General features: G+C 46.5%; 1 long non-coding RNA gene across 1 annotated transcript; it reads right to left on the bottom strand.

Annotated features, from left to right (window-relative positions):
• Positions 1-37,271: 37,271 nt before the first annotated feature.
• On the bottom strand, positions 37,272-71,739 carry LOC116455767. Its single transcript, XR_004244473.1, has 3 exons — positions 71,374-71,739; positions 67,901-67,957; positions 37,272-37,465 (listed from the first exon to the last, which is right to left on the bottom strand). It is a non-coding gene; the product is annotated as an uncharacterized LOC116455767 (long non-coding RNA).
• Positions 71,740-72,089: the final 350 nt, after the last annotated feature.

Genomic DNA, 72,089 nt, shown 5'->3' with positions numbered 1-72,089 from the left:
TCCAGGGAAACAGCAAACTCTGAGCAGACAGCACACAGGGATTGTGAACAGCAGCACGAGCAAAGATGGATGCTGGAACTCGGGAGAACAGCAGGAGGGAGCTGGGCAGGGTCTGGATGGGCAAAGCACCTGCTGGCCGGGAATGAGGAGGTCTGCAGTGGGTCCCAGTGGCATCCAGTATAAAGCAGCCCCGCCCTCACCACCAGCCTGGCACAGCCCCTTCCCAGCCCCATCCAACACTGCCATGCCATGTGCAGGATGGGGAGCAAAACAAATCCTGGAAAGAAACGTGTGAAAAACTGCTACAGGGCCCTTCTTGAACCCTTTAAATCCTCACTTCTGCTCACAGACAATCCTGCAGGATTTAGGAGCTGGCAGACTGCAACGCCTGCTCTCTACAGATCATTTCTGAGAGCCTGGTGTTCTCAGGGTTGTTCTTTATTGAATCTTAGGATGGTTCAGGTTGGAAAGAACCTTAAAGCCCATCCAGTGCCACCCCCGCCCTGGGCAGGGACACCTTCCACTATCCCAGGTTGCTCCAAGCCCCATCCAACCCAGCCTTGGACACTTCCAGGGATGGAGCAGACACAGCTGCTCTGGGCGACCTCTGAATTCACAACCCTCTGAATAAAGTACATCTAAGCCTCTCCTCTTGTGGTTTAAATCTAAACAACATTTAGCTCTAAGATCAGCAGCACCTCCACTTCAGTCCACCCCATCCTCTCTGGGAGCTTTGTGCACTTAACTCGGCGTTGAGCACCACAACGTAGGGGGGGTGAATTCACCCAGCCTCATGCACGGGGGGCTCTGATCTCCACACAGGGCTTCTTGTTGCTGCCATGAAGCAGGAAAATGCCAAACGTGGCTCATACCAATCCCACCTCTCACTAATATGTTTTGTCAGTGCATCATAATCTTGAAAGCAACCTTTAAGTGCTGGGAGGCATCCTGGTTTCTAATTAGGCTCAGTCAGAATCTGTGGTTTAGTCAAGCCAGCCTGGCTCACGCTGCTGCAGCTTCAAACATGTGCACTTGAGATCAGTTTTTCCACTCAGAAAAAGATAAGGTCCACAGTTTCCTCCCCTCAGATAAGCTTAAGGAGAAAGGAACATGAAGTCATGTCCCTGCCACCCCAAATCCGTGTGGTTCTGCGTCCCATCTCCACAGCAGAGACCCAGATGTGCTTTACTGGTATCCAAAGCCAGAAATCGAAGCACAGGATACTCCAAGGGGTGGAGAATAAAAGAATCCAGGGATTTCTGAGCCATCAGAAACGGGTTGATAAGCTACTGTTCACTGCCACTATTATTTGTATTTTCAGAGGTGTCACAGTGTTCTCAGCACTTTGCAAACAACAAGCCAGAACTCACTGACTTTTCCAACCAAATACAAAATGCAAAAAAGCAGAAAATTCAAAACTGACTCACTCTGCCTGATCACAGAGCACTTTCTGAAACATCTTTTCATCAGCCATTTGCTTCCTATAAGAAAAAAAATTGAACTAATACAATTCATTGAATCACTTAAGCCTCACAACCGTGTAATTCCTGATACAGGAGAATTTCCACTGGGCCATTTGGATCACCCCTAAAACCATCTGCAGAGCCTGAGTTATCAGGGATGCTCCTCAGAGCTCTGGCAGTGAATCCAGGGAGAAGGCACTGACCTGGTGTAGAGGTGACACACAGAACTCGTGTTCCCTTGGAATACAGCTTGAACCTTGGTAATCCCTCCTTGGCCATGGCATTCCCTTCTCATCCAGCTGCCAAAAGGAGATCTGAAATGAAAATAATTAACATCAATCAGTCACGGTTTTGTTGGGTTGGGGTTTTTTCCCTGCTAAGCATCCAAACCCATATCTTAGATAAACAAACAGAACAAAGAGTTTGGCCCCAACCAAATCCTGGCTCTGAAAAAATCTGGGTAAGATACTCGTGGGTGGGATCTGTCACATGGAATCCTGTGGATTCATTCACCTCAGATGCGTTCATTATTATGGTATTTGCACCCCAAACCCAGAATGCTCCCATGGACATGCCCTGAGGCTTGGACACATCTCACTTACCTTTAGGGACTGCCTGAGGAAGCTGAAGGTGAGGGCTGTCCCCAAGGCACCCCCACAATGACACAGAGGCGTCTCTGGGGGCTCCATCTCTCAGCATTAGCCACAGTGCCTCAGGGCAAGTCAAACCGACTGCTCGGAGCCAGCCAGAGCCTCAGATCCAGCTTTTCCCTGTGCTCCCTCATCCTGGCTGCTCCTTGGCTCCCACCCAACAGCACAGCACCTGGGGAAGGCCCCAGCCCAGCCCAGCCTCCCCAAACAGCCCCAGCTGGAGGGCACGGGGAGCTGCCACCCTCTCACAGCCCATTTTCCCTTCCCACTGGCTTCCCAGTGCTGCTCCAGCTTCCAGGAGACACCAGGGATTTGCTGTGCCATGAGGGACTGGAAGGCAAGACACCACTGAAATCTGAAAGGGTGAGGAGCTGCAGAGCTCTGCCTTGTCTTTGCAGCTCCAATTTTGCCGAAGAGGGATTAATTAATGAGCAGTGGACAAGGCCACAGTGATTCCCTGGCAGCTCTGGAGCAGGGGAGCTGTCACTATGGAGATTCAGCACTCCAGGGCTGGTCCCACACGTTATCCTGGCAGGAAGATGCCCACACCCAGCCAGGATCCCACATCCCGCCCGAGCTGGTTGTAACTCCAGTGGAGCTACTCCAGGGTTACCCCGGTGCCACTGGGAGGAGAGAGCTCCATCCTGGCGTGCAGATGGTTCCCCCTCTCCTTTGGAGAGGCTGAATGACTTTTCAAACCTTTGATTCCTGATGTATTCATTTCAGGAGACACAAAAGTACAAAATCTCAGCATGGAGTGACTCCCTTGCTTGCTTTAGGGTTTTTTTTTATTATTATTTTCCTTCCCACCCCCCCACCCCTTGTCTTTTCTTTTCTTCTCTTCTCTCCCTGGACAGTTTTCTAATTTTGGCCTGTGGCCAGAAAGTCTGTCCTGATTAGCCTGGACTGGCTGTGAAACACCTGCAGCCCATTAGAGCAGGAGGAGGGAAAAAAAATCCCTTGTCATAGGTGAAGTAATGACCACTTCTGTCTTTGTCTTAACACTAAAAGGACAGTCAGGAGGAGAACCAAAAATAACCCTGGCTTTACCACCTCACCTGCCACTGCCTGGTCTCAGCTGCAGCCACTGGGTCGTTTTTGTCTGATAACGCCAATAATTTGTTGCTACTTCACCCCAGTGAGGTTTACAGGATATTAAATATGATGTGCACTTGCTGCATTTGAAGAGTGCCCCTTGCACCTCATATTACTTATGGCTTTGTGAGGAGCTAACCCGGCACAAGAAAGAAACTTCCCTCTGGGCAGGTTACAACTGGATTGGCTCCTGGAATATCCCTCCAGGATATTCCCAGCTGGTCCTGGCTGCAGCCACTGCCAGCTCCAGCAGAACCTCCAGACAGGCAAAGGGCTCCAGGACGGGACAGACACTTGTCCCATGGCCCCAAAAGGATGACCAGGGCACAGCAGAGATGCAGAAGTGGCACTCAAGGTACCACTGGAGGTCTTGGCTCTGGTGCAGCATGAATATTTTATAATAAACACAGAAATTGCCACGATCTGAGCACATGGTGACACTGGGGGGACAGCGAGGGGCAACAACTCCCAGCCTCGAGAACCCCAGCTCAGCTCAAAGCCCAGCTTGTTGTACCTCTGCAGGGCCCTCCACATGGAGAGGAGCCCCACTTCTGATCACAAAATCCCCTTCAAAAGATGTGTTTGTACACCAGGATGGCCATTCCTCCAAAGAGGGGCTTGGTGCCTGCTGAGATGTCACACTAAAGAGATCAAAACATCTCTCAGATCCCTCCTGTTGAGCAGGGCCACAACCAAAGCACACCTGGGCTGAGGGAAAGGCCACAGCCAGACCTCAAAACACACCTGGGCTGAGGGAAAGGCCACAGCCAGACCTCAAAACACACCTGGGCTGAGGGAAAGGCCACAGCCAGACCTCCTGGGATGGAGACACCTCTCTGAAAATCCATGAGAGTCACAGGGGATGCTGGGGTCAGGAGCTGAGGGGAGAGCCCGAGGTGTAAAAAATTCATCTTGCTTCACATCTTGAGCTATGACAACGAAGTGGGAGCTTAAAGGCAGCTCCAAGAGTTCTGCTGCTGGAAGCATCTCCAAGGACTGGATGGTATTTCAATCCCAGTGGCCCATCCAGTCAAAATGCCACTGCCGGGATGTCAAAAACCCTGGAGTTCCTCCCCAAACTTGTTGTATTTTAATCAAACTTCCTCGTGTAGCTGCAAGGCACTGGAGACATTTACACCCCAGCAGCTGAATTTTTTAGTTGGGCATCCAGTGGAGCTCAGCCATCAAAAAGAAAACAAAAGGGAAAAGAAAAACTTGTGACCACAAGGGACTCTGTCAAATATTCCCGCTGCTGTCCTGGAGCATGGAAAACCAAGTGTGCTGCTGCACACAGGTCTGACTATTTGCATTTTTAATAATTCAAGAGTTTAATTAGTATCATGCCCTTAATCAGAGGCTGAAAATACAGCTGAAATCATCAGAGCTTAATTAGTTTAAAAAAAAAAAAGATTCTGCGGTGAAAATGTCTCGACTAACGTGGAGCTCTGTCCTCAGCTTTGGGCTTCAGATGAGCTTTAACCTGTTGCTTCTGATTTTCAGCTCCAGCACACCTCAGAATAACTCAAAATTCCCAAAAAAATCAGTTCACTTCCCTGTTTATCCCTATGAACTCTTCCACAGCTTTCTTGAACTGGACGCAGAAAATGAATCAGACTGAAGATAATAAACTAAATTAAACCAGGTGTATCCCGTAAGTTACATGTGAAATTCCCCTCTGCAGGAAATAAAACTGGTTTTAGAACATCCATAAGCGTCTCTGGATCTTCAGTCAAGTCAGCAGGACACACTCCTGAGGGGGATCACTGTATGGCCACAAAAAATCCCCACCTAGCAGCGGGAGTGGGAGCTCAGACTGGTCCCAGTTGGTCACTGGGTGGTGAAGCACAGGAGGTTGGGTCCTGCCTCCGTTGTCGAGTGGTCTCAGGGGAGTTATCCCAGTCTGGGCTGAGCACGGCCAGAGCCCTGGCAGGAGCCGTCCCTTCCCTCCGGGCAGGTTGATGGTGTTGTACAGGACATCCTGGATGGGCTTTCCCAACAATCTGTGCTTTAGTGCTGGAGTTCATCACCACCCAAGGCCGTGGACACTAAATACATAAACAGGTTCCAAATGGATCAGTGAAATTCATGGAAATTAGGCCAATCCCAGACAATTAAATATGCTAATCCGGATACAACTTCCAGTTCAGGAAGTCAGGCAGCCTAATGCCCTTCCACCTCTGATTTACTTGGAAAAAGGAAGCCAGAGAAGTTCTCACCATGCCAAAACTGTCCCTTGGCTCCGAGCATTAGTGAGAATCACAGTAAATCCTTTTTGTTTTTTGGCAGGGGGAGGGGGATACATTTTCCCTCAGTAACGATATTACAGCCTGCTGCTTCTTTCCCTCTGCAGCTCCTGAACCTCTGGGTAACCTCCCAGCTCCTTGTCCCCTCAGGAATATCCCAAATAAATTAGTGAAACCTACTGGAAGGTGATAGCAGTCACAGGTAGCATTAAATTCCATTTAGCATGGAATTAGGAATCCAATCACTTATGTACATAGGAAAGGTCTGGCTGGCTCAGACTGAAAAAAAACCCCATTTTTTTGAGAGCACTGGGCCAGAGGAAGATGCTGGAAATTCAAGATGGAAAAATGAAAGTTGGTTTGTCCACAAGGAAAGTTTCCTGTAGCCCCAGGACAGTTATTGTTTGAACTATTCCTATGCAGAGGCTGTTTATATATATATATATATATATATAATGGGTCTATACATATAAATAAATATAAAATAAATACATTTTATTCTGTATCCTCATCCCCTTTGAACCCTGCTCAACTCCTGACCCACGGAGCAGCTCATGGCACGGCTTTTCTGCTCCCTGCTCTCCTTACCTGCTGCAGGAATTTCCACCCTCTGCCTGCTCCTGGAGGTGTTATGGGGCTTTGCTGCACAGCAGAGGACAAGATGACAAATGAGCCAGCACACAGCACAGGAATGTAAGTGAGTCTCAGCTATTTTTAATTAAGAAGCGATGACAGCTGACTAAATTCCCTGACACTGCAGTGAAAGGCTCCCTGACCCAGCCATTACCCTCCGAGGCCGATATATATCGGTGCCGACGGTGCTGCCACCACTGTCCCGCCGTCCGGGCAGATGCAGGAGTCACCAAATGCATGGTTGCCACCAGCATGCAAATCCTGGGAGAAACGTGGGGATGCTGAGGAGCAGCAGGAGGCAGCAGGTGAGGGGAGGACAACGAAGGTCACGGTGCTGGAAGTGCCAGTGCTCGTCTCCACGAAATGTTTCGAAGGTTTGGGCAAATTCAGCTGCCATTTTCGTTGTTGGTTGGTTAAACTGGTGATAGATGGAGCAGGGGAGAGGCAGAGAGACAGAAAGAGCAATTCCTGCTGCAAGGCAGAGAAGGGACAAGGCAGGGTGGTGCCTTGGGCTGGCTTTTCTCAGCCCACAGGTCACAGGGAGGGTTTGACTGGGAAAGACTGAAGCAAGTTGGATTTGGAAGGGTAGGGATTCACCTGGCTTCATGTAAGAACTCTTTAGCAGAGATGGGAATACAGTCCAGGTGTCCAGCTCCCACTGGCACAAGAGACTGGCACGAAAGCGGCTGTGTGAACACCAGACAGCTCTGGAAAGGTGTCAAGAGGAAGACACTGACCACAAAGAGAGAATTCGAAACTCCCTTTTGTTCTCAGGGCTCGCACGGCACCGAATCAAGCAGCTGATCTCTTTACCTTGAGCTCGCTTGTTGGATTCAGCAGGAGAGATAAAGAAGATTCCCTTCTACCCTTTCCAGAGGGCCACAGGGAAGAGGGATAAAGCGGCAAAGTCACCCAAATCACGTACGAACTTGGCGTGAGCGAGACAAATACATTAAGGGACATCATCAGGAACTTTCCAGCCTGGCTGCAGGCTGGGAGGGGTCAGAGCTGCTCTCTGCTGTTGCTAAGACAGCCCCCCCAGCCCTGCTCTCTGCGAGCCCAATCCACGGCTTTCTCCTCCCATTGGCTCGGCAGCCGCATCGAACGATCGTGACAAGTTTTCCTCCTCCTCCTCCTCCTCACCCTGCTGCCTTCTGCCTATGGCCTATTACCAGGGGAGAGCCAGCCAGCCACGGAATCGATAGTTTGTGAGAGGGAACAAGGCTGTGCAGGGCTGCATTTGCATTCCAGCCCTGTCTGCCCGTGTCTCCGCATTCCCGGCGGCGGGAATGAGCCGTGCCCGCAGAGGCGAGGATGGGTGGCAGGCTGGCACCAGCAGTGCTGCAGCCAGCACAACTCAAGGACCATCAGCATCCTGCCTGGGCACTGATCAGAGCCACCTACTTCCCAGTAGCCCGGCTGAACTGGTGTCCCCAGCTCGGTGCTCACTGGAAATAAGGGCAAGTACCACAGCACCGTGATGCCCTCTGCAGTGAGATTTTAGGGAGTTTCTCAGTCTGAAGGCACCTGGAAGCCTTCTGGAGCAGGCAGAGAGTGTGGGAACATGCCACAAACACCAGAGGAAGCTTTCCTGGCTGAAGCAGGGGGGCTGGTGACAGTCGGTGCTGCTTGGGCACAGCCAAGCTGCAGGAATTGGGGAACAGTGAAATCCTGGTGGTGGGCAGTGAAACACAGCAGCACTGGGACAACTCATCCAGAGCAGGTGAGGATTTGGGAGCAGGCACAGGGAAGGGAGAGAGGAGTTGGAACACGTTGCCAGCTCCCAGCAAAACAGGCTGGAATTGACACTGGACATCAATGAGACACCAAGGCCAAACACCCAAATATTGCCACTGGCTGTGGAACAAACTGGGAGAAAGAACTTAGTCAGCGGTGATGGAGACCTGGGGCACCAAGAGAGGGGTGAGTGACTCAAAAAGCAAAGCCCAGCAGCTGATGAGCCGTCCCCAGGCACACTGGGACACCAGTGAAACACCAGCCCTGTGGCTGTTTTCCTTCCCCACACAGGTGAGTCAGCATCCGGACTAAGGAAGAAAAACTGGAGTTTCCTTTTCTGTCCAGGACAGCAAGAGGTCAATGAACCCAGCAGAGCCATCCATTGGATGCACACTGTCCCCTAAACAGCAGATTTTCCCATCCTGGACATTCCCCTTGCTCTCTGTCCTTTACATTACACAGTTAGGTAGAGTTCTAACCCAAAGCGTTGTAAAATAATACAAATTATTGATCAAGACAGGAAAATTTCCTCAGGAAATTTCCACTACTAAATCTATTTATTTGTTCCAGGGGTGGGGGTGGCTGGACACAAAACACCAGGTCAGTTAAAAAAAAAAGTGTCTGACTTGAATAAAGCATTTTTATGGAATCCCCAGGTTTCTTTAATATAAGATGGAACTTGGAGTTGAAAGGAGGAGAGAGAAGAAAAGAGCACGCATAAAAATCAGGTTCAGGTCCCTGCTTGGCCTCACTCGGCAAAGAAATCTGAATTAGGTCTACAGTTACTTTAACAGCTTCAAATATTTTGGGATCTCTCTCCAGTTCCTACGATCTAAGTCTCATCCTGAGGCAGAACAAGAATGTTCCGAGCTCCCAAAAACAGCCACGACTTTGGACAAATGCATTAAACCCAGCTTCAAAGCAAACCCGCTCTCTTCTGGAGCTTGTGCAAGATGGAGATGTCTGGGCTCTGATTCCTCCCACTTGTGTGCTCGGACTGGTTCAGAGCTCCACGGAAGAGAATTAACAGGCTGCAAGGAAAGCTACACTTATTTTCCTGTTACCTTTAAGAGAAGCATGAAATTAAGCAAAACCCAAGGTGATAAAAATGAACTCAAGTAAGAACTTCTACTGTGAGTCAAACCTGTTGTAGCTACTCAAGACAGAGCCTCTGAACGAAGCTTTTTTGATCAGTAAAAGCCTTTTAAATAAAATGAAAGCACTCAGAGTAATTTTAGAATGGAAAAGGTTCCATCCCTGACAGCCTGGCCTCAAACTTTTCTCCTTCCTGTTACTTCCTACACCGAAACATTTACCTGGACACATCAGATTTCCTGTAGCTGGAAAGAATAATCAGATTCTTACCAGGAATATGGAAATACGCAGCAGAAGTCAGAGCTGGGATGGAGTACCTGGAGTAACAGCAAGAAGATGAATATGAATATAAGGAATAACACGATGGATATTGACAATATCCATCCGATACGGTGGGTACCTGACAGGAAACCCCAAACCCAGCAGAGGGAAAATTGTGTCCACAGTTCTATTATTTCCTTTATCAGGATGGATCTGCCTCTGGCCCAGGATTCCAGGATTCCATTCCCCACCTGCCTGGCACAGCTGATGGAGAACAAGGAGCCAAGAAACCTGAGAGCCATTCCCGAGCCAAGAACTGCTCCCAGATTCCATCCTGCTTTCAGATTCCCAGTTTAAAAGATAAAATCCCCAATGTATTCCTTCTCAGATCTGCCTTGCCTTGAAAGTCATTGAAATATCAGCTGTCTTGTCTCTTTTGATCTAAGGAGCTGTTTTCCATGTGCATTTTGGAGTTTTTTACAGGAATAATCAAGCCAGGGCTGCAGCCCTCCTTGCTTAGCACTGCCCATGAAGGGATTTGATCCCTGCCTGTCTGCTCCTGGTTTGCTTCCCAGCCCCATCCCATGGATACAATTCCTCAAGAAGCTGGGATCGTTAATAAAGCCAAACCACAGGAATACTTCTCATAACTGCTCCGTTCCTCTGATGCCAGAAGCTCTCCAAACTTCAATTTCGTCTTGGGATAATTCTGGCCAAGATAACTCAGTGTTACAATCCCATTTTGCTGTGAAACAGAGGCCCAGAAGAGTGCTAAGGACTGTCCCAGCCCATAAAAACAGCAGAAAAAAGACAACCAAGCCCCTGGTTCCTGATCCAGAGCCGCTTGCTCCATCCCAGTGGACAACATTCTTTCCTGGGATGACTAAAAATATCGGGATCTTTCGTGAAATCGAGTGGGATGCGAATTTTTGAGGTGAAACGACCAGCCCGGCATGAGAAACTGTAAAAGGGGATATAATATCCCAACTTCCTGAGCTCTGGTCCCATAAACAGCTTCCCAACTTGTTTCCCACACAGGCACCTGCATTTCGGGGGCAGAGAAGAAGTGACACGTGTTTGTACGTGGCCCTGTTTTCCCTTTCTCTGGCTGCACTCCTGTATCTCCATACATGACCAACTATAAAATCCATGGGTATAAATATCCATGTGCATATCAAAGGTATTAAAATTCGAAGGGACTTTGATGTTGGACTCGAAAAAACGCTCCTGACACCATGCAGAGCTGTGGGAATGAGCTGCCTGCTCAGAAATCCAAGGATTTGGAGGACAGACCTCTCCCTCAAGGTGTTTCTTCCCACCCATCACCTGCTCAGGAAAATGAATTTCCCATGGTTAAGCCTTGACCCCTTTTCCTGGGTTTGTGCCAGCCCACAAAGCTGTGCCAATATCACCACAGCACCCCAGAATAATTAGGATTTTGGTAATTGGTATCCGAATTAGCCAGGCTGGATGCCTTCGGTACCAAACCTACGCTCTCACAAATGACCCTTAAAGCAAAAGAAAGAAAAAAAAAGAAGAGAATTAACAACTCCCTGCACTCATTTGTTTAGGATGACAGATCAACAAACACAAGCATTGGGGTTTTTTTTGGGGCTTTTTTTTTTTTCACAAACAGCTTTTTATATCTCCTGACCCAAAATAAGCCCAGCCCCAGCTGCGGTGCCATGTCAAACAGCAATTACTCTGTATAAGGCTGACCAAATGGGGATATTTGTGGGCCAGAGGCATGGAATTATTTTAGGACTTACACAAACTTTCTCTGGGAGTGGTGAGAGGAGCTGTGGGCACTGTGGTGCACCTAAGAAACGAGCAAACACCAGAGAGGTTTTTTCCTCGCTTGTTCCAAGCCTCGCCACCTGACATGAAGTGACTTTCCCAAATTCCCAGCTCAAGGGAAAAGGCAAAAAAAAACCAAACCAAAAAAGTAGAAGTGAGATTTGTTTACTCCTCCATAAAAGAGGCTCCACTCTGCAACAGGTTTGCAGATTCTCCCCCCAGGAATTCCTGCTGAACCACACCAAAACGTGTGGCAGAACAGCAGCAAGACCCTTGGAATATTTCATTCTGCTGGGAGGAAACTTACAAAAATTAAAAAAATAATAATTCAAGCCTCATAGGATTCCCAGAATGAGTTGGAAGGGACCTCAAAGCTCATCCAGCTCCTTAGCCAGGGACACCTTCCACTACCTCAGGTGGCTCAGAGCTCCATCCAGCTCAAGGATGCACTTTCACTCCTGATTTTTTGGCAATTTTTTGGCGATATTTTGGCTCCCTGAATCCCTCCTCCTGAGCCTAAAGGAGCAGGAGCCCCTAAATCCCAACTCCCTCATCCTCTCAAAGCGTCAGGAGCCTGAATCCTGTCACCTGGGGCATGCCCTGCCTGGAAGGAGGGTGGGGATCTCTGTGGGGAACCCTAGGAGAGGTTCAGCGTTTGAGAGTGGCAGTGCTCAGTTCAGTGGCATCCCCCTGCAGCACGTGGCACTTTTCCAGCTTCCAGAATATCCCTCCTCCTTCTGCCACGGGGAAACAGGGTGGAAAAGGGAAGTGGTTTAGCAAGTAGGAACCCAGCAAATTCAAAATAGAACCAGAGGGGCTTAAAGCAAATACCCAGGCTGTTCTAACCGGTGTTTACTGCCCAAATCCTGTAGCAATTCCTGGTGTTTCCAGGGGGTTCTTCCTGTGTTAGAATTTTGGGATTAAGTTTGGCCCTTGTAACTCATCTGACTGCAGGTCCCAGGAGGGAGATGCTGCTCAGACCCATCCTCCAATCTCAGAGCCCGAGGCACCAAAATGCACATGGATTTTTGCTGGAAGGGCTGGGAGAAAGTGACAGCATCTGCCTGACATGAAATTCCCGTCCTTAATTAAGGACTTAAAAAATAAATCCAGTTTTCCGAGCAGGATGGTGGGTGGCAAATAAAATAAAGAGAGTTTTTAATGATCTCAGTGAGACCCAAGTGTGTTTTCCACTTAATGCATGCTTTTTCACCCAGGAATTTCACAGAATCACAGAATGATTTGGGTTGGAAAAGTCCTTAAAGATTCCCCCTTTCCAGCCCCTTAATTTCAAGTTAAAAATTTGTAGCAGCAATGGATTTCTGTGATATATCACAGTACAAATATTATACAAATAAATCAGAGTTTAAAAGTTCCTGAGCTCTTAATTCTCAGTTCAATTCCCGACTGGCACAAGGAACAAAAAGCTCGTCCCTCCAGGTGACAGGATGGAACATCTCACCTCTAAACAGCTCCTCCTCAGGCTGTTGGCCAGTGGGAAGGAGCAGTTGGATTTGGGATGGCAGCTTTTCTGTGTACTTCTCCAAAAGGACTTCACCAGCACTGGCAGGCCCTGGAAAAGAGGGAAATTCATGGTGGAATTAGAAATGATCTCCAGATTTTCCTCAGCTACTGAGTGCTGGAGAGCCCAGCTCCATTAACGTGCTGGGAGAGGCCTCGATGGGAATATTTTCCTTAGTTTCTTCCTCTTTGGATATCTGTGATTCTGAAACCTTCCTCTGAATATAATCAAGGTAAGCACAACACAGAAATTGCAGGATAATAAAAGAAAACCATGGAAAACAAATCCACGTACCCTGTGTTCCATGGGGTGCCTGGAAAACTCGTGTTTATTCCTTCTCCCTCAATCTGCCACCAGCACTGGCTACATGGGAGAGAATGGATTTAAACTAAGTTAAATATTGTGTCTAGTTCATTATTAACACCACCTAAACAGTGCTGAACCTCTCACTTGGTGCCATAACCCAGATTACAGGGACTATACAGAACTGGCAGCAGGCTCAGACCTGGGCTAAATTCTGAATTCAAATCTAAACCATAAACCAGCGACCAAACCCCGAGGTCTGCAGAAGTTACCCCAGCCCCAAATGCTCCTCGCAGCCTTTAAATGTGGGAGATGTGACAGATGGCTGCTCCAGCAGCACGAGTGATGCAGCACCTCTGTACAAATATTGTACTGTGCAAATACTCATCAGCTCATTCCTGCCACAGCGGTGTCAGGTAAGATCATTAACACCACCCCTAATTTCCCTGATAAGTAGGCTGAGACAGGAGGGTGGAGAGCTTTTGTCTAAACTGAAGCAGTGAGTAACAAAGAGAACTCTGAGCCATCCTCCCATCTCAGAGTCCATGCAGGGCTGCTTTTTTTTTGTTTAATTCAAAAAATGAAATCTTTGGGACAGTTTGACCCCGTGCCAGCTGAAGTTTGAAGGCACAAAAAAGCAAACAAACAATGGATTTCAGCTCACACCAGAACTAATGAAGCACTGACGTTACACTAAAATGGGGCTTAGCTTAAGTATCCATTTTTAACTCTCAGCTGAAGTGAAAACATTAATTCATGCAAATCAATGTTCCCTAAACAATAATTTTCCTCTAGAACATTTCTTCTTTTTTAACATAAACTCTTATCTAACAGAACCCATTTAAAGGATTATATCTGCAGAGTTCAGCAATTAGCTCTGTAAATTGTTTTCCTTGAGTGCAGGGAAGGTTCCATTACACAGTGAAATATAACGTGTATGCTATATTCCATGAAAACCTCTCTTGGAACGATGATTATCCTTCAAAAAGGCTGGGATGAGGGCCAGATTACCAGAAGGAATTCAAGTTCTATTTGTACACCCGGAGTTCCCCCTTATTTCACGCAAGTATCCACTTCCAGCCCTTCTTCAGGGGCTTTGAAAGGTAATTGTTTCTGTGTAACACCCACAGGTCGAGTTCTCCCTAAAACACGGCCATAAAAATCCACTCTGAGGGACAAACAAGCAAATAGGAAAGGGATGCCCAGAAAGAGGGAAGGGATGTGCATCAAACAGGCAACTAAAGGCAAGAAATGGCACTGAGGGCACTTCAGGTGCTGCTGGAAGCGAGGATGAGGATGGAGAGGCTGCGCCTCATCTGTCTGCAAATCCAGAAAAAGCTCAGGAGAGTCACAGAGGTTTGTAGAAAAATAGTGCAGAGGGTGTGAAAGACGGCTGGAAGTCACCTGAACCATCACTCAAATCATGGCTTCACTGAAAATGGAATCTGCTGGTGTCCACACGCGCTCTGAAGATCCTCAGGACTGGAGATGCCACAGCCTCACTGAGCTGCACCACTCTCCCAGCTTGGGGGCTCCTCCTCCCCTTAAATCCAACCAGAATTTCCCTTGGAGCGACAGAAGGGTTTTTTCCCAGTGGTTTGAAGGCAGCTTCATTCAACCCAGTCACTCACAGGTGACACCCACGACACCTCCCCACTCTGCTCCTGAGCCACAAGATCCCAGCACCTGCTGCTCCTCCTCAGCACCAAACACAAGCCCCTCTCCTTGTTTTCCATAGATCCTTTGTCAAGGAGCTGTGTCCATCCATCCAGTCGAGTGCATTCCACCATTCCAGCAAACCCTGATTAAAGTCCTTAATCCCGAAACACCAATGAAATCCAAGTCCTGGAACACACACGAGGCAGTGCTGGACACTCAGAGAGGGCAAAGTGCCCAGAAGAAAATACAGGAACCCCAATTCCTCATCTTCCCTGTTACCTGTGAGACCAAACAGCCCTTGGTGACGCTCCAGAGGATGAAGGGAGAAGCAAAGCTCCTCACGGAGAGCAGTCCCACAGGGTCTCAGCTCAGCTGATCAAATCTGGTGACCCCCAGAGCTTTCACCATTTCCACCAGTGACCTACATAGTGAAAGCCAGCTCCGAAATACAGCCCTGATTTATTCCAAAAACATTATATTTAACGCTGTCACTTCTCCATGCCAACATGCACATGCTCAGGAGACAGACACATTTCCATACTCTCAGCTGGGAATCGTGTTCCTGCAAGGCTGGTGGATGATGCACAAACTGTCTCTATTTGTGTCCCCCTTTCAGATGGCAGGGTGCCCACCAAACAAGCTGATTAGCACTTGCCCTGGGCTATCAAGGCAAGGCAATGGTATGTTTAGATCAGCAAACTGCATAACAATATAAATGTCATCTATTCTACAAGAAGCTTTGGCAGGATTTTGCATCTTGCTCCTCTTTGCAGGGATGTGCCAAAAAGAAACATGAAGACTTGCAGGAGGAAAGGCGGGCATGGGGTTTGCCACCCGTTCCTGGTGCCAAAACACGTTGTGCAGCACTGGGTGCCTCGTTATCATCCCCCAGGACCATCCCAAGGTGTCAGATTATGCACGAACACCCCTGGTACAGATATAAATATACATAGAGAGCTCCTTTTTTCGTTCAGCCAGGCTCACAAGCAGAAATGAGGCACAACCAGCGTGTCTGGCACAGCTCAGGACATGATCTGTACCCTTGCCCAGAAAAGGATGGCACCCAGCCCAAACAGAATAGCCCTGGGTGGGCACTGCCTGTGCCACATATCTGCTGCCAGGGCAAGGCTGCAGCAATGCCCAGCGGCTCCAGTGGAGAATGGGCTCAGGACACTGGGATTAGGACCCTGAAGCTGGCCGGGCACTCTTTAGGATCTGATTCCTCCTGGAGACCCATGTGACACGGAATGAGGGGCTCAGGGCAGCTCCTGGTGAGGGAATGTCTCCCGGAGAGCCTCTAGCCCTGTGGGCTGAGGGAAGGAGCTGAAGGGAAAAAGGCTGATCCATGGCTCATTGCCAACCAGGGGACTTCCCAGGCCACATCTGGGGACAAGCAGGAGGGCTCAGGGTTGTTGCCTGGACAAGTCCTACTTTAATCTTCAGCAGGAACCACAGAATGGCCTGGGTTGGAAGGGACCTCAAAGACGATTTGGTTCCACTCCCCAGTCGTAAGCAGGGACACCTCCCATAGCCCAGGGTGCTCAGAGCTCCAGCCAGCCTGGCCTTGGACACTCCCAGGGATGGGGCAGAGAAGAAGTGCAAGAAAGATGCACCAAAACAGAGCAAAGGTAGGAAAGAGTAATCAGAAAACCATCCTGGCATGGTGTGCTCAGGGAGCACAAAGCCAGCTCACCAGAAACAGAAACGGCATTGTCAGATCTCACCTGAACAGGGCACTGTCACAAATTCCAGGAGCTTTTACGGATCTCACAGGTCTTTCTCTCCAGTTCACGTTTTGTTCCCACACCAGGAACCAAGAACATGTTACAGACAAACCCTCAACTCTTCTGTGCCAACTAACCCCAGAGGGTAAAGCAAAGCTCTCAGCTCTCAGCAAGTTTCCAGCACTTTCCTCCTAGAGCAAACCCAAGAGTTTTCAGCACAGTTTATACAAATTCACAACCAAATCCTTTATCCTGACTACTTATTAATGACTATTATTTGCTTGACTGAAGTTTGATTCTAGCAGCAAACACTCAAACCCCTTGAACGAACTTCTCTAGCCCCTGTTTCTGAGTAAGCTTCCTTCTCTGAGAGGCTCCTCACTGCCCTGTACAACCCCACTGCATCTCAGTGTCTGGATGCAAGTCTTGGGTCAGTCCTGGAACCACACACGGCAAAACTCCAGAGGCCCTCTCCTAAGGAGATTATGCAAAATGTCACTTAGCATAAATTCCTATTTGAAAATGGAAGGTTTTTTTTACTCTTAGTCATGCTAATGAAAAATCAGAAAAGATATTTTGTATTTCTGATATTAAAGGGGAGCCCTGAACTCTTCCTTAGTCATGCCCTTCTGCTATTGCATATTCCTCATAAATCCATATTTACCATACCTTCTGTTACCAATTCCTTGTATTTCTGAGAATAGAAAAGGCTCTGAAATGCTTTTGTTTGGTTAGCAGTATCCAGATGCATTAAACTTCTCTTACATAAGAGGATTTGTACTTTACATTAAACTTTTCAGGGGAGAGATATTTCAAAGATTATGAAATATGCTTGCAGAAAGAATAAAAAAAAAAAAAAAAAAGAGAAGAAGAATGTTGGAACATATCCATCAATATTTCAGTATAAATTGTTGAAGCACCAGAATTACACGGTGCAATTATCTCGCAGAATGTATAGCTCCTAGCACCGATCTTTATGTTCAACAGAAAAAAATGGTTTAATACATCACAAATGAATGTTCATTAAGTTGTTGGGGAAAATTCTGTCATAATTGAATAATGAAACGGCTGCACCTTGAGCATCTGCTTAAAAACTCTCTGCTGCTCTGACTGCATACAGCACAAGGGGTCTTTTATGGGATGTTTCTGCCGACACCAATCTTTGTGTAAAGTCAGGTTTTCTCTGATTATTGCCCACAGGTCCAATTGGACTCACCCAGCGAGCAGTTCAGAATATTGAACAAGTCAGTGGCACTTCGGATCCTTGGGGGCCCCTTCCAGCTCAGGATATTCCATGATGCCTCAGATGAGCTGGACAACTGGCTCCAAGAAAGGATTTTGTAAAAGGACTTGGATTTCTCTCAAGTTTTGGGGTTTTTTTAAAAGAAATTAGCAGCAATTCTGTTAATATGTCAGAGAGCCTTTTACTATTATTATTATTATTATTACCACTATTATTATTCTCCCAGTGAGCAGTGCCACACTGTACATGGGATATTGAACAAAATCAATGGCACTTCAGATCCTTGGGGGTCCCTTCCAACTGAGAATATTCCATGATGCCTCAGATGAGCTGGACAACTGGCTCCAAGAAAATATTATGTACAAGAACTTGGATTTCTCTCAAGTTTTGGGCTTTTTAAAAGAAACCAGTGATCTAGTGATCAAAATTTTGTTCATATATCACCGAGTCTTTTTACTATTATCATTGTCATTATTACTATTATTATCATCTCCCCCTACATTCTGCCTTTGCAGCAGCAGCTCCCATCCGCTGACCCTCCCACTTCCCAAAGTGTTTGGTGCCTCAGCCTGGGCTGTGATCCCACCCCCTGGGCCCAATTTTTCCTGTGTATACTCAGGATGACAAACAGGGCAGGTTTTGCCGTGGTGATGGGGGACACGAGGAGAGCCCTGGACAAAGCCCCCCATTGCCAGCGCCGCGTTTGCAGTCGGCCCCACGGTGGCTCTGCAGCGGGGCTGAGGGGCAGGATGGCTGCTCCCCGGCAGTAAATATGCAAAGTTCCCCCCGGCACACAAAGGGAGCAGTTTTCCGCTGCTGTAGATCACGGGCCATGGATAATCAGCCGCTATTCACTTCCCCGGCGCTGCGGAAGCGCAATCAGGAAAGCATTATGAGCAAAAAACCTGCCCTGCAGGGATAGACTTGCTTTAATAATGTTTATGACTTGTCCATATTGTATTTATGTCTGGAAGTTGATTCCTTGGGTTTTCCCACCCTTCCCCCCAACTCCCAGCCCCCAAAGGACAGTTTGCAAGCTGGATGCTCTGCCAGGAGAAATGGGGGAAGCGCTGATGGACACTCTCCTCCCCCAGGCTCAAGATCCCAGCCAGAAGTAACAGTTGATTTTATTTTCTTTTTCCTAACCTCACCTTTTCCTGGAGTGCCTGGTTCAAAACCCAGCCCGTGCTTCACAAATTAACAGGTCTGGCCTCAAAAAGTGCAACACTTTGGTCAGGTGCTGCCCTCCTGTCCTGAAAACCAGCCCAGATCGATGCCACAACCAGCAATAATAGGGCAAAAAAATTGTGAGCCAGTATCTGCCAGGCTCACAATTTTCCCTGAGTTCTTTTAAAGCCAGCCATCTCAGTCACCCAAATCCATCCCAGGAAACAAATCCCAGAGAGGAGCCAATCTGCAGAGCAATTGCAGGGACACGGGCTGGGAGAAAACCCATGCTGGGAGAAAATCCAGACAGAGATTTGCTTCATCTCCACACTCCCAGACAGGCTCTGCAGCAGGAATCTGCTGGGTTTGCTCTCCCTGGGTTATTCCACTTGGATTTCACCTCTCCCTCCTGCAAAACCTGCCCCAAACTTCCCAATCTTCCAGGGCTTTCAAGTCCCCAAAAGCCGAAGCTTTGGCTTAATTGTGGCAGGTAAATGTGATGGCAAAGGCAGGCACAGAAATTGAATCTCCAGGAAGGAAGGTACGCAAGAATTCCTGAGTTCCAGGGTTTTCCTGGGTGTTTTGCTGCACTTCCCTGCTATCCAAGTGCTCTGACTCACAACTGCTGCGAGTCAGGAAAATCCCCAGGCACCTCTGACTTTGTGGGTGCCTGTTTGCCTGGATCCAGAGCTGGATGCAGGGATGGCTCAAATCATCACTTCCAGACACGTCCCCTGGCCGAGGGGCTCCTGGCCTGGCAAACCATCCCCTCCTGAGAACAAAGCACAGCCCATTTTGGCACAAACAGCCCAAAATGAGGCAAGGTCCGTTTGGGAGCCAACCAAAATGTGTGTCTGGGCTCCCCAAACTCCAGGAGATCCTCCCAAGCCCCGGAGCAGGGCTCGGCTGTACAGAAACCCTGCAGAGAGCAGGCAAAGCTGAGCCTGAGGGTGCACTGAGAGCACAGAGCTCACCACCAAAAGGAGAAATTCAGATTTCATCCCTGGCCTGGGGGCTCTCCCTGACTCCTGCAGGGAGATGGAGCACAGGAGCTGCTTCCAAGGGCTCTGCTGACCTCTCCCTGGCAGCCTGGGCATGGAATAAGGGCAGGTGGAGGTGAGCATCTGTGGCTCCTGTGCCTCCCAGCTGCCCTGCACTCAAAGCTTTGTTCTGTTTTACAGCACTAAAAGACAAAATAAACAAGTCAGTCATGATTTCACTCCCCCGTGCGCCCGTATTTGCCTACAAGAAAAGCCCCCGAAAGCCACAAGGTTTCCTTTTTATTTACCTGTTTTATCTTTGCTTATTTTCTCTGGTGAAAAGTAACCCAACCTTGGCTCGGTATAAACCCAGGCAGAAACAAAAACCCTCTTGAATTCCTCTTCATTATAAATGGATTGTCAATGTGTTAAATAAATCAGTGAAAATGGAAATCCAAAAATAAATAGCCATCCTGCTGTTGCTATGACAACTCAAATTTTTTACCTGGCCAGAGATTTTCTGTTTCACAGTTCGTAATCACTGAAAAGGAGGGTCACATTTATTTTTTCTTTTAATCCTGGCACATTTCACCACCTACCCCCCAACATTAAAAAAAAAAAAAAAAAAAAGGATTATTTTTGGTTACTTTTTAGCAAATGAGGGGAAGATCAAAGAGAGGAGCTATTTTTCACTGCAGACAGGAGAAAGGAGACACATTCCATTTACAACAACAGAGCTCAGAACATCGACTCAGCCCAGAAAGGACAGAGAGCACGAAAAATTACAGCAGGATTTCAAGGCTTTCATGTGGCCCTGCCATGCAAAAGGCAGGGCATGTGTAGAGTAAGATTAACATATCTTAAAAATAAATTTTAGCTCGTGTGTTAAGGCAGTTTTACCATGGGAAAAAGCAGCACCACCTCAGAACAGCAGCAGATATCCTGCAAGTCGCACCATTGCTGATGGCAGTGAAAGGTGTGTTTAAATGACCCAGACTGCAAAACAAATGCACTGCCCTGTCCTTAAAATGGGAGAAATCAACCCAATTCCACCAAAGCCCATGAGGGAAAGCTCAAAGCACTGAAAAATCCCATTTTGCAGTGGAATTATCTCCAGGTTCTACCCCATGAGTGATGGGAAGGAACACCTTGGGGTGGGAAATTGAGGGGAATTCACCAAGAGCCACCCCAGGTGTCACCTGGGACTCCCTGGCCCAGCCCAGCAAAGTCACATCAAGGTCTTTTATTCCATTTTACCTCCTTTAAATAATCTACTTGGGATCTGCTTGTCTGGAGCCTGGTGGGTGGATGATTCACAGATCAGAGAACACCTTCATCTCTTGGCTGGCAGACAGGCAAGAAGCCTCTCCTTCACCCCAAGAGGTAACAAAAGAAAAAACCTACCCAGCCAAAAAATACTTTAAAAGTTCAGAAATTCAAAAAGGCAGTTAAAAAACCCCCACTTGAAAATAGCATCCCTTTGGTTTCGCTTCCACTGGCCAATTTCTTTGTTAAATAAGGTGAATTTTCCAAACCAAGTCTTGGTTTGAGTCTTGACCAAAAGATTTTCTTCAGGTTGAAACGTAGTGACTTGTTCAAAAAACAACAAACAAAAAAAAAAAAAACCCCAAAACCAAACACAAATAAACAAACAAACCCCAAAACATTCAGAGTTGGGGGTGGGGAGGAAGCAGCACAGAAGGAAAACGCTCCCAGTGAAGAATCTCCACAAATCAGCCTTTTCCACAAAAAAAATACCTTTTGTCCCAAAATGTCTTGACTTGCATTCAATGGAATGAATTAATCTTGGTCAAAATCCAGCCTAATGGCAAGAAAATGCTAAATACACCCCAAATCAGACAGTCCAGTGATAAATACTCATGGAATCACACCCAACATCTCAGCCCAGGCTAAAGAGCTTTTGCAATTAAATGTAGTTTTGTTATTAATGTCTGTTCCTCCCAGCCTGCACCCAGTTCCTGGGGTTTTTATGGCTCTGTACACACACATATGCACACACACAGGGATTGGGAAAGTGCTCCAAACAAATCTGGGTGTTTGCATCCTGCCTTGCCCGAAAAGCAAAGCAGACTGTTCAAGCAGCAGCCGCTGAAAGCAAGCATTCAATTCTCCTCAGAGGCTCGTTTTCCTCTAAATGGGCCTCTCAGACTCAGTGACAACTCTTAGCTGCCCGAGAAAAAAAAAAAAAAACCAAAAAAAAAACTGGAATAGAAAAAAAAAAGAGGAAAAAAAAAAAAAAGAACCTATTTTCCAGTGCAAAGTAATCCCTGCTCCATTGCCATGGCACCAGACATCCGTCTCTTTCACTGACCAGACGAGGTCCTCCTCAGCCTCTAGCTCCTTTTTTTTTTAAAAAAAAAAAAATAGAATTTTTTTTTTTTGTTCATGCATGTGTGTGTGTGTGTGTGCGCGCTCCTGAGTTTGTTTCCTTGGTAGGAAAAGGAGTCATTAAAGTATTAGTTGGGGTTGATTGATTCTTCGGGGAGAGGAGAGGGGTTTGTGGGGCTTTGTCATGATCTCAAAACAGAGGCTCTTCACCGTGGTGCAAGGTTGAAACAAGAAAAGGAAGATGCAGCTCACCCCTTGGAAAGCCAGCCAGCCCCGTTTGCAGGCTGGGAGTTGAATCCCTTCCAAAAAAACTCTGGGATTTCTTCAAGGTATTGTGAGCATCCGTGAAATAAAGGAGGAGGACAATGTAATCTCTTTTTGCTTTTAACTTCAGAGCAGTTTACATGATTCTGCCACGGCTGAGAAGCTGCCTGCAGACTGCAGCAAAATATAAAAGGAGGAGAAGAACAAAACAAAAAGCAGTAAATGAGACAGAATAAAATGGGGGGGGAAAAAAGAGAAAAACAATAAAAAATAAATATATACTTATATATACACTCAAAGACAAAGCTGTGCTGAAGATCATGCAGAGGGTACCAAAACCACCTTAACTCTGCCCCTTGTTTTTCTTAACACCCTCCTATCATCTTCTGCTTCCCAAGCTCAGGAAAGCCAACCCAATTCCAGCTTTTTGGGGTGAACACGGTGGTACAGAAGTGCTGGGTGATGACTCAGCATCTGTTGCTTTCTTTTCTTATTGCATTGGGTTGGTTTAAAAGAATCCCTGGCTCCGGGAAGCTGGAATTCTCTCCGTGTGGGATGGGGGATGTTGCAGGTGCCTGGGTTTTTTTGGGAATGATTCAGCACCTTGGCAGGATGTGGCCCTTGGGTGGCTGGAAAACGTGTGCAGCACACGTGCAACTCTGATTTCTCCATCAGGGGAAGAGAACCTGACGGGTTTTGTAGGGAAAACAAAGGAAATTTTCCCTCACGCAGAGGGAAACATCTTCAGTGCAATTTCTGTGGCTCCTCACTAATGAACAATCCCAAATACCCACCCCGTCCCTCCAACAGGAGCCCTGACAAACAGATGGGTCTGAGCTGCCTGATGCCACGCTTCACCTTCGGATTTCATACCAAATCCATTCCCAGTGGCATCCGCAGGCCGGGGCAGGAGGAGGGAACAGGGAGAGGGGACAAATGGAGACACAGGGCACACCCTGGGCTGCGCTGCCCACGGCGCACGCGCCTCCAGCGCGCTCACAACCCGGATTGATTCCCCCTGGCTCCTGCAGTCTGATCAATTTTGCATTCAGTGCAGAGCCAGAGTGAATTTATTACTCCTTGGAAAGTTCCCAGCAGAAAGGGAGGTGGATCCATGGGGGCAGAGCCCAGGGTTGCAGCAGTTTTTGACTCGTCCCTTCCCACGCTGCTTCCCCAGAAGGTGTCGGGCGCCTGATTTAAGAGCAGCGGGTCCAGCTCTGAGGGTGACACGAGTGCTCCTGGCATGGTGGCATTTCCCAGAGACATCGTTTTGGGCCAGATTTCGATATTCAGATTGCTGGGTACAGCAAAGGGAAGGGAGAAGGAGAAGCAAAGGGCTGAGGCGACTTCCAACACGCTCACGGCATCATCTCATCACCCGGAGTCCAAACCATTTCTCAGCCTGTAGCTGATTCCTCCCAGCCAAGGCCAAAACGACACTTGGTGGGGGGACAAGAGCTCTGGATGCTTTGGCACTCACTCCTCTCAAAACTCATCTCCCACTGCATTAAGCAAAACGTGTCTCCCCCAGTTGACACAACTGTGAAACCAACTCCTGTCTGACACCTCCCTGAGCGACAGGAGCACAGACAGAGCCGGGAGGAACCTCCCTCCACCTCCATTCCAGGGTCAGCATTTCCTACAGCCCCGGCAAACAGAGGAGACTTTTCTATTCCAGAAGGGCTCCAGGAAGGTTCCCTGGCTCGTTTTATGCTCAGCAGTGGGTCCAACATCCACATTCAATCTGTTGCACCAGGAATTGGAGTAAATTGAGCCCAGAAAGGACAAAAGAAGAACTCTTCATGCCACCATTCTCCCTGGAAAGGATGGGTCGCAGTAAGGGAAGGGAGGGAATGATGTGATCTCTCTTTGCCTTTAGTCCTCTCTTCCATCCAACCCCAGTTTGTCATTTAACACCTTCCTCTGAATATTTTCCTGCCTCCTCTAAAACATCTGCGTAGGGGTTATGAACTCCAGCGTGGTTACTGCTGCAAAGAGGAAGGGAGTTCCATGGAGCAAGATGGCAAACGTTGGACAATTAGTCAGGAACACGTTTGTAGCTCAACGACCTTTCTGATCAGTCTCGGTTTCTGGAAGATGAAGCTGGGACATGGATATAAATATGGCTTTGAAATTGCTTTGAAATAAAATCTCTTTTCCTCCACCCAGAAAAATACTGTGATGATTCCAGCCCAGAGGGTCCAAACCTTATCTCCCATCTCACTTCCACCATGGATTTGCTTTTTGCAAGCAGGACCATCCACAGCACCTGATGGGAGTTTTTCCTTGTCTGTTTTCTACTCCTGCCTCACACAGCCCCTCCTGAGGGTACCCTGGGACTGGCTCCAAATCTGCCTCCTTCCCACCAGGATTTTTATATAAATAAAACATAAAGCACGACCAAACCACACGGGCAGCGTTTCACATTGCACACCTTGACCTCTCACAGGCACAGACCAGTCCCCCCAGCTTTAAGAGACACTAAAAATAGAGTCAGGTCAAATAGAGCTGGGATGAGCTTCACCCAGAGCACATCTTGCACCAGGCTGAATCCAACACACAGCAAAGTCACATCCTGCCCCGTCATTCCAAACTGCTCTTTCAACCAGCAAGATGAAAATGATTGGATTTGCCCAAATCCCATTGTCTGGGCTCGTCTCCACTTCCCTCCGTATCCAATTCCACAGACAGCCAGAAGAGGGGGATCACATACAGGACTGACCAAAAGGTGACTTTAGCACCAGAAGCAGTTTTCCTTTAACAGATTTTTTTATTAATTTAAATTTGCCCTTTCCCCACTCCAATTCCCACTGGTGACAGGGGAAAAATAAAAAACCCTCCTCTCCAAGAATCCCATGTGAGCAAAGCTGCAGTCAGTGAGGAGAGGTGGTAACAGAGTAATTTATGGTGGTTTTAGGAGGAAAAGGGTGGGTTTAAGTGAAACCACACTAAATGAAAAAGAGAAAAAAAATGTAGTTCCTGAGAAAAAGTAGTACTGGAACAAAAAGGAATAATAATGGAAAATAATGGGCCTCTGAGCAGCTCTTGTGGACCTGATTCAGGTTCCACGAGTAAAGTTCCAATAAAGTAGCAAAATGCTGACGAACAGCCTGGCTGTGGGGGCTGGCACAGAAATCACATCCATTCCTCTTTTTCTTAATTTTGGGGAGAGAAGAGGCAATACAGCACACAGAAAGAACTGGGCAGAAACTTTCCCAGTCCCTCCTCAAGTGGGGGAGAACCCAATCCTTGGCCTGGCCTGGATTTCACATACTCCACTAGGAGCAAAAGTCTCAAATTATACTGCTAGAGCCAAAATCTTGGAATTCAAGGGAAAACCTTGAACTCTGAAGTCATTAGGAGACAATTAAGAATTTATCAGCTTTCCCTGCCCCAGGCTGCAGCCTCACAATTCATCCTTCCCTCTCTGCTGCCCAGCACCTGCCCCTACACCCATTTTCCTCACTCAGACATTCCAGGACACCTTGCAGCTGCTAGATCCCTGCTTTTCCAGCATCCCCAAATTCTCATTTGTAGCAGTGCACCCCTCAATGCCCTAAAGGCCCCCAAAGCACTGCAATCCCCGGGTTATAGGGATTTGTCTTTTTGGATTTGAATGCTGAATTCAGCAGATTCTGGCACGAGAGAGAAGTGGATCAGGCACCCAAATCCTGTAGGCTGCCACACAAATCCTTGTCATTGTCCCTAAATTTTTCCCCCATCCCTTCTGGCAGGTTGATGCAATGCATTACCATGCAGCAAATAGAAAAAAAATCCCCCCAAAAACCCAATTTATTTAGATGTTGTGGGCCAGATTTCCATCAAAACCGATGAGGGATTGATGCTGATTTAGCCAAGGTGGGACCCAGGTGTTGCCCAAGAAACCCTACGAAAAAAATTAAATCTATTTTCCCTGGCTTACTTTCACAGAAGAAAGAAACCAGCTTCAGAAATAATCCAGCCAGACCCCTGGGGAGAAGGAGGAGGAATAAAAAAAAAAAAAAGAAAGAAAAAGAAAAAAAACAAAAAAGCCCAAGCAAAGCAAGCTCCTTCTGGTGTTCCCAGACTGGGGGAAGGAGGGGGGAGAGTCTGGCTGGGCAGGGCCGGGCCCCGGGACCCCGGGCGGGATGGGGCACACCCGCTAACCCCGGACAATCGGATGAGCAATCTTTGTCAGGAACAAAAGACATCTGCTGAGTAAAACAGGAATTGACTGGGAGCAAGGACAAAGCCAGGCAGCATCACATGACGGGCCGGTCTGCTCCGGCAAGATGCCAGGGTCAACGGCAACTCCTGCGCCCCATAAGTCAAGAGGGATCAATAATGCTAAAGAACCCCGCGTGTTCCTTCCCGATGAAGCAAATCCCTGCAAATGCAGCGAAGGCGGGCTCGGCCTGATTGAAACCCCTCGTGTGACACCTCGGCAGAGGCTCCCGAGCTCCCACAGCTGCGGGGAAATGGCTTTGCCAGCCTGGTCCTGGCGCAGGCTGGAGGAGGGATGTGCGCGGTCCAGCTTTTGTTAGAGACCGAAAAATGGGAGGAGAGCAAGGAGAGCCCGGGTTTTGGGAAGCACACACAGGGAGTGCCCACGCAGAGAGGCTGTTTGATAACAAACCCCACTTCCCGAAACACCCCCTCACCATTACAGCCTATTCCAGCTCCTAAAAGTGCATTTCTCATTGTGCACTCATCCCCACCCGATTTATCCATCAATAACCAGGGGCAATCCAGATGCTGGAAGCACAAACGGCTGTGCCATGAGGAATTTGAACCTAAAATTCAGAAGGCTCCTCCTCCGAGTCCCTAAAATGCCATCGTGCCTTGTTTATCCTTTTTCAGGCCACCTCTCCCCGCCGTGCCTCAGCTTCCCTTTTGTGAGACAGGATTTATGCATCCTGTGAGAGGAATACACCTGCAAAATAGGACAGCCCCGGATATTCCAGTAAATAGGCCAGGCGAGAACCTACATTTCCATGAGAAGAATTGGCTTAACCCAATTATTAATACACCATTTACTCAGAATTCACTACAACTGAAAAGCATCAAACTCCTAATAAGTGATGTTTCAACAGGTCCTTTTCTCTTTCTTCAGGACAGACTTGGCCTGGGGATGGTTTTACATCATCTTCACACAAAATGGTTCAGTTATTTCAACCTCTCATTCCAAATTGGCAGGGGAGAGCGTTATCTTTTGGGATGAGACTTGGGATAAGAACAAATCTCCCCTCCTTATTTGAGATTCAGAGTCAGATCATGCCCCTCAGCTCCTCCCTTTGTCAGTTGTGTGACCACCTCTACTCCAGCACATCATGGAAAAAAAAATAAACAATTATTTTTCCCACAATAAATCTCACAAAGATGTGGAAAGATTCCCTGCCCTTTGGAAACATTCTAAAATTCCTTATGTTTCATACTTCTGTGATTTTTTGAACTAGATTTTCCTCCTAAAAACCCCTTGCTCCAGTTGCAAAAATCTACAAAAATATCTAAAAGTTTCATTTTCTACTTTTTAACTCCACATCTTTCATTCCTAAAGACTCCTATGTGCATCTTTCTGTGCATGCTCAACTGTCCAGTCCATCTTGACAATTCCTGGAATGGTAACATGGATTTTACTGTTAGATGGCACCGCACTATAGGGAAAACAACAACTTCAAATCCATCAATGAATTCCAACCAATTCAGCCCAAAGAATCCAGGAAAGGGAGGCAATGCAGAGGGAGGCACTACTCAGCAATCCCCACCTAAGGAATTAAACGAATCAAAGCAATCTGAAGCACAGAGGAACAAAATAGCAGAGCACACATTACCACTTCCCCTGGCATCTCCCTCTCTCAATCATCTAAGTGGTTCATTTAACCTGTTCCTAAGTGCCCCTGTGGAAAAAAAAAAATGCAAATTTTCATCCAAGCAAAAATGACTCATCACTTAAGCAGGAGGATCTTCACCCAAGTCAGCAAAGAAGTGAAAAGTGAAATTAGGGATGCAGATAAGCCAAAAAGGAACCAGCAAAGCTGAGTCTACATCAAAGAGTGGCAGAGAAAACCCAGCTCGAATATGTTCATGAGTACCAGAAAGTCATGTCTTGGCCTGAAAGATTCCACACTCCAACACCAAACCATCGCCAAGCCCAGATTTCTGCGACCTGCAGCAAAATCCCTCCTGTGGGAGCCGGGGTGTGTGGGATGGATAAGGAAGGGAGTGTTGGGATTTCCCCCATTTGATTTCCTGCTTCCCCATCCCAGACTGGTTTGGGTTGGAAGGGACCTTAAACCTTTTAAACCTGACCTCATCCCACCCCTGCCATGAGCAGGGACACCTTCCACTGTCCCAGATTGCTCCAGCCTGGCCCTGGACATTTCCAGGGATGGGAAATACCACAGCCAGCCTTGGTCATCCACCCCCATTTCTCTGCCCTGCAAGCAGCTAAAATCCAGGGCTTTTTGGCTAGAGAAAGGTAGATGAAAGCTGCTCTCCACTCCAGACATAATAAAGCACAAAACACCACGCAGAGGCTTTTAGAGAGCTGGGAGAAGAGAAGGAATTAGGAAATCCAACACCAAAGAGGCCCCAGCAGCACTCCAAGCTGGGTGAAGCATTTCAGGCAGAGCAGGCCCCAGCACAGATATTATTGTTATTATTTATTCTATAACAGCCCGGATTGCTGCATTTTCACTTCACCCACTGGAGCGCTCACACTGTCACTCTGTCCCCGTGCTGGCCTAGTTTCCCAGCTTTCTTCTATCCAGGTAAATACAGAGGCCCCATCTCAGAGGCAGCTGAGTACCTATTATACCCCGCTGCTTCTCCCTCGCACTTATCCTATTATGCCATTACAGCTGCTGTAGGGTCGGGTGTTTTCTATTTTGTGACATAATATTGTGGGCTCAATTCACCCCCCCTGTCCCCAACACATGAGGAATGCTAGTAAAGAACCCTTCAGGTGGCAGCAGCCAGGGCCACCAATGGCCAGGCTGCTGCCACCACCAGGATCCAGGATCTGCTCGTTCCCACAGATGCTGCAGTGCCTCCCATTTATCCAGGAATTACCACTGGGGAAATAGAAAAAGGCAGCACCGACCCAAAATAACAACCACAGCAAATAAAGGCGCTTCAAATGTGCAAATAGAGACAACTTGGAGGCCTAGCAGGATGGATAACCTCTCTCTCTGCCTTTTAAGCAGAGGGAAATATCATTTCAGGGATTGTTTTCTCAGCTCTTTCCACCTCCGGTGGCTGCAGGTACCTGAGCCCTGAGTAGCAAGAGTGGGAAGTGAGCAGCGCCAGGGTAGAGGGGTCTTCTCCTTCCCCTGGGCTCTTTGTGCAGAGGAATTTTGGTGACTTTTTGTCCTTAAAATCTCCACTGATATTTTTGTTCCTGAAGAAAAGTCGAAGTGGCTCATGGATGCTCTGCTGTGGTCACTGGGTCCAGCAGAAGCTTCGTGTGCCACTTCGAGCCACTGACCTTGAAGGTTTTGCCACTGGGCACCTGAGGCTGGGCTAAATCCCAGTTTACAGCCAGCTCAGGACACTGTGGATGGAGAAGAGCTCATCAGGAGGAACTCCCAACCAAATTAAAACAGGACAAGAGAAGGACTGGGCAGACACCCAGGAACTGAGACAGGGAAGGTTCTAGCCTTTCACCTCTGCCTGAACAAAACACACCACAGGGAGTGAATGGGACCTGCAAAATGATGATTGTGACCCATCCCATAACTACCCAAGGCTTTTTTCATTTCTATTCCTACACGTGTAGAAGGCACCAAGCACAACCAGGGGGTGTTTACTCAGCCAGGGGGTGTTTACTCAGCCAGGGGGTGATTTACTAAGCTCAGCATCAACAAAGAGTAAAAGACTTTGAAAGCCATGGGAATGAATTGCCTCCAAATAATGCCATCTTCTGAGCTGAAGCATTGTGTTATTTTTAAGGACAGGTTCCTGAATCTCTTTTCCAAATTGCTGCTCTCAGGAATTCACCTGTGGCCACAGAGAAGGGACACTGCAGTGCCACTACATCCGAATTCCAGCTGCTCCAATCCCGACCCTTGGCAACAAGCACAGAGCTCCTGGATCAATGCTGAGACCATGGCCAAGGAACAACAAGCACATTTCTACTCTACCTTAAACCATAAAATAACTGCAAAACAGCCTAATTATCAATTAGCGAGTGTTTTTGTCGAAATGTTTGGTTTTTTAAATAAGAATATTAATTGTACCCTAAATATTATGTTGTATCCACATCTCCTGTTCTGGTTATCAGAGCAAAGGAAGAGATAGTCAAGTTGATGAAGAGCAAATTCTGCTTTTTTGGTTCCTTCTCCAACTTTAAAACCAGGCTGCACTAACCTATAAATAAATCAACAAGGCTAATTCTTAATTCTGAAGAATATGGAAGATCCTGAGCCAAGGGGAACCAGAAGAGCATGAGAAGAAACTAAAGGGGAACGAAGGGTATTTGTGGTACTCAGGGGCTTTTGCTCAAATCAACCCCATCCCTGAGCTCACTGCACTCAGTAAACTCAATAAAACAACAAGAAAGTCCTTCATCATTGCAGTTAAGTGAATTACCCCCGTCTGTCAGGGCCACACTCACTCAGGGGACAAGCTGAGGTATTCCTGAAGCTCCTCCCGTGAGTGCTCCCTCAGACTAAACCAGAATGTGACTCAACTCTCTAGGAAAACTCAATAGGAAATGAAAGATGTTGACCTGACAGGGCCTTTCCTGGCACAGCTCAGACAGGCTGGGAGCAGCAGCGATGCAAGACCCGGGATCACTTTGCTGAGAAGAATTACCAGGAGTTTGGTGAGTTTTAAAATAATGAGGTTACACCAGGGAGTTCTGCCAGCAGCTTCTTGTTTGGGGTGAAAACCCCACTGTCAATAAGCCAAGGCAGGATAATGCACAGGTTGGGAAGAGTTTGACCCAAAAATCCATTGGAGCTCCCTGACAGACTCCCACCAACTTGTTGGCTGTTGAATCAGCTTCCAGCCCAGGATCCAGCCCAGCATTCCTATCATGAATTTTCGCCACAAACTATTTCATTCCACTTAAACATCCCAGCTTAAATTGCACCTGACAGAGATCCTGACACAAATTTCCTCATCTGTGTTTCCCGTTTGCACATGCTGCCAGTGTCTGTCAGTCTTTTCCTAAAGACAGAATCACTCCCCAAGCTTTGGACCTCACTGAAATCCATACAGAAATCAGCAAGAACAGATTCACAACTTACAGTAATTCCATAATTTCCCATAAAATCCCACATTGCTTTTCAGCCACTGTAATATCCCTATTCTAGAACCTGTGGTGAAGCATCCAACTGAACTGAACTGATGTTACAGTGGGGGACAAAGCAGCAAGAGATGAGAATTAGGGTTATTGTTTCTATTCCTTGTGTAATAAACCCAGTGAGCATCATAATCAATGCCCATCTTTAGGGTGGACTAATTCATGGAGATGTCTGAAGTCACCTGCTCCTAAAATCAGCCTGGAATGTCACAGGAATGAAATTATTTTAGGAGTTCATAAGCTTTTTGTCTCCAAGTGTGCAGCCCGGGGCATTTTATTTTGTTGGTTTGTCGTAGCTGCCTTGTCCAGCTGCCCCAGGGCTGCTCCCAGGACCTCCACAGTTAAACCAACAATTCCTTCCAGCCTGAGCTGCAGCTTCCAAGTCCAAGAGCCAGGACAGAGCCAGTTCCTCTGGGATTTGGCCACTCCAGTGATGCACAGAATCAGTGAGGTTGGAAAAGGCCTCCAAGATCATCAAGTCCAAACTCTGCCCAGTCCCCACCTTGTCCCCAGCCCAGAGCAGTGAGTGCCACCTCCAGCCCTTCCTTGGACACCTCCAGGGATGGGCACTCCAAACCTCCCTGGGCATCCCATTCCAATATTTAACAACCCTTTCCACGGGGAAATTCCTGCTGCTGCCCACCCTGAGCCTCCCCTGGCCCAGCCTGAGGCCGTTCCCTCTCCTCCTGTCCCTGTTCCCTGCGAGCAGAGCCCGACCCCCCCGGCTGCCCCCTCCTGTCAGGGACTTGTGCAGAGCCACAAGGTCCCCCCTGAGCCTCCTTTGCTCCAGCCTGAGCCCCTTTCCAGCTCCCTCAGCTGCTCCTGGGGCTCCAGCCACTCCCCAGCTCCATTCCCTGCCACGCACACGCTCCAGCCCCTCCATGTCCTGTTTGCAGTGAGGGCCCAGAACTGGACACAGCACCCAAGGTGTGACCCCACAGAGGGACAGTGCCCTCCCTGCTCAGCACTGCTCCATGGACAGAGCTAATTAACCTGGCACAATTAACCTCTGCATTCACACCAGTCCTGCTCCGAGCATCCCAACCGACCCATTTCCAGTTTGTTCCCTCCACCTTCGAGCCCCCCAGCCCGCAGAGCTGAGCTCCGGGGCCAGACCCAGCTCATGGGCAGCAAATCTGGTCCCTGGGGAGGCTGGAGGAGAGACAGGCTACAAATTCCTGTTTCTGTGTGGCTGCAGGAAAGGGCAGGACCCAGCTCAGCAGCACTGCCAGGCAAAGGGGACACACAGCAGGCACATTCCAGTGGGTCCCACAACCAGCTGAACTCACATGGAGCTACTGTGACCTCAGCTGGACCCTCCACACCAGTACAGACACTTGTGCAGAAGCATTGGTGAGATTATGGCTGAATCAGAGAGCAAATATTTATTTATATGGAGAAATACGTATTGATTAAATAGACAAATAGATAAAAATAGGTATATTGGATAGATATATTTATACAATTATAATATTATGTATGGAAAATACATATTTTTTCCAAATCAGCACAGCCAGCTCACATATGATCTGTACATCCAGGGAAAGCTCAGCCTGTGATTCTGTTTCAAATTAAAAGCAGCCCTGCTGCAATTAATCACAGCCTGGCTGATGAAGCACACACTGAAAGGACAACAAGAATTCTGGGAAGCTCAGCCTGTCATCTGCAGCCACAACAAGTTTAGTTTCAACCTCAGGACAGAGAGGGTTTGTCACCAAGCCCCTGGTCTGAGCTGCTCTGAACACTCTCCCCAAACCAGATGGCCCAAAAGATCCTTTACAAAGGTTTAGATTTCTCTGTAACCTCATGGAACACAAAATTAAACAACATCCACCAACCACTGGCTTTGAACACTAAGCTCCAGCTACTTCTATTTCCCGTGGTTTTATTAATTACTGAATTCAACTATAAACTGGATTAATTACTGCCTTCCATCTAATTCCTTCCATTCTCTGTCTCCTCGTCCCATTTTCCCCTTTACACCCACTTCACCTACAGAAATTGAGTCACCCCTGGAAAGTTTCAAAGGTCTGGGATCATCTTAAATCACGTGAGATGACACACAAGTATTCATGCTTCTGCCAGCAATTTTGAAAACTTCAGCAAAACCAAACCCTTTCTCCTTTTCTTTGCAAGGAGATACCAAAAAACCTCTCCCAGGATTTAACTCTCTGAGCTATTATGGTTTGCAGTAGAAAAATGTCTTTGTGAAAAACTCCTCATCAGCTTTTGCTTTAAATTAAGGGCTTAGATTTTATCTGAGACTGAATCCACTGCTAAACACTGGCAGATCTTTTCCCCTTGCTCACAGCTTCTACAGGTGTAAAATAAAATTTTTTAAAAAAATAATAAAAAGGTTATAAATATATTCTAAGGGCAGCTCTTACAATGAAGAAATGTTCCATGATCCAGAGCTGTTTCCTAAAGCTCCTGAAGCCTCAGAGGGGTGATATTTACACAGTGGAATTCTCCCAGAAAGCCAAATTCGGGCATTTTGCACCAAGAAGCAGAGGCTGAAGAGCCAAGATTGAGTTGCCTGATTTCTACAAGTCACAAATAAACAAAACCGACAACCTGACAGATGTAATCTCATGTTGGGATCCCTCTTCCCCATCACTGTGCATGGAAAGAGAGCAATAATCCCACCAACCACAAAAACGGGCAGAAGGCATTTTCTGCAGCTCCAGATGTTGGGATTTTAGTAGGAATGGCTAAAATAGATCAGGTAAGAGAAAGTTTGGGGAAGTTTCTTCCTGGAGGAGCCACAAAACCTACAGCTCGTCCTATAGGATCTACACCAGAGAGTCTGTGAGACATTTAGGGTTTGGCAGAACATTTCTCCTACCTGATATTCTTATATCGATATCATTATTATTATTACTACTATTGCTATTATTATTATATGCTGCCCAATATTTCAAAGAGGGAACACCAGCAGTAACTAAAAAGAAAGCAATCCTACTGCAAGATAATATATGCAAATAGAAAAATGCATATTTATCAAACAAGCAGACCGCAGCAGTGTGACATTTGCAGATTTCAGGACCTTTAAATACACGAATACTGTCCAAAGAGGAAAAAAGAGAATTATTTAATCAGCTTTGTGACTCCACCCAAGGTTCTGAGCCAAATCAAGGGGGAAAGGATCTCAGGAGGTCTCTGGTGCAACCTCCCGCGATCAAACCAAAGTATTTGGGGTTTTATCCCAATCCTCACCCACCCTGAGGATTCCAGCAAGAGAGAATCCTCTACTGGTGTTCATGGAATCACTAAAAGGTGGGAAAGAACCTTAAAAACCATCTAATTCCAGGGTCACCTCCCTCCAGAGCAGGTGCTCTGGGTAATCACCACCAGCAGTTGATTTTCCCTCCCCATTCCTGAATTTTAACACCAACTGGGTGTTTTTTCCTGAGCTGCAGCTTGCACCTGAATCAATTTAATTTTTTTGTTTTAATCACCCATTATTTAGACAGAATTCACAAAGGCATCCCAAGAATAACTAAAATCACTTGACATGATGCCTTAACTCAAGCTTATTTCACAACAAAACCAGAAATGAGGAGAAAGAACCATGGTTACAGTGAAAATACCACACAGTTCATTCAGAGCTGGCTCATCTCTGCACAGCCCTGACAAATACTCAGATATTTGAGAAGAATAAATCATTTCATGTGGTCAATACTGAAGAAAGGAGGTCTTAGGAGGGATTTGCATGCTGAAAAGGTGGTGACTTGGCAGAAAACTGGCAGGATTTTCTGTGCACAGGCAGGAATATGAACCAGAGATGGAAATCAAGGTGGTTATCAACAGCAGAACGGGGGGGAGAGAACCAGAAACAAAGCCTGAGGTGAATTCTGGAGGAAGAAGAACATGACTGGCAACTGTCAGCACTTGGAGACAGCACTGGCACCTTGCTCAGGGGCTTGGTCCTGCCTGTGGTCAGGGCTGCCTCAACTGATCTTACCCCGAATATTGTTTGGGACTTCTTAATCTCATTCCTGTGTGGGTTTGCCACACACAACAGGAGGAAGCTGGACAAGATCATGAAAAGCTGTGAAGGATGGAAAAACTACCAAGAGTGCAGAGCTTATTTTAACTTTGATAAAGGCCTGACCAGGCCTCTTCACCTTGCAGAAATCATGGAATGCTTTAGGTTGGAAGGGACCCTAAAGCTCATCCCATCCCATGGGCAGGGACACCTCCCACCATCCCAGGCTGCTCCAAGCCCCAATGTCCAACCTGGCCTTGGACACTTCCAGGGATCCAGGGGCAGCCCCAGCTGCTCTGGGCACCCTGTGCCAGGGCCTGCCCACCCTCCCAGGGTACAATTCCTTCCCAAATTCCCATCTAAAACTCTCTAAATGACTCTAAGTTCTTCAGCAACGGAAAAAGTAGACCAGGCCCTACAAGATTACACCAGACACGAGAGTCCCTTCTCAAATCATGGACAAAAATGTTGGAAAACCAAAGGAACAGGTGGAAACACAATCTGTGAAATTCCCTTTTCAAACCTGTAACTCACGCCCAGGTTGAGTCCTTCGTAGTCAAAGTAAATGTAAAGAAACAAAACAACGCCCACAATTTTCAGGACATGCCCAAGAGTTGAAATGCTCAGGAAAATGCACTCCTGTCAATAAAAGTGGGAATTCCATGGACAGCTTGAAGAAAGCAATAGAGTAGATTGCAGGTGTACAAATAAAACTGGAGTTGCACCACAAATCATTTTCCCACCCAAATCACCTTTTGGCAAAGGGAAATGATGCTCTGAAATGTGAATTAAGACAGACTTGAGCACACGAGGCACTTCTGACACAACACCAAAATAGAGCAATTGACCCAAGTTAGAACAAAAGCAACAATCATTAAAAAATTCTTTTTTCTCTTTCTTGCCAATATTGTCACAGGGAAGTTTTCACTTTCAAAGTTCTGGTTTGGTTAAACTCTGGCACGTGTTTTGAATAAACAGGCGTGAAATCTGCCAGCACACAACTGTCTGAACCTCAGCAAAGCCCAGCCCAAGCAGGACAGATCCCTGACATTCCCACACAAGGACTTCCACCTGCCTCTCTCCCTGCACCTGAAGCAACATCCAGCTGATGCTGTGACAGTTCCCATCAGATCAGGGGCTGTCCCTGCACTCAGAACCTTTCCAGCACACCGAGTTAACCACACATTTGCCCTGATTTCCTGAAAGCCAACATCATCTCGCCCATTAGGAGAATAATTGCCTGCCTGGTCTTTCACTCCACACTTCTCCCGCAGCTTCCCATGCCTGAATGAGTCTCTCCAAGCAGGCTTTTCCCAGAGGAACAGAAGGAAGTTCTTCCATGCCTTATTTCAGACTCTTCCACTTCAAAAGAATCTCTTTTCTACCTGTCAAGCTTTGCTCCTATCAAGTGATAAATTCCATAAACAAGAATAAGGAAGCAGTGAGAATCCCCTGGGAGGGTGCTGCCCATGGCATGCAGAGCCCACCTGGACACAAAATTCATTGCAGTGGTTCAGCTCTGGGGGTTTGAAAAACCCAAAAAGCCTGGAAAGGCAGAGGGTTGCCTATGCAGTGATTTAAAGTGGTAACAGGATATGGATTTGGGATTTGTAAAAGGTTCATAATCCAAGGGTTCAGCTTTTCCTGGCACAACTCACTGGGGTAGCTCTTGTTGCATTTTGGACTCTCCAAACCCTCCGTGGGTGTGCAGTGGCCACTGGCAGGGTACAAGAACCCTGATTAATGCACCAAACCCTCACCAAATTTTAATGAAATAAAACTTCACTGATGCAATTCTTGCATGTGAGAACTTGTAAGGACTCACCAGTGAAGCTCCAAGCAGAGGAAATGGTACTTGTCTGAACCTCCAGGTGTGATGGAGCCTCTGGAGAGGTGAGATCCTCTTCTTGTGCCTTTCCTGGAGATTTCTGGCCCTGACTCCCAGCTCCAGAAGAATCCAGGTGATCCTTTCCTCTGTTCATGAGTAATTCCCAGTGAAGTTACTCCTGTGAGAGGGAAAAGAAAAAAAGGAGAGATGTTTATTTCTTTGTAGAACAGCACTATAAAGGTTGCTCACTGAAATCCCACACGGAAAAGTGAAATAGGTGCCTGGGGCTTGAGCTGACACCACACAGAGCACTTCAACTTCAGATAACAGAACAGAATCTGGGGGAAAATTCATTTTTATATTCTCATATTAAAAGCAACATGAACACAAGTTGTTTTGATTAACGAGGAGGTAAAATTAATTTAAAAAAATTAAACACTGAGTGAAGTTTTCCCTTCTCCACCTGAAACAGTTCAGGCTAGAACACCTCTCCCCCTGAATCACCCTTTTTTGCAGCAAAATTCTTCTGTGGGGCCAAATGTTTCTGCCTTTACTCCGAATAAACTTCTTTTTCCCCCCACTGGCAAACCCGACATCTCAGCCACCACCACCACATTCCCCTGCCTCTCTGGAGTGTCCAGACACACCAAATTCCCCCCCAGCTCTAAGATCTCCCCACCCAGACCTACCTAAAGAAAACACCTCAAGTTACTCAAATATTTATTCCCAGATTCTGAAGGTCAGAGTGCTGGCACTGCCAGAGGAGGAGGGAGGAGTGGGACTTGGGGTTTACCCCGTGTGGTGGAGTCACTCAGTGGGCATCTCTCACCAGGAGTGGAAAACCAGAGCTGTGCATGCAGAAAGCTCTGCCAGATAAACCCACAGCCTCAAAAAGCAAAGAAATGAGCCAGGCCTGATCCTGATTCATCAGTATTCAGCCGTGGATTCAGCGGGACAGCTCGGAATTTACACTGGAATAAGGAAAAATCAGGATTAGGCACCATCTGGCTCAGAGAGTGAAGCGACCAGAACTGCTCTACACATTTGAATCCTCTTCCCCCATTTCTTCAATCTCTTGCACATTCCAGGTTTTCCATTCAGCTCCAGTGACAAAAGATTTTACAAAATGACAGTCCAGATTGAGAGAACAGAAATTACAACCTCTGACAAAAGAGATGCCAAACTTTTTATCAACGATAAGTGCTCCTTCCACGCAGACCCCGGGCTGCAATGGTAAATATAAGGCAGATGTCGAATGGAAATTAAACATTGTGCTCCCAGGGTGGCCTCGGCTGCATTCAGAGCTTGATTTAAAACAAGGCCAGAGTTCTTTCATCATTCCTTCAAAAAAAAAGTTTCAAACCTAAAGATCTTCCGAGCAGGCACATACTTGACCTAGAACTTGGCGGTGCAGGACAATAAACGCGGGTGAAAAGCACCAGCACGGGGGAGAAAAGGCAAAGCGAGTTGTCTGCAGGACGCACTGGGAGAATTTGCTCCTCAAATCACTTCTATTTCGGCATCCTGAGAGTTAAGAGGGAATCCAGGTGAAATATCTGGCCCCCTTTCTAAATTCCCACCAAAACCTCTCATCTAGGAGGCTCGGCCAGCTCGATATTCTGAAATATAACCAAAAAAACAAGAGCCCAAGGACCCAGCAGTTTGAAGAGTATTTCTCTGCACGCTTCTTTAAGACTTAAACCATATTTCCATCACTCTGCCTGGTGTTATTAGACATGATAAAATAGCACGAGACATTTGCAATGGCTCAGATATTCAGCCTCAAGCAGCACATACTCGAACGGTCTGCAGTGTTTGCTTTTAATAATTTCTGGTCATGTACCAGCTCAGCCAAAATAACATCATAATAGGCTTGCAAAAATTAAAGCCCCAGACTGTTAAATATCCTGCACACTCAGGGCAGTAAGGATAAATTTAAGGATTGAAAGGATGATGCTCAAATTTACAGAAAGAGTTAAAAGCACAAACCAAATTGCATTTGCTTCTCTTTCACTTTGTTAGATTTTGTTTTTAAGGCAAGAAAAGAAAAAATACTGGAAGTGAAATGAGTAGAATATTTACGACTTGAACACATAAATACGTTTGCACTCTTCTGGGCAGCCCCATTTTAGAAATCATTTTCTCCTCTCAGCAATTTCACCTCAAATGCAGTAAAACAAAAGAAACTTTTGAGGCCATGACTTTGTAACCTCCCTGAAGTTTTGAGCACGGGCAAAGCTGGCCTGTGCACACGAGACAATCAAACACACGCTTAAATGTCAAGTAAACTCCTGTCTAGATTAATTTTTTTTCCCCCTCCACCAAAGGAAGAAATTGTGGCAAGATTTTACTTGGAGGTGCCCTGACAAAGCAGCACTTTCAGGCACGAGCAGGACACTCATCCCCCCTTCATCTCCCAGCACAAGATTCAATCAGCTGAAACACAAACCTCATTCTGCACTGAGAGATTTTTTTCCCCAAATAAAACCAATTTGCAAACAGCCTCCCTGGCCTTTTTTAAAACCCGTTTTCAATTGCTTTAAAACATAAAATAGAGATGGATGGATGGATGAATGAATGGACAGCTAGAGAAACGCTTTCAGTCATGCTTCCTCCCCCCCACACACACCTTTAAAATTGAAAAGCATCAGTATCCAAATAGCAACAGGAAATTTTTACCTTGTGGCTAAATAGCTCACTGTTCACTTTGCAGCTGCCTCTATTTTTTGCTGGGCAAAAAAACACCAATACAAAAGTCTTTCCTAAGAAAACCAAGCTTTTGACATAAGGGCAGCGCCAAACGCAAACCTACAAAGAAATTTCTTTTTCCCCCCGTCCCGTCGTTATAATTCCTAATTTTGTGGGATGTATTGCTGGGGCTGTTTATCATAACAGTGTGCAATAAAAAGGACGACTAACTCTTGCAATTTTCTCCCTACTCCTCCCCTTGACAGGGGCCACTGATAGGGAAAGAGGCTCGGAAAAGCAGAGCAGTGAAAGGCTAAGAAACAATAGGCAACCATGGCTTTGACAATGCAGCCCTGAACCCTTTTTGCTCCCGCTGTGACACTTGCATTCAAGAGCAAGGGCGGCTGCCATCATAAGAATGGACAATGGCATGAGGAATACAAGGAAGAGGGGGGGGATTAAAAAAAAAAAAAAAAAAAAAAGGGAAATCAGATGAATTCAGAGCTAAGATGGCAGAGCTCTCACCTTTTCCGCTTTTTTCGAGTAATCTGGATGGAGACGTCCCGCAGAGAAGAGATAAAAAGGGTTGTGCTGAACTGTTGGATGGTTCTGAAGACTTCTGCATTTGCAAACGCATTTTAGAACTATTTGTAGGGGTATATATGCTGCATGCCATCTCTCTGTCTCTGTCTCTCTCTCTCTCCCTGTGTCTCTCTCTCTTCTGTTTTATGTCCTGCTATCTCCATCACACACCTCTAATAGTATGAAGACTTTCTGCCCATGTAAGTAAGTGAGAGTGTGTGTGTTCCTTAATGTTTGAATCGAGACACACGTCTGCATGCATTTCTAATCTAAGGAGCCTATAGCAGTTACTACAACTATCAATTAGTCAGCAATAGCTCGAGATCCCCATGTGTCTGGGTGAACAAAGGTGAGAAACACATGCAAATAGTCCTCCAGCACCTGGGTCACGTACAGTAACTTAGCCAGCAACAAATAATTGCATCCTGTTTCTGCCTTTTTTCAGTGCTCTTCGCTCGCTGGGATGCGAAGTTCCAGGTTATTAATGTGGAACAGCAGCACAATTAGGCATGGCACTGTATATTTTCAGCCCAACGACACAATAAAAGGAAATTAAGCTGAGCTGGGATGGGAATAAACAGGGGACTTAAAGGGTTTAAAGTAAAAGATGCTCTGAGCTGTAGCAGTGCTTCCATTTTTTTGGAGCAATTGTTCCTGAGTTCAAGGATGCAAACGATGTAAGATGTATTTGCTCATTTCATATCTGTTAGATAAGAAACTGATTATTGCAGAGGAGACAGAGTGGATGCCTAATTTCATGAAGTTAAGTCCATAAAGAGGGTAAGCTAAATCTGTTACTATTTTTTATTAATTAAGCGACTGTTACTTCTAAGATCATTTTAAGGGTGTTTTTTAGATGTTTTAGACTTAAGCCAAACAATTAAGAAGAAAGATACGGTACCTTTTACTCTCTCCTTCTTCTTAACCTCACAAAAATGAGCCTCACCTTTAAAAACTGTCAGAGTCAAAACGGACTAAAAAATCTAGAAAAAAATTAAATTAAAAAAAAAAAAAAAAACAAAACCCAACCCTAAACAAAATCAAAAGCAATAAAATGCAAAAAGCTCCGAAATCCAGCACCACCCTGACTCCACCACAAGAAAAGACAGAGCTAGGCTGCGATCCAGAGAGCATTTCAGAGGTGACAACACAGGCTGGGGACAATGTTATTTACACAGATTTGATCAGAGTGGCCACGGGCTCCAAACTCTAATTTAATTTGCAGAAATTATCCAGCCCGCATTTCGGAGTGCGGGGAACTCCGAAAATGAAGCGGTTTCACAGAGTTTGGGGCTGAGAATAAGCATTTCTTCCCCCCCCATCATCCCCCCCCCCCACCCCCCGTACAATATGCTCAGAGTCCTGCAAGGCTGCACAAACCCTCTCGTTAGCTCCCTTTCCCCTGATCTCAGCGTCCGTGGGAGGCTAATTAGTGACACCAAAGGCAAAATATCCGTGCTGCTTTTGGGCTCGGAGGAACTGAGTTTATTTAGCTTGAGACAGCATAAAGGAAAAAAAAAAAATTAAATTAAATCATCTTCAATTTCAAATAACTAATGAAAGCAACCCCTCCCCAGCTCCCTCACCTTTTAGGAACAGCCAGTGGCTGGAAGGTTGGAGCTGCTAACGACACAGAAGGTGCTCAAGATTAAAGGAGAGCTGCAGGAACAGCCCGGCTTTGCCCAGAGAAGCCCTGGGTGGGAGCATCCCAGAGCTGAGCCTGAAAATAAAGCAAGAAGGGGCTGGAAAAACCCCGCTGCTCGGTGGGTGTTGTGCTCTGACCCGCCAGGCAGCTCCATTCCCAAACTCAGCTGCTGGGAATTGCAGGAGAGCAGGAGCTGCCCAGGGTGAGGAGCAGCACCTGCAGTGGCCGGGCTCTGCATCCCCGGCAGGACCGTCCCCGCTGCCGCGGCAGGGAAAACCCTCCCCAAAAAAACCCTACAAAAATAATCTCAGCCCTTTCGCCGAACAATGAGACCTTAAAAATCCACGTTCGGGAGGGTATTCCATGCAGATAGGCAGGGGGAGGGGGCGGGGGATGAGGACAACATTTCCCATCAATGCCGTTTATTCCTCAGTCTCGGGGTTTAAAAAAAGGCTGTTCCCCCACTTTAATGGGAATTGCTCATCTCGTTTATCGGGCCGGTCTCGCTGCCTGCAAATGTCCAGCTCAGGTGGGAAGGGGCATTTGTTTAGGGGGTCAGGAAGAGAGTGATCACTCGATGTCTTGCTGGAGGTGAAAAGTAGTTAAATAATAGTAAAAAAAATGGTCATTCCTGTGGTTTTCTGCCTGCTAAAACACTTGGGCACACAGATCCGGGGATGGGAAAGGAGCTGAGGGAGGAAGGTGATTAAAACAGAAAGCTGCCTATTTCCAACACTGCTATACATCCAATTCTTCCAGCTTTCTCAAACACACCCCATTCCCATAAAATAAGCCAGCTTTCTTTAAGGGGAAAAAAAAAGCCCCACACAGATGAATAGACACCACTAATCAGATGTAATGTAATCGAATACTCTTCTTCATCTAATCTGCCTGCTCTGTGTAATCTCGCTATTCTCCCAGCTCCAGCATTTGTAACAGGCATGACATCGATTCCCATCTCGGATAATTGTTATTTCAGTGTTTTATTCTTAAATGAGGCTACAAGTTGGGTGGCTGCTTGGCATTCCAAACTCTTCATCAACTTCGCGCGGCGATCTGGGGGCGTAAAGAGAAGCGGGGCTGCTCCTCTCTGCTGCTTTTGAATGGTTGCATCTCCCAACCCTCAGAGCCTGGCAAGGATTTTTATACAGACAAAAGAACCCACAGAATTTAACCACAGAACTGCCCGGGATCAACGGCAAAAAAAAAAAAAAACCAAAAACAAACCCCACCAAAGCTCATTTGATAAGATCTGCCTGCAGCCAGCAGCTGGGAAAAGCTGAAATCTGGTCAGCACACAGCACTGGTGGGTTTTTTTTTTAAATGTTTTCTAAAATGCAGAATGATTTCCTTAAATAAACATTTCAGCAGCGTCCACCTAGGTTTTCCCCAAAGAGAAAAGAAAGCCTCGTGTAATTTTACAGGACAAGCAGGATTCCCAGCTAATCGGACAAATCGTTCTGCTGGGGAAATGACAGCAGTGGGGAGAACAAACAAACCCTCTCAGACAAACAAATATATTTGAATGTAATAAAAATGTTGACAACTGTTATGTGATTAAAGCAATTGTTTTATTCATTTAAGGCCTCACCATCGGAATAATTTAAAATTAAGTGAGAAACATCAGCCCCTTGGGTTTTGCAGAAGATATTTAATTTGGAGGAAGAGTTGTGGGTTGTTTTTTTTTTTAAAACATTGCTATTTTCAACGTTGCAAGATAAAGCTCTCTCTTTTTTTCTAATTTTATTTTAAGAATAGACCCCATTTAGGATTTCACATTGTAAATCTCCCTATGTCTGAATGCTGTTACAAGGTTTGACAATGAAAGAATAATTCATGTCAGACAAAAAGAGCCCTTCAATCAGCTTCATGCAGCTTTTCTCCTGCAGGGCTATGCCAAAACGAATGTGGAATCCTGAACTGAACCATCCATCACATTTCCCGAGTCTTTCAATTAATGACACTGCAATCAGATCGATGGCGTGTAATAAGAAAAGAGCTTTGCATTTCTATACCTATTAATTCGCTGAGTAACTCCAGTGGTAAAACGTGACCAGAAAGGGAAGAGAAAAGAAAATTTCATACTCCTGGCAAGATTTTGGGGGATGTTGAAGCCACGCTGTACATGGTTCAGTGTCACCCCAAGCTCTGCTTGGAGCAGAAATCACACAGGGGGGTTTTTTGTTAAAAGCAGCACAGTCTCTCTTCCAGACAGGTATTTTCTGCTGAGAGTTTTCTAGGGAGACGCTCTAAAGAGGAGCCTGTTTTTCTTGTAGGCTGGTCAGGGGTGTCCCAGGGCAGGATGTGCAGCCTCCTTTTGCGGGCCAAAGGCAGTAATTAGCCACCAAATTCCCAGATCACAACACACACCGAGGACGGAGCTACCTCACACGGTGATTGAACCTCCAACAAAACGAGCTGGGGAGGGGGTGAGGACAGTCAGGACACACATACACACACCAAAAAAACTCTACCAGCAGCCCTGGGATGAAATTAGGGTGACCTCACGTCGGTGAACTGGCATAAGATATTTTGGATCGATGACAAAAAATTATCGAGGCTTTGCAGAACGGAGCTGCCAAGCACATTTCAATTCCCTTCCTGCAGGCGCTGGGGGGGTTGTTTGGAGAAGCAGAGAGCTACAGGCAAGGGAAAAGTGCAGCTCACCAGAACAGAGCCGTGATTAAAAGGAGCTAATTTGCAAGTTTTTCCTCTTAAGAGGTAGATTTTGTGCCTTAAAATGCCCGGCTTACAAAATAACGCCTCTGAAAACTGAACTCAAACCAAGAGGCTTCACCACCTTGGAAGGAAGGAGTGATTTGGAGGAGACAAGAGTGGATCACCAGCAGTGGGAGAGAAATCTTGGCTCCAGAAAGATCCCCTTGTGTTGTCCTGGACAGGAAACTGGAGGTGAAGTGTCCCCACCAACCCCAACCCTTCCTCTGGGTCAGAAAATCTTCAACCTCCAGCGCTGACAAGAATTTCAGCAGCTTTGGCTTCACCTCAAAAGAAAAGGAGCTGCAGCTGGGATAGGAGATGGAGCTGGGTCAAAACCTACAGAAAGACCTTCTTTTGGGAGCAATAGACTTTCAGGGAGGTTGTGTACTTTGGAAGTCTTCAGGAAAAGGGGAAAAAAAAAAAACTTTATGAGAGAAAACAAAGAATGGAACAACAGGAAACAAGGGAGGTTTTCAAGGTTCACTTCCCCAAACAGAAAAGAGTGCCCTTAAAGGATCATGTCTGGCTTTGCCTCTTGACATCTTTTATGATCAAATTTCAGCAATTTCAAATTTCAGCAGCCTTTCCAAAAAAAAAAACACCCAAAAAAAAAAAGAGGAAAGCTTTATGAGTGCTGCAGCTGAATGTGCCCATCCGTGCCACACACAGGGAGCCAGACACAGGCTGAGCACCCAGGATGGGAACTGAAAACTCCAGGGCAACAACAGCGAAATGGGACAGTGCCCATGAGCTGACTTGCAAAATAACTGCAACTCAAGCACAGTCTGAGATGCCCAGACAAAGAACAATAAATAAATAAATCATGTCGAAGCAGAGACAATCCCTCTGCAATAAAACAGGAGAGCTGAATGCGGGCTAAAGAAACGTGAAAAAATCAAATCTGGGATGAGGAGTGGCGAGGCTGAAAGGAACTTGGAATGGGAAGGCGAATGCAAAATGTTTATATTGCACATCACCACATCTTGTCCCCTCTCCGCAGGGGACACAAAGACACCATCACAGGTGTGTCAGGATCCCACAATATTTTGGAGGAGCAGGTTTTGGAGCTCAGTGGCAGCACCCACACCTCAGCGACCTCCAAGGAACAACCACACCGCCTCTCCTGTCCTACAGAACAACAACCCCAAGTGGTTTTAGTGTGCCAGCAGCTCCACACTGGGAGGTGTCTTCAGTCCCAGGGACCGGGGGGCTGTTCCTGCCATTACACAGGATTCCCACCGCTCATCCATGCCTGGAGATTTGCAGCTCTGAGCAGTGCCCTGCTCTGCCCAGTGCAAGGCACAGTTTGTGCTCCACGGCTTAACAAAGTTCAAATGTCTTGTCTGCGAGCAGGTCAGGCAGAGGAGAGAAAAGGGTGCTGCTGCCTCCAGCCATGATTTCAGCTCTGGCTGCCTTCCAGGAGCTCACAGAGCTTCAGAAGGCACGGGCAGCCTTGCTTACATCTGCTTCCCTCTGCTCTAGCTGCAGACACACTTGCACACTGCTATTTTCCTTTTTTTTTTGCTTTTAAAATAGGTTTGGACAAGATTTCGGGAGGCATCCTCAGGCCCCTTCTCCTCCTCTCTCTCTCAAAGGAGCTTGGGCAGCGATCACAGCAAATGAATTTGATGAAGAGAAGGCTTCTCTAATTGCCTGCCTTGCTCAGGGCTGGGGCAAAGGCAGCATCTGGGCTCGTGGTGAAGCATCTGTCTGCAAAAGCTGTGGGGCCCCTGCCAGCAGAGCCAGGTACCTCCTTGTTTCTGGACAGACAGGCAAAAAATCCTCACCTGGACTGCCCAAAGCCACGGCCAAGCCCAAGCTTTGGGAGGCAGGCCTTTGTCCCATGCATTTCTGGGAATTCAGCTGCCAAGGGGCAATCCCAGCACTGAAATAGTCATTATTCCTTTTCTTTCTTTCCACTAAAAAGACACTTCCCCAGTGCTCCTGCCCATGATTAATACAACAATTGCAGGCCAGCATTAAAGCAATCAATGCAACAAGGGCGCTGCTCCTCAGCCAGCGCCTCTAAAATGTCCCTTGTGCCTCCTTCTCTGGGAATCCAACCTCGGCCTTCTCCAAATCCTGAGTGCTACAACCACCCCTTCCTATCCAAATAAAAGTATTTCAGTGTCTGCCTTTTACAAATAATTATCTGACAGCACAATATTGTTGAAAGGTAGGTGAGAAAATGAGAGGTAAACCAAAGGTGGGTGAGATCACGGAACTGAGGGATGGGTTGGGTTGAAAGGGACCTTCAGTATCATCCAGGAGCTGAAATATTTGGAGGATGTGCACAGAATTACAAGGCTGGACATGGTTTAAGTTCTTAAATAAAGGGAGGGACATACATTAGGACAATTCTGTGTTTTCTAGGCACCCCAATGAGACAGGAGCACACTGGACCCTTTAGGAAGGACAGTGTGCTGCCATGGAAGCACAAGGGTTGAGGAGTCAAAGCCCAGGGTGGGGTAGGGCGTGACCTACTCAGAGCCATGGGCCTTGGGGTGGATGATAATCTATCCTAGTATCCCAGAGTGGTAGGGAGGAGAAGAGAGATCCAGCAGCAGGAATTGTGCAGCAAGATTGATTTCTTTAATTATCTTACAAACTCTTTTATAGACTTTTTTTCTTCATAGTCTAATTGGCCAAAGGATCAGCCCTCCCTTGGGGTGATCGGCTAAAATCCTAAAACATCCACTGTCAAAATATTTTCCTACTGTACCATAAACAAAGCTCTGCAAGGTCGCAGGTGTTCATAGCTTATAGAACTCTGCTGATATTTTCACGAGAGAGAAAAGTATCTCACGGGACTGGAAAGAAGCAAGAGAAATTCTTGCTGGCAGCATATTTGCATCCACAATAATCCACTGGATTTATTTCTCCTTCTGGAGGTACAGCATGAAAGCTGGAAGTCTGAACCATAGCAAGATTCCCAATGAAATTGGGAGGCTGCTCCACAGCTGGGAGCAAGAACCAGCCCCCTTCAGAGCCCTCTGAGTCCATCAGCACCCAGACAGCAGCAATTAGCTCCTGTTCCCTCATCACCAGCATTCCCTCAGCCATTCAATTAACAAAAATATTTCAGTGGTGCCAACCTGGTTTTAAAAAAGAACTTTTTTTTATATTTTTTTTTTCCTTTCAAGAGCCGTGGAAGTGCCTGGAGATGCCATAAAGATTTCAGAAAGATGGGTTCTACTTAAAAACACACAAAAACCCCCAACCAACCACTGGGCCTTTATCTGCATCTTCCAACTACTAAACTTCTACATTCTAGGCGTTACATGTTTAGGACTGACGCTGTACTCGTAATTTTTGATGTAAAATTATTGATGTAGCCTCCCTACACAAGTGGAAACATTTCCAACAAACTCATTTCTTCCTGACACAGGATCTAAAGTAGTTCAGATCATTCCATCTCTGGACTTGCCCCCTTCACTGGTTAAAGAGATTCTGACTGACCAGCACCATTCCTAATTTCTAGATATTTAAATCTAGGCTTCTCCAAGGGTGCAGCCCTTAGATGAGGAACACCAGGATTTCCTACAGGGCTGTGGCAGCCAAAAACCGATAAAACTCTTGAATTTCCCCTGACATTTGAAAAGAATAAATTTCCAAAGCCTTGGCCAGTATTTTAACTGTCCCACACAACTTTGTGCCATTCAGACTGATGAGTTTTGTGCATTCCTTTCAATTCCCAGGAGTGTGAGCTCAGGAGAGAGTGGTTATGGACAATGTTATTTCAGCTAGTTAAGCAAATATCTCCTTAATTCAAGTGTCTGATGATTTCCTTCTGTTTGTTACCTTGGTCCTCACCCTCTCACTGTTCTTCTCCCTCTCCTACACTTGTAAACATAACACACAAACAGATTTGCTCTTGACAGATACGGTGATAACTCTCAGAAAAAGGAGCTTAATCTTAAATAATGCCAGGATGCAGGAATAAAACCAATCTATTTACATTCCTCTGGGCTAGAAAATAAGTCTTATTCACTCAAAAGCTGAGAAATGGGATAATTGGGCCCTATCAGATGCTTATCAGATTTATACCAGTGGTTAGTGAGCCTTAACTGCAAACACAGACATATCAGGGCTCTTTTCAGAGGGAAGCCACCTCTCCTCCAAGGGTACATTAGTCACAGGGAAACTGTTGAACCTGGAGAAATAAAACTTTCTTGGTGGTCACAGTAGTTGCCTTGTGGAAGAGTTTATTACCCTGACATTAGGCTGTAAAATTGCCATTATTATTGAACTCCAAAGGATCCACTGCTTTTCAGCAGTGGATTGCACCAGGCTGAGCGTGCTCTGAGTGGGATTCAGAGAGCCAGAGGCAGGATATGAGGAATTTACACTGCTTTTGCTCACTGGAGGATGTGCAGGAGCTCACGTGTAGGAAAGGTCAAGATTTTTGGTTTCCCCCCAAAATATTCCCAGACCAACCCTATTTAAGGTTTTTTATCAAAACCTTATATCTAGTAGAAACAGAATAAAATGAATGCACTCTAAGCAGTTCTTGTCATCTAAAGATATAGAACGGGTGATCCTGCAGAATAAAACCAGAAGTTTGAACTCCTGTGTTCACCTTGAGCCCTTCCACAGGGAGAAGAGGCCAACGGCACTGGGCAAGGTGGATGCACCTCCCTGTCTGTGTCCTGGGCTCTCCAGGTACTCATACAGCACCACTGGGCTGTTTTCCAAGTTTTTCAATCCAGTTTCTTTTAGGAACTTGCCTTCAGAAAGGGGTTTGGGAAGCTGATCCCATACAAACAGCATTACCACACCGTAACTCACATTACCTATGGGCTTGCTAAAAAAAGTGCCTGGAGAAGCCCTTGTGAGGGAAATTTAGCCTGGTCTAAGTAGGTGGGGCCAGCAGTGAGGCCTTAGCCCATTTTTCCCATTGGGAATCTGGCCCAGTGGAGGCAGCAGAACTGAAAAAACAGCCATCCACAAACCGTGATCAGAGGCTTAGGTTTCGAAACCGTATTGAGGTTGCAAAAACAAATTGACATCAACATATGGGGGAAGTCTGAAGTTGCAGCAAACATTCGCAAATGTGAGAAACTTTGGCATGCAAGAGTCCCCATTAAATTCAAATACACAATGCACAAGATTAAAGTTATTCAGAGGCATTAATGTTTGCAAGATCAGACCCCTGAGATGTCTCTGTGTAGTAACAGTTACTTTAGGTTTAATCTGTTATTGCATTAATATCTATAAAGAGCATATATAAATACAAATCAGATGGCAGCTGCAGTCTCGCTGAAGAAAAAGATTGAAGGGCTTGGTGGGGGGAACTAAAATTTCCACGATGGGAATTTCCAGTGTCACGTATTTTGGGATTCTCAAACTGCAGCTATTTTTTTTCCCCCCCCATGCACAATGCACACACACACGGCTATGTGAGAACAAAAAGGGCAAAGAAAATAATTAGGGAAAGGAGAGAAGGACAATAAAAATTGTTTTCAAGTGGACAGATTGCCCTTGCACAGGAGCAAGTGATGGTCTGAAGCATGGCAACCCCCCTCAGATTTCTGTGAAAAGCCTGATGTGCTCTACTTAACACTTAAGAAAATTCACTGGGGAATAATGGCCTCTAATTTATTTTGGCTACAGTGATGTTCGTCCGTGCTTCTGTTAATCTCACTCTGAAGATTTCAGGGGACTTTTGAACTGGAGCCTGGCTCATTCTCCAGTGCCTGGTAGTTAATCTGCTCGGATATTTCCCCCAAATAACCATCTGCTCCACCTTGTATTTGTTTCACTCCCCTACTATCTCAGCTCTTGGTCCGTCCTGCTGGCTTATTCAGCACTCTTTAAATTTCTCCTCTGGCCTTATGTCTGGTTGCTTATGTTTTGGACAGACAATAGAGGTGATACAGGCCATTATTCATGAGAAGCTTCAAGTGTAACGTGAGAAACATCTCATCTCCTGACCCCTGTTAGCATAAGAATTGCTGATAAAATTCTGGACTGAAAGAGAAGGATCTTCTGGGAAAAATATCGGCAAAAGTTTCACTTGAGATGGGTTTTGTAAGAATAATCCAGATTAATTCTCTGCCTAAGGACCAGATCTAACTCCTGGTGCAGTTACCAGGACTCTGGAGAGGCACTGTGGGACAGACCTTAGAGGCTGTGGAATTTTAAAGGGAAGAATATTCTGTACCACTCCCACCGCCTGTGCTCATGCATTTTATATTTTTAATCCAAGGATCACGAAGTGATTTCCACACTCGAGTTAATTTAGCCTCCAAACACTCGTGGAGAGGGTGTAAATATTGGTTCCACATCTGGATCACCTGAATTAAAGAGTGGAGAGATCTCCTTGGATCACGTGTCACCAAGTTCAACCAGTTTCTACTTATTTTAGCTCAGTTACATCTGAAAGAATTTGGGGTGAAGCAGTGGGAAAACCCCAATCTCTATCAAAAATCAGTGCACACTAAACTGAGAGCACAACTGATCATGGCAAGCAAATTTTGGCCACAATTTCTTCTTCTTTATCCTTGTGGAAAGGAAGATTCACGAGCAAAGTATTGATGCTCTTTGTGCCTCCAGTGGGATTTATTTCCCACCAAATTTGCCATCGGTAGGGTTGATTTAGCAGGAGCAGAGCCCTGAGTCTGCTAAGCACAAACGAACCCCATACCCCTTTAAGGGAAAGTATGAAATAAATGGCGACCAAACCAATTAATACCCTTGGATGGATTAATGGAAACAAAAATCTCCAAATATCCCAAACCCAAATCGAAACCTGCCGAGGAATGTTTATGGATGCTCCAACTGCTAATGGCATGCAGAGCCTTATCCTTCAAATATCACAGGTCAATGGAAAAGGAATATGTGCATTTCCAAATGCTCCTTGCTTGGCTGATCCATCAATATGATAACTAATACATACTTAAACTCCTCGATGGACTCCCTGAAATTAAAACAACCAGAGAGCACAGAAAAAGCTTAAATAACCATTACCAATGGATTTCAGATAAAAGTCAAGGAATAATTCCACAAAGATCACCCAACACAATCAGACCTAATAGCTTTGGAGGTGGGTGAGGGAAGTGGGGAGCTGGCAACCAGCTCCATTTCGTATGCAGAGGCAGTTCAGCAAAAAGTCTGCCCAGATTAAAAGCTTGACGAAGTTGGGCCAAGCTGCTCTCCTCACTAATTGATGGGGGAAAAAAACCCATCAGTAAACAAACTATTTTCTCCTTCCAACAGTGACAGAGCAGCTGTTTGCTCAGAGACAGGGTTTGGGGACAGGCTGCACCTTTTCTCTCCTTGTTTTGGGATGCTGCACAGGCTGGGATATCCCTGTGGTCACTCGGGGTCACTTGTCCTGCTGTGTCCCCTCCCAGCTCCCTGTGCAGCCCCGTTAGTGGGGTGAGGTGCAGAAAGGGGCTCTGTGCAAGCCCTGCTCAGCTGGAACTAAAACATCCCTGTGTTATCAGCACTGTTGTCAGCATGAATCCAAAACACAGCCCCATGCTGGCTTCCATGAGGAAAATTAACTCTACGGCAGCCAAATTTTTAATTTTAGCATCACACAGAGGTTTCAACTGAAATTAGGGCGCCTCAATGCTACAGACACTCCCCACTCACTCCACAACCCAGACCCTTAAGTAAAATATCAAATATTGCTCAATTCACCACAAAAGCAGGCAACTGAGGAGCTCTGGAAGAACAATCTCAGCCCTGAGTCCAAGGGAGAGCATTTCCAAAACAAAGCAAGTGAAACATGGGTCGGGGTTAACGCTGAGCTCACACAGACCCGAGAGGAAAAACTCTCCTCTCTGGACATCTCTTCCTGTAAATCCTCTTTTGGGGCTGTCTCTCGGGCTCTCCTCTCTCCTGGGTGGAACCCTGCAGCTCTTTGATTTCCCTGCATATTTGCAGCTATGTCATTCCTGGCTGACCCTTCCCAAACCTCAGATGTTTTCCCCTTGGAAATGTTTTCCCCTCGAAAAAAAAAAAGGAGAATTATCTGCACTTATCAAGAGGCCAGCACGGAGCTGGGCTACTCTTAAGGCTTTCAAGGTCTCCAGCAACTTTTTGAGAGCTTGGGGAAACCAGGAGGAGAGATTGGAGCCATTTTCCCCACAGTTCCAGCCTTCATTTTACTTTTCCCCCACATGCAGCCAGAAAAATAACGTCACAAAATTCTGGCTGTGGAGCCATTCCTTGGAGAACAGGATAGCTGCTCACAAGTTCAAGTTACTTCAAATCGTGTCCAAAGTCGTCCAAATCTCTACTTCCCGTCCTCCTCTCCCCTCCACTCACAGAGTCTCTTCCAAAAAGAGTGTAAATCGTTGTTATTAAAGATGAAATTCGTGGGTTGTGATGCTTGGGCGCTTTAAAAAATTCAGGCAGACCAAGTCAGCTCAGCCCAAATTAAACTCCAGGACCACAGGAGAAAGTCAGAGGAGCCCAAGCCCCACATCTACACTAAACCTTGACACCTCCACATTTCATTTGGGGTTCTCTGACCTGCTTTAGCCTCTTCTCCCACACAACATTTGATTCCTATTTGGGCGTTGCACTTGGAGGTTTATGGGAGCCCTTGTAGGTCTTGGTTTCTTTGAAGGGGCTGGAAGAACATAAATTAGTCCCAAACGTCTTGGATTTTCCAAGAAGAAATCTTTCCAGGAACATATGAAGAACACAGGCTCCCAGGGCCCCTCATAAATTCTGGCAAGGAGAGGCCTGTGCTTCCATGGAGGACATTTCAGAACAACACTTCCCGAGGCATTTCTGAATGCAAAGGTGTCTGCAAAAGGCCTGGCCAACAAAGGTGGGAGAACAATGCAGCAAAAAACAAATGAAAACCTTTTTTTTTTCCCCTTCAACTAAAAGAAACTAGGCCTGGTTCCCTTTGTTTGACACCAGCAGGGCACCACTCCCTGCCCAGGAGTTAATCCTGATTTACTGCAGCACATCCCAGCGCAGGAGCCACTCCGAGTTCCCTCAGCCAGGGAATCCAGCACAACGCTCCCACATCTGCAGCAAACTCAGATCAAATTCTCCTAATCACCCACCTCCCTTCCATGCAGTCTGTTGACCATTAAGGCAATCACATGAATTTGTAAGTCTGAGATGGGGGAGCCATGTGAGCCTCCATGGTTGGGTTTCTATGGAAACAATTCCCCCGGCATCCTCGGTCCACATTCGGTATTCCTGTCTGGCTGCCTCGTTCACACACTCAAAATCATCCCTGTTCTCCAGACACACATCCCAGGAGGGTGATGTTTGCTGCGTCTTCCTGTTCACCCATTGAGCTGGACATCACTGGGATGAGCAGGAATGCAGCAGTCACTGCACCCCGCTCCTGACCCAGAGGAATCGGGATGAAGGCAATGACAACACAGACTCCACAGGCCTTTAGGGCTTTGGCTTGTTTGGTGCAACAGGCAAGACTGAAAATTGGTCCTAATTATAGAGGTTTGGCCCCTTTCACCCCTCAGTGAAGATCATGATTTGCAAAGGAAACTGATATTTGTAGCAACTTCCATGCAGAAGCTGCCACCTTTCCATCTCCTCCTTCTGCTCCCTGGCAGCTTCACCCATCCCATAAAAGCAATTACTCACGGGAAAGGTGGCAGCTTCTCTGCTCCCTGTGCAGCCAAGCTTCAGCCCTGGGATGGAATCACTCCCTGCCCAGCTGGAACAAGGAGCTGGCGAGGGAGCCAGAAATTAACCTCTCGCTTAAAATTTGGCCATGATGCTTCAATTAACACTCCATCCTCAGGACAAGTCCCACCTCCCAAGCACCAGGGCCTCCATCCCTTCCCTTCTGAGACTGCTTCGAAGTACAGCGGGCTTCACACTTCATTTTCCTCAGAGCCAGCCCACGTTTTTAATTGCTCGGCCTCACTGTAACTCAATCCCCGTGGACCGCAAGGAACAATTCGTGCCTTGTGTCTGCAGAGCAGCCACCACCCCGATCCCCTCAGCAAGGACAGAGCTCAGAGCTTCTGAGGCTGGAAACCTGAGCTGCTGTGCCTCCTCCAACCAGCCCCACTCAGTACCTGGGGTATTTATGGACTGCTCCTCTGGGCAAGTGCCACATCCCCTCAGGGCTGGGTTACACCTGCAGCCCCTCAGAACTTCCCATGGCAACATCCCACATTTTCTGGGACTGCTTCAGACTTCTCTCTGCTGGTTCAAAAGCTGCCTGTACTTCTGCAAGAGCATGTGAAGAACAAGGTGACAGAAATGCCCTTTCAGTCCATCCTTTGCCAACACTCAGCTGAAGAATTAAACAACAGTCTAACCTTGCTGGCTTCTTGCCAGCATTTTGGGGAGGTGCTATAGAAGGAAGATGTCCAAAAATCTTCCACATTTAACCACTCTGCATTCTGCATACAGCAGGAATTACCTTGCAGGAGTTAAAACACCAGTTGTCTCCCTAAACTACCACTTCCACCCCTGCTGTGCCAGGTTTTAAAGAGTGCAAGGGCCACATTTTTAGACAGTGTAACTTGGCCCAGATCCCCTGGCTCCATTGTTTTCACTGGCACGGGGGTAAGTTACACCAGATGAGGATATTGCTCGGAAAAGATTTTCCTTAAAAAAAAACACACAAACAAAAACAGGCTCAGACAAGACCAGGGATTTTGAAGCCGCATTCCTGTCTCCAGAAACTTCCAATGACTTGCAGTAGTCTCTGCTCCACCAAGCCACAAATTTGTAACGCTTTAATCTTTCCATGTAAGTCAGTTCCTCTCCTCCCTTAATTGTTTTTGTTGCTCTTCTCTGAATTCCGTCCAATTTACCACACAGTGCAGACTCCATTACATCCGAAAGGCCAGAAGGATGGTGTACAGAAGCTCATTTTCCAATTCTATGACCTCAATTCTTGGGAGGATTTCAGAGCCCAGACACCAGGCTATAAATGAAGAATGTGCGCCCGTATAGCTGGGTAATTTAAATGCATTTTCTGTGAATAAATCTACTCGGTACTTTCTTGATCTGTACAATCTTCTGCCATAGGGGCCTAACATAAAAATACTTCAAAGGCTCCAACAAATTCCCTCAAGATGTGATCTTCAGCATTTCAAAAGCTGAAAGACATAGACAAGGTTTAAAGTGATCATGATATATTTTCAAGGTAACACTCTTCAGCAACTCCTGTTCACCCATTTCTTGAAAGTGAAATTCCATCACCTCTCTCTATATAGATCTTTTTCACTTATTGACTCACTTATGAGCGAGGCAAAGATGAAGGGAATTTGACTTTTGGTTAGGGTTTATTAGACCTCATTATCTTTAAATGAAGCACAGCAATGCTTCCTTCCTTCCAATACCTGCTAGACAGGGCCAAGTGGCAATCCCTCACCACTTCCCTCGCCTCTTGCAGCACTAAGAACGTTTAGATTTGGATTCAAGTTTCAGCCTCCATCTCTCTCCCTGTTTCAAGCTGAAACACGACCCTGCGTAGTAACACTTCGGTGAAAGATTATTTTTATGTCACACCTCAGTCCCATCTCTGAGATCAATTATACATGTCGAGCCCGAAGTCAAAAGAGATTTTAAAACTGGTACTCTGGGCTGAAACCAAGATTCCTCCTGCCTGCCTTCCAAGCAGTTCCATAACAACCTCCCCGAGACTGCGGCATATTTAATGAGAATGCAGATGATCAATTGCAGCCCGCCTTGCATGGTTAACTCAATCAACAAACTACTAATGACTCCAGCATGTTACAGCTTTTTTGGCTAATGAGAACCGCATTGACCAGATTTTTCCCCTTCTCCCAGGATCAAACGCCAATATGGAATGAGTTCTGCTACAACTGTAACTTTAGCCTGCAAGCAAAACGCTGCCCGGCCAGGGGACAAAGCCTGAGCGTCATTAGGGAGCCCAAGAGCCCCCAGAGCCGTGGGCCAGCCCTTCCCTGGGATGCGTCTGGCTGGTGAAACCAAACTCCTGAGAAACGCAGAGCTCCCACCTTGGTGCATTTCGAGGCAGAAAAGCCTTTTGTTCCTGCACCATCCCACTCCCGCTGCTCCTCCTCCTCCTCCCTGCTTTCTGCTGCAGGGTAATTCGTAGCAGGTGAGAAGTAAATACCTTCTGCTTCCTCTCTCTTTCACTTTTGTTGCTGCAATTTACCTCCATTTTTTTCTTGCCTCCTCCTCCAAGCAGAAGTCAATTGACCTCGTGAAAGAATCCAGGGATCTGTAGAGATCAGTTTAAAAAATGGGAGTCTTACACCTCCTCATCACCAACAAGGAGCATTTTCCATATGGGAATCCAACAGCTGACCATGCTCTAAGCGAGGAGTATTTATTGCAGAGCTTGAGATGGGAAACAGTCCATGGGGCGTTATCCTGCCTGTTACCAACCACTGTTACACAAAGGTTTGCTCCCATGGAAAGAATTCCAATCACTCCAGTCATCTTTGGACCAACACTTTGTTTCTTTACCAAATAACCTTCATTTTCTGCTACGGCCTGATGTACAAAATGGCCAATTTCTGAAGCAGATTTTCCATCCTGTACCCTGGAGAAAACAAAATGCTCCAGTCTGACCAATTCCTCTCCATCAAGAGCAGACCCTCGTTTCATTTTTGGCTACACCATCATTTTGCTGGGTGACCTCCTTTCCCCAATCCTCCACTCCCCTCTGTCAAACAGGGATAGCACAGAAGGTTTGCTCCTCTAGGAAGTAAAACTGCTACAGAAAAACCCAAACCAGGCATTATTTTTCTTCTGATCATGCTGGGCCATCCCTGACTGCCCCCAAACCAAAGCAAAAAGCAGAGAAAAGCTAAAATTAGGGCTTGGGAATCAACTGGAAAGCATCAGTCCAGATTTTTTTTTTTTCATCCTAAGCTCATTTGCTGGGATCACTCTGAACAGAAGTCACAGAGGATGCACAGGGTCCATCTCTGGAGACTGTGCTCCTTCCTCTTTAAGAGATGCTCCTGCACAGTTCCCTCCACTTTTAAAAGCTTAAATATTAAATATCATTCAGCCAAGTCGTGGTGGGGGTCCACACTTGACTTCATTCCTCCCTTAGCACTGTCCTGGGGCCAGGAATTCAGACATTGAACAACCTCCCCGGGCTGGGAACTCCTCCCCTTGGGCTGCTCTGCTCCTCTCTGCAGTGGAACACAGCCCGTGCAGCTGTGGCCAGAGCAGAGCCTGGCAGGAATGGGACTTCTCCTGCCTCATCCCTCTGATTCAGCTTCCCAGCCTCTCCTGCAGCTCCTCACACACCTTATGGGAGCAGCTTCCTACTCCCTCCAGCTTCAGCTTTCACCCTACAATGCCAAACCCCTTTTTTCTCCCTCCTCCCATCCCCATTTCCATGTCTGCTCTACCAACATCCTCTCCCAAGAATCCCAGATCTCTCTGCTATGGTGACCTGTCCTGATGAAGGATCTTTTATTCATTTTGAATTCTGAAGGGCCAAATTTTTAACAGTTCACCACCCTCTTCCCACACAATTTCAGCTTTCTAAGGAGAATTCCAGTGGCTTGTGAGCAGTAGCTGGAGCTCCACATCCACAAGAAAGCCTCCACAGCGTGCTGAGAGTCCTGCACAAACACTGATCAAGTTTATCTCCTCCAAACACTTAACTTGACCCAGCAAAATTCAGAATTAGGGCAAAAAGAGTGAGATTTAAGCCCATTCTTGTCCACTGCAAGCAGATAAAATAAGAGAATCCTTAAGTTTGGGAAAGCCCATGGAGTCCAATCACTAATCCAGGTAGGAGCCATTCTCTCCCAGCCTGGTTTAAGAGATGTCAAAGTCACTTTATTCTCCTGGACATCAAGAAGCCAGGCCTTGAAATATTGGTCTGGCAACTCCTATGGAAAGTAAACTCAAGTTACAGTAAAAATAACTTTACCAATGCTCTTGGTTCTCATTTGTAAATGGAACAGGGCTTTAGCACAGCCAGGTTTTTGTGCTACTTCCTCAGATTGCTTTTAGGTTCATTAAGCTCCAACTTCAGGACGAAAATGGTAGCATTTGATTTATGGGTATGGGGGAGGAAGGATGAAATGAGTAATAAATCTCCCAACAGTGGTGTTCCTCCAGCTCTCTGCAAGCCAGAGCAAGGAGCTCCCAGATTCCAGTCCAGGATTACCACCTGATGTCCGGGGAAAATCATCCCCCTGCTCCGTGCCTCAGTTTCCCTGATCAGAATAAGGTGATGCCAACTATGAGGCTGAATTCTGTCACATTTAAATATGAAACCGCTGACTTAAAATGGGTTGTGGCTTTTGAAGCAAATATGAAAAAACAAATGAATTCTCTGCCTGGTTTTTGCCTCTTTTTATTGCCTTCAATGAGTGCAGAGGAAGGACCAGGAGGTTTTCTGGACAGATCAATGAAAGTAACACCCAACAAATGACCTTTCCTCAGTGTCTCATAAGTACCTGTCAGCTTCAGGAGTGCCACCACCCTCGAATGGAGAGATTTAAAGCCAGACTATTCATTAGAGAGCAAACTATTATTCCAGAGGTTTAAATGAATTGGCCAGTGGCCAGCCTTCCTCACTGCTTAGGGACTCCTGGGAAAAGGGAAAGTGGCTGCTGCTTGGTTTGCACAAAAGCACAGAGGAGGGGAAAATAGGATTTAAAGAGGAGCAAGAACCAGGCTTGTTCAAGTGGTGATGGCCTGACACCCTCAGAAGATGGCACGAGGGGTAAGAAGATTTAAGCACCATCAGGGAACCATGAAAACAAGTCTGTAAATACCAGACACGGCTCCTATTTTATGGCATCACTAAATCAGCCAGCTAAGCTGACTCTGAGGAATGGCATCAAAAGGTGAAGAGGTTCGGAGAGTGCCTCAAAACCCCACATTCTTTCTGCAGTAGATACCACTCACCATGTGCAGTTCTGAATTAAAAGCTAAATATTCTTCTCTGGTATAGCTCAGACTTGCATTAAATATCAAAGCAAGAGTTACAAACCTCACCTGAATTTTGCTTGCCCTGCTGAGGAACCCTAAGCAAGTTCTGGGTTACTCTACTCTGCAAATGCACCAGAACCTTACCATTTATTCTCCGTGAAGGCAGCAATTAAACCTGTGCAAGTCAGTTTTCCATCAACCACTGCACAACATTAGCACCACAAGATTTTCTTTTGGGTTAAAGGCAGCTCCAGTGCTTGCTAACAGCCCTGGGGGAAATATTTGAACACAAACTCAGTCTGCAGCTTCTGTCCCACTGGTGTTGGTGAGGATGGTCACCTTCATCAGGTCCTGGAATCTTCCAGGGACACCTCCCACTGTCCCAAGGTGTTCCAAGCCCCATCCAACCTGGCCTTGGACACTTCCAGGGATCCAGGAGCAGCCACAGCTTCTCTGGGTATCCTGTGCCAGGGCCTCCCCACCCTCACAGAGCAGAATTTCTTTCTAAATATCCAATCTCAACCTCTTTGCTGTCAATTTGAAGCCATTCCTCCTTGTCCTGTCACCACCTGCCCTTGTAAATGGTCTCTCCTGTGAGTCTGACACCCAGAAACCACACACAAACTCCTCAGGCACTTAGACAACTGTTCCACACCTTCCAGGAAGTTTGCTTACATAAAATAACCTCCTTCTGCAAGGTTTGAAAGACAAAAAAGCTGCCATTACTTCATCACTACATCTCTACAGACTTTCCCAGACACTCAGCCCCACCACAGCACAAATCCGCTGAAATAAACCCAAGACGTTTTTGCTACCCCACATTTAATTTGCATTAAAGCACAAATACAGAGAGCTCCCTACCTTTCCATGCCCCATTCCTTTGCCAGCAACACACCAAGTGGCTGTTCCTGCCGCAGGGACCCTGCAGCTCACAAAGCAAAATGCTCTGCTCCTTATGTCTTTCAGGCGTGAGTGCCTCAAGCCCTGCCCTCCACATCCCCCACTTCACCTGATTTGGGGCTGTGTTAGCTCAGCACAGGTGTGTCATCAGTTCAGCTGGCAGGGGAATCTTCCCCTTTGGTTTTGCAAGAGGTTTCTACTCCATCCCACCTCTCCCATTTATCCTGAGTCCATTTCAAACCCCACTCCTCTCCAGCCCCTCAGAGGAAACTCGTGGTGAGTGGTGGTTTCCCAAAAGGAAGGCTGCACTTCGTATGACACACAACCACACAGGCTCACCATGTGCAAAAATAAGATTATAGCACACAAAGCTGGGCTCCAAGCGGCCCAGCTTTGCCACAGATAAGACAGATGGAGGAGGCTTAGGATGCAAATCGAGCACTTTTCCTTCAAAAAAAACCCTCCCCAGCTGCTGAAGGTGCAAAAGGCAGAGTTTTAGGATAAGCTTTATGGTGCAATTTGTTTCCATCACACTCTGCTTATGATGATTTAGCTGAGTGGATCCAGAATCTGTTACAGTAAAACAGGTCAGGGTGGGTATGGGAAAAGATATTTCCATTCTTCAAAGGCAGAAAAACAATTTTTCATCTTTTCTTACTGGATACAGCTAAAGAAGATTACAGCTGGTATGATTGCTTTTGGCAGCCTAGTGTTTGACCTATAATTCTGTAAAAATATAACTAACCCTCCATATATTGACTGTCAGGAATTTTCCCCCATGTGCTTTTTGTTCTCCTCCGTCTACTTTATATGGAAAATTTACCATATAGATCTGCATTTAAAGCTTCCTTGGCCTATTTCATGAGCAGACAGAACAGATTAAAGTGAATAGAACATAAGCACAGCTCAGAACTCTGTCTGGTCACAGAATCCCGGGATGGTTTGGGTTGGAAAGGACCTTAAAGCTCATCTCACGCCTTGGGCAGGGACACTTTCCACTAGGCCAGGTTGTCCAAGCCCCATCCAACCTGGCCTTGGACACTTAACTTAGATCAAATGCAACATTAAAGCTCAGTTTAGCTGCTCCAGGTGCAGCCTGTGCTTTAGGAAGTCCCTAAAACCCAGTTTGCCAAGAGCTGGGAGGACGTAAAACCCCCATTTATAGATAGTTTTTGCCTGAGCAGTGCCAGTGACCAGGCCCAGGTGTGAGTGCCCTTTCCCGAGGCTGCCATCCCACCCCGTGTGCCACAAAGAACGTGGGGACTCCCGCTCTGAGCATCTCAGCTGTACCAGGCCCCTGCTTTCTCCATCACCGGGGGAAATCCCTCCAAATTTCCTCCTCCAAAGGCCCTCTGTTCACATGCAGAGCACCCTCAGCTTGGGCAGCTCATTCCCACAATGGGATTCCCTTGGGATTTTTGGTTGTCGATGACTGAGATCTTGGCCCGTGCTGGAAAATCCAGATGAATGCAGCCGAGCACAGGCCCCGTGCAGCTCCCTCCTTGCCGCTTTAAGTTTAACTTTCCCTGTTTACTTTTTAATTTAATGTATTCTTTTGATCTCTCTTCCTCTCCTTTCTCTTGTCTCCCCGAGTTTGCTGACACAGGAGAAGCATGACAAGCTCAGACAGGCCTAACCTACTTTTTTTCCTTTTCTCTGGTACATGTGAACGCTCCCACTCTCCTTCCCAGCATATGAAAGCACATTCCAAGTATCATTATAAATGATACTTCCAGTCCCCTGTGAAGTAATTCCCCCACTGACAGGTGAGGAAGCTGAGACACACAGAGCTCTTAAATTGCTTGCCCCCCAAGCTTCCAGCAACACCAGGGGAAATGAAACCCACCAGGTTCCCCTTTTTCTTGGGCCCAATCTCTATAAAAATATCATTCGTCACAGGTTTGTGAAATGCCTCCACTCCTAAACAGAGGAACAGCAAAATTTTCGGTGCCCATCACACAGGTTTGCACATTTCTGGGGTTTAACTGCAGCTGAGGAACCCTCCCCACCATGTCCTGGGTGCCTCCAGGCTGTGTTGGCACCTGAGAGCTGCAGAGGGACTGGGAACAAGGGCTGGAGGGACAGGACCCACGGAATGGCTTCCCAGTGCCAGAGGGCAGGGCTGGATGGGATATTGGGAAGGAATTGTTCCCTGGGAGGGTGGGCAGGCCCTGGCACAGGGTGCCCAGAGCAGCTGGGGCTGCCCCTGGATCCCTGGCAGTGCCCAAGGCCAGGCTGGACATTGGGGCTGGGAGCAGCCTGGGATGGTGGGAGGTGTCCCTGCCATGGCAGGGGTGGCACTGGGTGGGGTTTAAGGTCCCTCCCAACCCATCCTGTCATTCTAGGGACTTAATTTCATCCTAACCATGGATACCCCTCAGCCAAGCTGTTTTCCCTCCTTGTATGGGATAATTCAGTGCTAAGCCACGAGCTCAGCTTTACAGAGATCAGATTCCCAGTGATGACACCAACTAAAATTCCATCACTCCCTGCAGGGTACGGAATAAACCCCAGCATTTATGAATCTGAACTTTCAAAAGCAAGAACACCTTTAAAATTAGCCTAAAATTACTTGAATTCAGCTATTGACACCTTTGGGGTTCCTATTCTCAAAGATGTTCACTGCAACCTATTTTTTATCTTATGAAAGCTGAAATTAACACATTATCTTGGAGTCTTAAAGGCAAAAAATCCAAATACTACAAGGAGTGAATGATAAAATCAAAAGTGGACTTTGGACCAAGCATCTGCACCAGATCACTCGGGATAATCAAACCATATTAATTTTTGAGGTGAGTTAGTTGAGCACTGTTTAAAACCCCGTTTAGACTTTATACTTCCCAATCAGAGTGGTTTGAATTCGGTTTGACTACATTTAGTTTGGAACCAAATCAAATTCACACAAAATCACTTCCACCATGAACGAGGGTGACCACAGAGGGGCTCAGAGTACTTTAATGCACTTCATCTATGCATCCTCACTTTAATAAAAAATAACTTCTGCCCATCCCAGTGCAGACAATCCCAGAGTTCTTTACTAGAGGTGCAACAATGCTCCTTTTTCAGCTCAGTTCTATTTCAGCTCTAATGTTTAATTATCTTGAACACAGCAACAGCCACACCACTGCAGGAAGAAATCGATGCTCCCTTTGCTCCCAGCTCTGAATGCATGTGTTCCATAATCAGCCTAACAGAACAGACATTTGGGACTGGACATCTGGGGAGCACATGAGAGGCCACCTCAGCTATTAAATTATTTTGCAAGCATCCTTCTCCAACCCAGCTTTGGGTATTTTTTTCCTTCGTTTCGCTAAAAAATATAAAAAAAAAAAATTAAAAAAGAGAGTAATGATTTTGGTTTATAAAGGTATTCAATAATCACACCTCAGCTGCATTACTGGGATGCTTTCCTGTCCTAAAAGTCTCCCACTACACCTTAGACATCTTCTCAAGAGGATTCTGATGTGCTGGTACTCTCTGTGCCATCAGCCCTGGGACTCGTTTCTCCCCTCACTGACACGCAGCTGCCTCTGGGGCTAACCTGAGCACCCAAACACCTTTCTAGGATATCCAGGAAAGCAGGAAAAACCCCAAAACTTCCAGAACAGCAAGGAAACATGAACTGGATTCATGTTGACAGCTCTGAGGGGTCTAAAGGAGGAGAATTCCCACTGCACAGCAGCTCCTCAGGAGGGCACTTGGACTCCATTGAGGGTGTTAAATGTTTTTCCTTTCTGAATCTCCAAAGCTGCCCAGTGGATGCAGGGAGAAAATATCAATGAATTGAAAGGCCAGGATAACGTGGAGATGAAACTGAGTCTCAGAAGGAGCCAAAGTGGCCAGAGCGGAAACCTTCACCCTATCCCACACCACCCTCTGCAGCAAGAGCTGCAACCTCTGCCAAAACCTGGATTTCAGGGAGGGAATCACAAAAGTCACCAAACTGCAAATATCAATTCTTAACCAAAGCACAAAAGCTTTTTGGTAGAGGAGGCACAAGGGAGGAAGAAACACTGAGATCTTCAGGTTCCACTCCAGCTTATAAACTGCCCAATGTTTTCCCACTTCAACTAAAAATTTTCCTTGAGGGAAAATCAGGGAAATAACATTTTGGACAACTTTTCTCCAGTGAAATGCTCCCAAAAAACCCCTCAAGGTGGGTTCTAGCCAGAATTACTCTGAGTGTTTCAGAGAGATATCAGATCCCAAGACTTAACAGTTCAGCACTGGTATTTCTCCCTCTCCCTTTCAGGTTTCCCTTGGAGGTCCAAAAAATCATTTACAGAAGAACCCAGGGTCTTTTCTGTGCTGGAACTGCCTCTCCTTCCCTCCCTCCCTCTGTTTTAGGAGAGTGGCAATGCTCTGAAAAGGCCGGATCTCGTCTGACTTTATTGCTGTTGGGGGCCAAGTAAAAAGGGTGAGACCCATAAACACAAAGATGCCAAGATACAAGGAGGCTCCAGCTGGGATGCCCAGCCCTGGCTGCTTTGCTCCCTGGGAATAATCAATATATTGGCAGAGATCGTATATGTATACATGAGGAAAGTGGAGGTACAAAAAGATGCATGTTAGATGCCAAGGGACCATTTAATTTCTTATTATATCCCCGTGCCCCTTCCATAAATCATAAACCTTCTTTTTACTCACATTTCTACTCTGAATTGACACCTCCTGTTCTGCTTTTTCCCTCTACAGGTGCAACCAAAATATTTCTGCACAAAATCTTCGGGGGAAGCACAACAAACATTTGTGGCTGTGGGACACGGATCCACTCGGAACCCAAATCCCACGGAAAGTAACCAGATTTAACTACAAACTTTGGGTTCAAACCAGGGTGGTTGAAGTTTCACTGAATTCTGCTATCCCAGGCTAATTTAGTGCTTTCTGTGGCAGCAAATCACCTGGAAATCAAATATCTCCCAGCTCCAGAGTGATCTGCATTCCTCTGAATCCTGCCCTTCCCTGCTGGCCCCACTGCCCTGACCCACAGCAGAAACCCCAGGCCAGCCACTCTCAGCTCAGCCCTTCTGAAGGATGAGCCCTAAATTCCCAGGGAAGGCCATAAATTGGCTTTATGTGAATCGTGTTTTGATAAAGCTCCTCAAAGCTGCCCCTCGTGTGCTGCAGAACTCTGACCTGAGCAGTCTGAGCTGCAGGAAATCACCCCAAACCATCACGCTGCGGATCCAGGATTCACTGATTTCATCCAAAACCCCAGGCGAGGTGGGAGGTGGGAGGCTGGAAATCACTGCAGCAGCCATCCCAGTGCTTCCATGCATCCCAAGGACACGGTGCCAGCCCAACAAAAGTTTTCAGCCAGGGCAGCACAGGATGCTCATCTTTCCTCCAAGGGAACTTGGGAGCAACAAGTTTTTCCCTGGAGAAATCCTGGGCTATTGCTGAGCTGCGTGGGGCAGGAGGGAAAGGCTGCACTCCACAGGCAGAGTGTGGAGCAAACCCCACTGAGCCCCAGAGAAAAATGAGAGGGGCCAGGTTCTTAAGCTCAGGACTTGCAGAGTTTAAACCTCTGTGCATTTAAATTTATATTTAAGTCTATAAAAGCTGACCAGGAAAGAAAATGTGAGACAATGTGAAATAAAATTAAATAAAAAATAATCCATCCCGCTGCCCACCACAATGAGTTTTCAGCACAAACCCAAAGTCTTTGACCATCCACAACACAAATTTCCAGTGCTCAGCTCCAAAAACACTCCTAGGCCATCAAGGTGAGGCTTTTCATTCAGGTTCACAAACTAAGACGTCATTGTAAGTGGTTTAGAAGCCCAGCAAATTTTAATATCCATGCCAGCGTGTGTGACCAAAGGGATTACCCACAATGGCTCACCTGATTACTTATACAAATGCTGCCTTTTTTTTTTTTTTTCCTTTCTTTCCCCCTTTTTAATCCAAGACCGTGCAGAATGCCAAGCAGGAGAATGGGGTATGTGCTGGAATGTCTGAGGGCTACAGGCTTGGGATTTATATTCCATGTTGAATTCATTGTTCTCCCTCCTACCCCCGCTGCCCTCTAAAATATGCTGCAGCCATGACAGAAATAAATTAGCCCGAGGTACAGGTCACACCTTCAAGGGCAGGCAGAACTCTGAGTAAAATCAATAGAGAAGATGGGAGTCTCTCACAGCTGAAGCAGAAAGAATGACGCATTGAGGGCTTTACACATCCCCAGACAAAGGCACTGTGGAGAAACCCCGGTCCCTGCTGCCTCGGGAACACAAAGCTCGTTTTTTCAACCACCTGAACCCCAAGAGCAACTCAGAAAAGCCCCATTTCTATGGAGAATTTGCATATCGATGCAGAAAGTTCTATTTCTTTGCACCTCTGCCCTGGGAAGGGGATTCAGATGCTGAACTCTGGCCCAGGTGCAGCTCTAAAAACTTTTTTGCAGAGAGCAGAGTCTGCACTGAACTTCAGCTTGGTTGAGGTTGGAGAGTGCTAAATTTTGCAGCACTCTCCAGCCTTTTCAAGGGGTTGCCTCAAACGAAAAGAAACTCCCCTGTACTTCAGTAAACTCTGAAAAGGGGCACCAATAGACACTGAAATACGCGTTGCATTCCTTAATTTCACTTGTGATTTGAAAGCAATGGATAACACAATTCAAAGTCATTGAGAGCCTCAAACTCAGGCTTCAGTACTTCTGAATCCCAGTTCCTCTGAAATCAGGAGATAGAAGATTTATAAGGATTTGGATATGGGAAGATTGATGCAGGAGTCAAGTGGGTTTTGCTAATGTCCCTACGGTGAGTTAAGTATTAACTCTCAGAGTGAGGCTCAGAACCTGTTCAGACACTTCACAGATCCCACGGGGTTCCCACCTGCCTTTCCAGGTTCCTAAAAGCTTTAAAGCCTGATTTAAGCTCCCACAATACTTCTAAAAATAGGAGTTAAACTTCTCAGTCCCACAGGAGTTTCTGAAATTGCTACCCAGGAGGTTTCTCAATAGACGGAGCTAAAAGCTCTTCTCCTCTCCTGTCCCTCCCAGACTTCTCCAGAGACAACTTTGGCCCAAATGCAGCTGGATCCAAATCCAAATGAACCCTGATTTTCTGCAAAGCCAGCAGGAAAATGTCAAATAAGGAACTTTCTCCTGACCTCCTTGTTTGTTTGCTTTATTAAAAACCCCACACAACATTAACACGTGTCTTGTGCTTTGATCATTAGACTCACACTTCCACCTATGGCAAAATAAACTGTATTTGTACTTACACTTGTGGAGCCTGTGAGCAATGTGGGAAATAGAATTGCTTTCATTTCCACAGCTACCTGCAAAAATAAAGGGAGGAATTCACCATTAACACCAGGAATTTGCTCACGGTCACTGCCCCATGTCTCAAATGATGCAGCGACACCTGCAACATCTCTCTACCTTTTAGGAAAAATCGGGGTAAATTTAACACCTCGAGGGAAAAGGGTTTATATGAACTTGTAAAGATGTTTTTAGCCAGATCAGAGGTTCCCAGCTCCTCCATGGCTCATTCCCTGCAGCAGTCTTCGTGTGCTCGTCCTGGGGACAGGGAAGGTGGGGAAAGAAGCACATTCTAGATGTTTCTGAGAGTGTTTGGAGGCTCATGATCCTGGTCAGACATTAGGCAGAAGAGCCTCCAGTGACTTGCCCTGCTGTTCCTTGGTTCTTCTTGAGGACAAGAGGGTGATGATAATGGACATTTCTGCCTGAGATACCTCAAACACTGCCCGGGGCACCATTTGCAGGTGTTGCTTTGCACTTCCACGCAACAAATGGGAAAACAGAGTTATTAGTGTCTCCTCCAAAGAGATTTCATGTCCTCATCTAGTGCAACTTCCTCAAAAATAAATCATCCCTTGTTTGACACTTCCCTGGGCTCCACAAAACAGGAAGTCCTGTTCCCTGGAGAGCATCCCAACAAGCACAGGGACCTTTATGTGCACAGATCCCATTTAGCATCTGTGGGTCAGGAATGACCCAGCACAGATACACCCACGTGGGGACTGTTCCCCTCATCCCAGCTGGCTCCCTTTTCCAAGGGATTTAGCCAGGGGCTTTCAGATGGGTCTTGACATCCTGATCCTCAAAACGCTCTGAGCAATCCCCATCTTCAAAACAAGAAGGATGTGTGAGCACTGGGAGCTGCCTGGATGAAGTGCTCCAGAACTCCAAGAGCACCAGATTCCTGCTCCGCTCATCCCAAGGCAGGAGCAGCCTCGCAGTTCAAGGAATCCAACCCATTCTTCTCCTCCTGCTTCCTCCATCCAAATTTCACCTCTGCCTGTTGATTGTGGCTGGATTCACATGGCGACATCTCCATCAAGGAGCAAAACCATACATGGAACTTTGGAGAGACACATTAAGTTTTTTTCCCTATTTAAATCATTCGAAAAACCAGGATTCAGCACAAAAATGAAAGACAGAAAATGAGCTTACACATACTGGCAATGATTTTCTCCATTCTGGAGGTAAATGAAAGCTTAGAAATGGTAAATTAAACCTTAGAAAGACCTGGGCCTTTCCAGGAACTGTGGAATTCCCCTCCCTTGTTTTAGAAATATAAAAGGATTTAAATGCAACCAATGAACAGGAGCAGACCTGCCTTGGGAATACCTGGGTAGGTGGAGAAAGAAATATATCTATATTTAAGGATGAAAACAAAGAAGGACCGAAGACTAAATGGTTTATTGGCCAAAATCTGGCTGATACTCATTTAATGGATGTGACTATTCCACACCTCAGGTGAAAGTCTGGCCTCCATGAACTGAGAGTTGTTTTCTACTTCCAAACTCCTGCAAACCTCTAAGTTGTAAAAATCTCAACCCTAGGAAGGGAAATTAAATAACCCCCAAATATTTCCTGTCCTAAATTATAATTTTACACGTGAAGTGAGTTTATACAAAGCTGGATTCTGCAGCTTGGATACCTGTAAAGGAACAATGGGGGAGGCCACGCTGTTTGTGCCTGGATGAGGACAATGCTTTGCCTTTCCACTGGAGCTGGGATAAATCTGAGGCTCCAAAAGTCCCTGTTCAAAACTCAGACGAGGATGCGCAGCTTTGCAGCCTGGGTTTATTTATCTCTCAAAAGCACGAGGCGTTTTTTTTCCTCCCAGAAATATGCAAAGTGCCTCGCCAAAGACCCTCCCCATTTCCCAGGAAATGGAGGGCTGGAATGTACAGAGGGGAGAGAGCCCTGTGGCCACCCCGTGTCCATCTGCAGCACCACGGTCCCCACCAGGCCCCCAAATCAAAAGGCAAAGACATTTCCCCAGCCTTCCCTCATCAAAAACTCCCTTGGATCTCAGGGGTGAACGTGGGGAAAGATCAGAGAGCTCCAGCTTTGGGTATTTGCAGATTCCTTCTGCCTGGCCTGGCTGCTCCCCGTCCCTCCCCAGGCACGAGGCAGGTAATCCCAGTGGGAATCCACTGGGAGATCCAGCAAAACCCACTCCTCCTGTCCCCCTCTGCACACAGGGGCTTGTGCAGAGTTTTGTTTTTAGTGAGCAGCAGCAAAACTCGTGGAGCTTGCAAGGATATTTCCCACTGCTGACCCTGCAGCTTGGAGTTATACCTGCTATCCCTTTTTTCCTACTGAGATCCTTTGCATGAGGTAACTCCCGGTTTACAACAACCAAATAATAAATATGCAGCTTTTAAACACGAGGATTTCACGTTTGTATGTGTTTAACTAATTTCTTTCAAGTTTCTAAAATTCAAATATCCAAGTCTGTACCCCCTCCTCAAACATACAAACTTAAATCCCAACTTTTGATAAGCCACATAACCATTCCCAAGTATATCCGAGGACAAAATTTAACACCAGAAGCTGCCAAATGTTCCTGACCCACTTCAAACAATCATTAACTACAGGCAGTTTCTAATTATTTGAGTCCATTTCACTTCTTATTCAGTGGTCATTTTGTTTCTTGGCCATTTGGCCTATGTTCAGAAAAATCTCCATTAGGCAGCACAAAGTTTCCCAAAAAGATGAAAAATTCTCTTTTCCCATTCTAAGGTTGGGAATATTTCAAATCCTCGAGAGACAGGAGTCCTAAATATGCTTTTGAAAGCAGAAAGTAGAGAGCACTTAAAATTTGAAAAGCTCAAAAATTCAGCCACCGAGTAAAATTTAGTTATCAACTAAAATTGCTTTCTCTCACCTCTCTGCTAACAGTTTTGCAATTCCTTTTCCAGAAAGAACTGGAAAACATATTAAAAGGCAAAAAACATCGATGCTGGGACTGGGAACAATCACATGAACAAGCCACAAGATTTGCTTGATAACACAGAGTTTATTATTCAAGAACGAGTCTCATTTTCAGCTCTAAGGCAGAGGGCGGGGAGAGAAAGGGGGGAACAGGCTTTTAAAACACATGCTGGAAGCCCAGGATTGCATTTATAGGAACCACTAAAAAAAAAAAAAGGAAGAAAGAGAAGAAAAAGTAAAGAAAACAAATCTCTGTTCTCTCAGCAAGCTGAGTGTTCAAAAGTTAAGCTCAGCTCCCAGCAAACTCAGGCTGTTTTCTTTAAACCAAGTTTACCTTCAGCAGAGAGAATGAACAAGGAGGGAGCTGCTGAACTTTTTTTTTTTTTTTTTCCCCCAAAAAGTTCAGCTCTGCTCAGGATGGGAAGGGATAGAGAAGAGCAGAAACAGGGAGTTCAGAAGTCACAAAAGCTGCTCGCAAAGTTCCTCTGCGCCCCCTCGTACTGACCTAAGCAGTCTTCGTTTCACAGGTAGCAAAGTTTGTCTCCTTCTCCAGGGCGAGATTCCCACTCGCAGGAAGGCACCCGGCATCAAAAGGACATTGTTTCCACTCCTCCGAGGAGGGAAGGGAAGGGAAAAGCACAGCCCAGCCAGGTACTGTTTCTTCCTGAAAAGTAAATCCAGCATTCTGGAATGAGTTCAAACCTCGGGCTTGACAGGCACGGGAGAGAAGCTTTTGCACTGAGCATGCTTCGTCCTGCACTGCCTGCACACTTAATGAACATTACTTCCTTCCCAGTGGTTACTCCTAGCAGAAATCCACACCCCCTCTTTGAGAAGTGAGGAATGCAGCTGAAACCAAAGTCCAGAAAACATGCCCGGCACCCAGACAAGGCCCCACGGATCAATAAACTCAGGTTGTGACCCGCAGGTCAGTTTGTCAAACAGGACATCAGGGTGAGTTTTTTCTACACTTGGTGGAGTTTGCTTTATGCCTCAGCTAATGCTGCTCGCTCCCCAGAGAAAATAAAACTGTGCTGGCTTTTAGAGAATGATTAAATGCTCCAATAACAGATGGGAATTCTCTTTCAAATCTTGTCTTTCCAAACCTGCTTGAAAGTGAGGAAAGAAGTTTGGGTTTTTTCTCCAGACTAAACTCAGTTCTTGGGCTCCTGAACAAAAGGTGTTTGAATTTGTCGTAGGGAAGGAGTATCTGGTGACTTA

Source organism: Corvus moneduloides, chromosome 25 (genome assembly GCF_009650955.1).
Source record: "Corvus moneduloides isolate bCorMon1 chromosome 25, bCorMon1.pri, whole genome shotgun sequence".
In the NCBI taxonomy this organism is placed as follows: Eukaryota; Metazoa; Chordata; class Aves; order Passeriformes; family Corvidae; genus Corvus; species Corvus moneduloides.
Note: the sequence above shows the minus strand (reverse complement) of the source record. Positions and strands in the feature narration are given on the sequence as shown.